The sequence below is a fragment of the Thermobia domestica genome, chromosome 15, assembly GCF_964235325.1.
Source record: "Thermobia domestica chromosome 15, izTheDome1.hap1.1, whole genome shotgun sequence".
NCBI classification, from domain to species: Eukaryota; Metazoa; Arthropoda; class Insecta; order Zygentoma; family Lepismatidae; genus Thermobia; species Thermobia domestica.
Window position 1 is genome coordinate 161675952 of NC_137468.1, and position 72089 is coordinate 161748040.

The window sequence follows — 72089 nt, forward strand, 5'->3', positions numbered from 1 at the left end:
TCACATTTCGTTTTGTAAGCTCCATAATACTTTTAAAAACTTAATAAAGCTATATGTACATGTACAGGGTGTTCCAAAACGTATGCGACAAACTTCGGGAGGTTATTCCGGACACAATACATAATTTTGAAACAAACATTTGTAAATAGAAAAGATATGACTTCGACAGTAATTTAGGAAGCCGCACTCTCTACATTGAGTAGTTTTAAAATTATATTCCCTTGAAATTCAATTTCCTACGCATTCGGTATCTTGCAGCTCCGAAACTAGTTGCACTAATGTTCAAAAAGTCTTTCTTTCGTGTCCGGAATAATCTTCCGAAAATTGTCGCATAGGTCTTGTAACACGTATTATTACAAATTATAACTTCCTAAGAACAAATCACTTAGAAAGGAGACAATTCTAACAAACCGCAAAATATGCTATTCTACTACAATAATAAAAACACCTGAATTAGTACGTGAACAATGAAATAAACACATACACGGGAACACACACACACAATATATATATACTCTTGAAATTCATATACAGGAAACTTTCATTAAGCAATACAATATTAATACATTTCAAGTGTTCCTATCTTTCTCCACATTTCGTTTCATAAATCTACAGTATATTTACATGTACAGGGTGTTACAATCAGTGGCGGCTTTAGCGGGTAGGCCGGGTAGGCACGGACCCACCCAAAAATTTTGAAAAATATATAAACGCAAGAAGTTACAATAAAGAGTTTAATATATTTTCCATTATTTATATTAATGGTAGATAATTATTTAACAAATAGTATCAACCACTACTGCAAAAGTAATTTCCTACTGTCATTAATCAATCAAATGTGTACAGACGTGTTCAAATTATTAGACTCACGCCCGTAAAATGCAAAGCTGATGTTGCAGCCCTAATTTAGGAGTTCTAAAACATGTGAGTTAAGGGTTAAACCACCAATAGAGGATCCTTCATTTGTTTACTGTACAGTTGAAGTGATGATATCACCGTTGAACAGCAGATGACATTAGTGGAGGAGAAAGTTCTGAAAGTGGTGTTTCAGTTGTATACAGCGCAGAGACCTGCACGAACCGATTTTTTCGGCCCGGGCCCGATAAATTTTAAAAGTTTTATTTTTGTAACATTTTTCACGGGCACACTTCTTCAGCGTTTGCCTTTATTCTAATTATTGTTTAACGAAAGTCAATAACTATTAAAGAAATGCAATAATCGGCCCCAGCCCGGCCCGGCCCAAAGAAATAACAGAGTCCGAGCCCGGCCCGTGCAGGTCTCTAATACAGCGATTGTGGTTTCTATCAACAAGTTACAGTCTGAAGTGTTGTGGTTGCAGTCGTAAGCAGTCACAACATTCAAAGCGTTCAACAGTTCGAATGGGCCAGTTTAAAGTGATCGTGACGTGTTTTGTGTATTAAAATTTCAGTCTGTGAAGTCCTGTAATCGCTGCATAATGTGAAAACCAGAGATCTTTCTCCACGTAAAGTGGAAATTATCAAAACGCTTCTGGCGGAAGGAAGATATACACAACGACAAATTGCTAGTAGAGTTGGTGTAGGGCAAAAATCTTTGAGTAGAATCTCTGTTGCAATGAGCAAAAAGCAAATGTATAAGCAAAAATCTTTCTTATTTTGGCCTTGCTTCTGCGCTCATGTAGATACATCCCTACTTTCTTCCTTGGCTTCATGCTGGGGACTTCAGTAAACTCTTGAAATGCACATGTCAAAAAATATTACACCTGTCACACAATACACACAATAATGCTGCTTTTCCTTGAAAGCAGACGTCGCATGCGGATCTTCCCTCGCGAACTACTTTATTGTATCCCTCCGAATTCTACTGTGGGTGGGGCTTAGGCCCTGTCGAACTTTAAGCACAAGATGTCTCTACAGTGCAGAGAAACTTTACGCTGTTATAAGGGTTTCGTTTTCCACGTACAGTATCGATATATCAAAACTGACTTTACAAGTTATAGTGCGAGTGTCAAGTGCAAAGATCAATGCACAATTCCTTCAAAACGGATTTTTATTAGCATGTGGGGTTCTGGAGATAATTGCATGTGAAAATGACGTTTATTCCCCATTTTTATACCAAATTTACTCATTAAGGATGAAATTTTTTAAATTTTTGTTCCGAAGGATTTGTGCCGACATGTTTTGTGAAGAATATAAAAAAGACTCCATAGTTCTATCTTTAGTCGTAACTGAGAAAAATGTTCAAAACGGAAGGTCTGTTCTGCGCGTTTTTGTGGAGGTATGAAGTCCTCTTAAACCGTGTTGATAGACCAGTGATAACAGTAGAAGCCGCAGCAAATGCAGTTGTAATAATTGAATATACTGTAACAGGAATAAACACATTGATGAACCCTATAGAAGCTGATAGTAGAATTGATAACGTAATAAGAGTAGTATAAACACATTTTATTCTATTAAACTTCCTTTTGTTTTTCATTAATAACTTCTCAAGATTTAATATAGTATCTTCAATTAACGCAATTAAATTCTCACGTGGTATATTATCTGGAATATTCATTTATTAAATAAGTTTTTATGATATTGTCATAAAACACTTACAAACTAAACAGATCTAATAAACATATAATTGATTTATATCTTCTCAATTATTTTTTTTCTTTCTGTACATCGTATTCTAAATTCTTCTTACCAATCAAAACAACATAACAAATCGTTTTATCTGGTACATCGCTTTCAAAATTAACAGTCAGTTTCAAATTAGTTCTATCACTTACAGTTACTGATTTATGTTTGTTTGTATTAATTACAAACATCGGTCTATATTTTAAAAACTCTTTAGGATAGTAGTACATCTCAGTGTTTCCAATTGTAGCTCTCTTATATATCGTATACATTTCGTAAGCTTTCAAATACTTATGTTTCGCAAAATCTAAGTTTAAAGATTCTAATGGAAAAGATTCATTTCTAGAATTACGAAAATGTATATTCTGAACTTTACAATGATCAAAATAACTTGAATCTCTTTCTTGATTATCTTTCCTATCAGTTTGAAAAAGGCAATCACAAAATTAGACATATCAAATTCACTTGAGTTAAATTGTGTGGTTAAATCAAACTCTAAATATGTACCACTAACTGATATCTGTAAACATTAATATGTGTTGAAGGAAATAGGAGTTGAGTTGAGTTGATTTTAGTTTAGCGTTCCGTTCAGCAGCAAGGCTATATGAGACGTGGACCTACTGATTAACGTGGAATCCGAACCACATGAGCTCCCGCCGGGATTCGAACCCGGGTCTCCCACGCCAAAGACGCGTACGCTAACCGCTTAGCCACAAGGGAGCTCAAGGAAATAGGAATCTTACTTTCTTTTAACATATTAGATTTTAGCAAGGTAGCATAGTTTGGTTCATAATTAACAACAGGCATTCTTAACTCCATATTTGTAATCTTAACTTTACCTGGATGTGGTTGATCATTCTCATATGTTCCATCTTCCTTTTTTGTTTTCCAAATAGCAAATGCATTATCATCAGAACCACTTCTTTTAAATATATATTTTAATCCACCTTTCCACATAATATCAGAACAAAAGCCTGGTAAAAGTCTTAATAGAAATACTATTTCTTCATCTGTTTTTCGCCATGTAATTCCTTCCCATCCACATTCATCATAATGATTTGCTTCTGGTTTTGAAATCGCGCATGTGTTTATAGCTGTCGAAGTTAAACCGGGATAATCTATTATATCCAATATTTGTCCATGTTTACTAACTTGTATTTGAGAAAACAAATGTGGGAAGAAGTTATTAATAAGTCTAATATTTTGACCAGTAGTATATTCACCATTAGCATCTCTACCTCTAATTTCAAAATTTAAATAAATATCAGCATAATAAGAATGAACAAACCCATCTCCAACATCTATATCAAACTCAATAGATCTATTTGGTTTATTTAAATTTTCGATTGTTTTTTGATTAGGTTTAAAGGATTGTAATTCATATGACTCTATCTTATCCATTTATTATAAAGAAAACATATTTGTAATCGTTTATGAATTAAACTCATAAAACAACTTAAATATAACTTCTCCAAATATCCTTATTCCTATTCACTTGAATAATGATTTTTAGAAAACTATACCCATCTGTAAACATTTTTAATACTATAATGCATAAATGCCCACAGATTACCTCGTTAAAATGTTGTATACGGCTGCTATTGTACTCTATACTATGACCAAGATATTTTACGAGTGTTTTTGGCGGATTACCTCCAAATGAATCAAACACATACTTTCTATTTCCTTCTTTCCAATAACAAATCCAATGCGTTCCTATATTATTAGACGTATCAAAATTAACAATACCACACTCATTCTTCCTTCGTTGTTTAGGCAATTCATCACTCATAAATACACCTCTAAAGTTTCTTATCTTAATTTTTTTAACAAGTTGTATTAGGTCTAAATTACTTAAAGGGTTAATTTCTTTTTTTCTTTACTGTTTTGGATTTTACGTTTTTTGAAAGCTTACCACCTTGTTTTTCTTCCATTGCCAAGTTATGTCTCTTTTGTTTTTCTAATTCCTCCTTATGCTTTTTTACATCATCTACAGTCTTAGCAATAGCAGCAGCACCTCGAGCAACAGAACCTAGAGCACCTATTATAGCTAAAATTGTTGGAAGAGTAAATATAAAACCTCCATAATGAATATTGTCTTTACTCTTCACTTCTTTAATTATTTTCTTAAGTTGCGGTATAGAAAGAGATAACTGCATATCTCTACCTTCTTTAATCTTCTTAGCTTTATCATTTAACTGTTGCTTGGATAAAATGTGATCAATATTTAATTGTTTAAGTTCCTCATTAGGAATCGTAAATGTAAAACCTTTTAACTGCATATTTATTATATAATTAAAAACTTTTTATGGAAAATTTCCATAAAAAGCACATATGAACCTAAATCTAAAAAAATACTTATAAACCTAAATCTAAAAAATACTTATAAACCTAAATCAAACCTTACTTTTGTTTTCATACCTAATGCAGTTCCTAAAGCTGGTAACCGTTCTGTTATTACATTAGCATCTTTAGCAAAAACTCTTTCCCAAGCTTTATTTTCTAATTCTTTATCAGCAACATGTCTAGAAGCTGTATCTTTATTATCCCTATAGTAAATATCATGTTCTTTACAAGCTTCGTCTAATAAATTTATACCTTTATCACCTCTTTCTAATCTTTCTTGTAACTTAGTAAAAGGTCCACAAAATTCATAGCTTGGAATATGTAATTCTGGTATTCCCTTTATGTTTAAAATCCCATTCATTAATTTTTTTCCATACTTCTCATTATTCCAAAATTTTGGTGGCAACGTATTCAATATCCTTATCAAATAACCTATACCTTTTGGATCATTAGGAATAAATTGTGAGAGTTTAGAATTAATCATATCCATTATACCTACTTTCTCATTATAAAAGTTATCATTTCCAGATTTTTCCTTTCCATCAATAACTATTAATCGATCAATTAACTTTCTCACATCATCCACCCATATGTATTGTTTTGGTAATTCATTATAGATCTTTATTCCCTCTCCAGATTTTGGTGTTTTCTTTTTTGTTGGTGTTGGAGCTAAAGTTGGTTTTATATATGTATCCCAAATAGGTTTGATAATTTCTTTATATGTTTCGCTTCTACTAGATCTTTGTTTTCTTGTATTTTGATCATTGTTGTGAAATGCTACATTAGAATCAACAACTATTTGTGTATATTTTTCTAGATCATCATTATACTTTTTGGATTATGTTTTGTTAGTAATTCCCATAAACCTTCTGTTCCTGTGTAATGTCGATTATTAATAACTAAATCATCACCATGAATTTTAACTTCTGCATCTCCTATCATATGTATGATTTTCCCATCATCATCATATGGGTGTATTCCAAAACTTTTATCATCTCTAGTTGCATAATATTTCGAGACAATCCTACCAAACTGAGTAGTTGTTAAAGGCTCTATTCCTTCTACTTTATCTTTAATTTGTTTTTTCATGTGTTTTATTTCTTCTGTTATAGACGTATCACTTTCATTTATAGGACTGTCATACAAAGGTGGTGTTTCTAATAAGCTTGAATCTACTCTCGCACTTTTATGTACAACTGGAACTAACTCTTGTATTAGATGTTTATTTTCTTCTGCTACTTTTGATATATCTTGCCCTAAATCTTTAATTGCATCAATAATAGGCTGATCTTGTTTAAATTTCTCATACTTACTTCGATTACTCCTTTTGATTTCCTTAAATCTTTTAACAAGTTCTTCTTCTAACTTTATATATTTCTTAGCTTCAGCAACATTTAACTGACTCATTTATTATATAAAGAAAAAAAATAAAAACATAACAAAACATAATAAAACAAAAACATAATACAACACAAAGTAACATACACGTTCACCTATGTTCATTCTACGTTTATGTACGTTCAATCATGTTCAGGTATGTTTGTTTACGTTTGTTTACGTTTAAGGTTGACTTCATCTAGGTTCGTTTTTAATTCACTATACATTTAAAAAGTCTCTAATTTTATTTCTGTATTTACCATTATTCGTTTTTCTAGTTATATCTATTGTTAAGAAACCATACACTTCACTCCAACACTTGTTACATAATAATTGTAATTTTTCAAACGACATATCAGATCCAACAAATTCATCATATATATGTTTTAAATTTACATTGTCCTGTCTAAAGATACAAAGAAAGTTTAAGTTATCTCTAATTAATTGTTTTGGCACTTTAGAATAGGTTTGTCCAAGATAGAAACAGTTTAAACCCTTATGACGACCTCGAGTAAAATATTCTCCTACATGGTTTTGTTCTTCTAAAATGAAATCATCAAATACTACCACAGAATCGTTCTCACATTGATCTAATGGAATTATATCCTCACTATTTCCTTCTACTATTGCTATTGTATCTGTAATATTAGATTCTATATCTCGAAAAAGTTGTATTAGTTGTTGGTATTTAGGTTGATTAAGACTTTTAGAATAGATATACACATTTGCATATTTTAACCATTCAGGTGCTAACAAGAAATTATCGATCATTAGTGTTGTTTTACCACAACCACTAGGTCCTACAATTAAACATCTTATATCATCAGGTAACAACTTCCCATTCTTCTTCTTTTTTTATAATTTGATCTGGTAACCTTACTTGAATATCCCAATTATCCATTTTAATTATTTATTATATAATAAATGAAAGTATTTAATTTAAATGGTTATTCGTCTGTATTAAACTTATCTTTGCATTACCCATTTGATAACGATTTAGAAGTAGCTCTTGCAGGATTTTATACAACATACTTAACTCCAAACATTACAGAAAAAAATAATAAATTAACGTTTTGTAACTTTCCTGGCTATTCTAATCTTGCAAAACAACTTATAGTTCAACCTGGTCAATATAATTTAAAAGAGTTAGAAGAATATATTAAATCAAATCTTCCATACTCCACCGATGTTTTAAAAGATATTAAATTTACTGAGGATAGAAAGAAAAACATAGTTAAAATATTTAGCAGATTGTGTGATATAACCTTAGATAGCATTAACACTGTATTAGGTTTTAGTAAGAAAAACTTTATCAGAAGCATAGAACATGTAGGAGATAAGGTGCCAAGGTTTCATCCGTTTGATACTATAAATATTCATTGTGATTTAGCAGAAGGTATGATTTTAAAACATAATGATACAACACACAACGAAACAGATTTAATAGCAACATTTAGAACAAATGCAGAGTTTAGAGAACCAATCATATATGAACCTAGACAAAAGATATTTTTTCCAATACATCACAACAAATTTAATAATATAAAAGTTTCAATTCGAGATGAGAATGGTGATTTGATTGATTTTGGTGGAGCTCGTATAACTGTTTTACTTGCTGTTAAATAGATATAAATTATATATATAATAAATATGGATATCTTTGGTAATGTTAAAAGTAGAATAACTGATAAATTAAATAACGTTGTTAATGTAAGTCAGCTTAGATCATTAGAAGCCAATATTAATAGTCAATTAGAGAACGATAGAAAACGATTTGAAGATGTGTTAGAAACGTTAGAAGACACATACATCAAGAAAGAAAATTTTCAAAAGATTAGGATGGATACTACTAAATTGATTATGCAGAAAGAAACTATTCACCTATTATGTCGATTGAGAGCTAAAAACGTTAAGGATCCTATCTTTAGAATGTTTAATCTTTCTAATGGTTATAAATTTCTTTATAATGGTAAAATAATGCATATGAATTTAAGTTTGGATAAATACTTTCTAGACATATATTTAGGTGATACTTTGATTGAAAATTTACCTTTTAACTTTAATAAGAACGATATAATTACGATTAAACCAAATAAAAATTCTACTATGGAGGAGGGACAATTATTGTTTGTTGTAATGTATATAGAAAGAGAGCTTTCATAAAAATATTTGCTATATAATAAATATGGATATTTTTGGTAATGTTAAAATTATAGTATTAGGTAGTGATAAATTTTAATTATTTTCTTGATTTTTTATACAATAGATAATGATAATGTATTGTGTTAAATGTAAGAAATCAACAGATACAAAGAAAGATACCATTAGGATAGAACAAACAAAAAATGGAAGATATATTAAGAAAGGTATTTGTTCTGTATGTGGTGTTACTAAGTCTCAATTCATTAAAAGGCCCGATTGACTAGAAGAAGGTAAAGGTATTAGAGAAGACATTATAGAAGAAATTCATAAACCAGCAAGGAAAAACTATCCTAGACTAAGTGTTGTGATTAAAGGTATTGATGATCTTTGGGAAGCTGATCTTGTAGAAATGGATAGTGGAGTACTTAAAGGTATTTCCAAAATCAATAAAAAGTGTATAAGTATCTACTAACAATAATAGACGTGTCCTCGAAATATGCATTTGCTGTTCCTGTTAAAGATAAGAGTGGGAAGAATGTTACAGAAGCATTTGAATCAGTGTTAAAAGTAAGAAAACCCAACAATTTAGAAACAGATCAAGGGAAAGAGTTTTACAATAAAGAATTTGAAGATTTGATGAGAAAAAACAATATTAATCATTACTCAACATATAGTGGTAAAAAGCTTCTGTTGTTGAAAGATTTAACAAAACACTTAAACAAAATATATGGAAGAAATTTACTGTTCAAGGTAATTATAAGTGGTTAAAATATTGCAAGGTTAGGTTGATGAATATAATAACAAAGTACATAGAACAATTGGTATGAAACCTGTAGAAGTGAATAAGAAAAATGAGCATGTGATATTGAAAAAAGTGTATAAGAAAGAATATAAGTCTGTTAAGTTAAAGTATAAGATTGGTGATTATGTTCGTATAAGTAAAATTAAAGGTTTGTTTGAGAAAGGTTATACACCAAATTGGTCAGCAGAAGTGTTTGTTATTAATGAGGTTATACCATCTAATCCACCAACATATAAAATTAAAGATTTAAACAATGAAGAAGTTAGAGGAAGATTTTATGAACCAGAATTATTAAAGACTAAATATAAGGATGAGTATTTGATAGAAAAAATATTGAGAAAGAAAGGTAATAAAGTGTTTGTTAAATGGTTAGGGTTTGATGATTCACATAATAGTTGGATAGATAAGAGTAATGTAATATTATAAATAAAATATAATATGGTTTAAAAATTCACATAATAATTAAATAATATAATATTATAAATGTTATACTTTATGGTTTAATAATTCACATAATAATTAAATAATATAATATTATAAATGTTATATTTTATGGTATAATAATTCACATAATAATTAAATAATATAATATTAAATATTATAAATAATATATTTTATGGTTAGGGTTTAATAATTCACATAATAGTTTGATAGATAAGGAAAATGTTGTAGTGTAAATTTAATGTGTTTAACTTTTATGAATATTTTCATAAAAGGTAATAAAGTGTTTGTTAAATGGTTAGGGTTAAATGGTTCACATAATAGTTAAATAAAAGTAATATAATATTATAAATTTTATATTTTATGGCTATTCCATAAAAGATAATTAGGATAAAAAGGTGAGTGATGAATATGAATGTAATAGTGATGATTATGATGATGAATAAGATTATGAAAATGATTTAGTTTTTATCATATTAATAGTGACTTTGATGGGGTGATCCCATAAAAGTCGTATACTAAGACAACACACTAATATATGTAGACAATGACAGGGGTGTACAAATATTAGCAGTTGTCTTAGGAAAATGAGTATGCTAATGTTGGTATATATAACATGAAAAAATATTATGAAAATGATCTAAAAAGTTTGGTGAAGATAAAAAAACGATACAGTATTTTTCTATATAAATAGGATGAGTATATATAATGTTAATTTTACTGGTGAGGAGATGAGGGAGATGTCGATTACAAAACTGAAACTAATGTGTAAAGTCAAAAAAATCCGTGACTATATTTCTTTAAATAAGAGTGAATTAATCAAAAAATCGAACAATATCAAAATGAACCAGATGAATTGAAAGTTATATACACAATGAAAGTTGATGAACTAAAAAACCATTGTAAAAGGAAGAGGATAAAAGGTTATTCCAGATCAAGAAGGGCTGAACTTATTGATCTTATTAAACAACATGAAGATGAACAAAACATATCACAATTTAGAAACATATTTCCATTTAAACAAGATGTTTTTGAAGAATCGAAACCACAACGAATACCAATTAAAGTAGAAACAAAGGAAACAGCAATACAGAAACGATTACAAACTATCACAATTGAAAACATAGGAGGATATAAAGATCCGGTGAAGTTTTTAAATATAAGTGGGAAAGTTATTATTAACAAAATCAAGGAAGAATTAAAGCACCACCCACTTAAAGTCAACCTTGTATTCATTTGTGATTATATTAAAGATAAAGAAGTACAAGAACGCAATTTTAAAACTATGAATGAAAGAATATTACAATCAAGTGACCTAGATGAATATATAACCCATGCTAAACAAAAACTATGTAGAGAGATGGAGGAATTTCAAGGTAGAGGCTCAGGATGGTCATTACATCAAATTAAATATTTAGAAATCAGACTAAATAAATATGTACCATTGAGAGCTTCATCCTATATTGACCTTCCTAAACCAATTAAAGATAAGAAAGCAATAGTTAATGTTCAAAATAAAGATAATAAATGTTTCTTGTATTCTATTGCAAGTTATTTAAAACCTATAGACCGCCAATCACATCCTCAACGACCTTCACATTATACAGAAATTGTGGATGAATTACAAAAGAAATATTGTAATAGTATTGAATTTCCCGTTCAGTTAAAAGATATAGTAAAGTTTGAAAAGAGAAGTAACATATCCATTAACGTGTATAGCTATGATGATGAATATAATATATACCCACTTTAAATCACAAAAGATAAGCAGGACAAACACGTCAATTTATTACATGTGAAAGATGAAAATAACGATCATTTTTGCTGGATAAAGGATCTATCGAGATTAATAAGAAGTCAAGTAACAAAGCATAAGGAGAAATTGTACTTCTGTGATAGGTGTTTAACAAGACATTTTAGAAATGAGATACAATTACAAGAACATGAGCTATATTGTAAGGAGCATGAATCTGTTAGAATAGAACTTCCAAAACCATATGACAATCAAATACAGTTCCAAAATTATAATAGATCATTGAGAGTACCATTTGCGATATATGCCGATTTTGAATGTTTGTTATGTAAAATGGAAGTAGAGCATAATTGTTCTAAAACTGTGAAGTATCAAAAGCATTTACCAATGAGTTTCTGTTATTATATTAAATATTCAAATGGTGTGTATAAAAGTCCTGTTAGTTATATTGGTTTAGATGCTGCAAAGGTGTTTGTGGAGAAGTTAAAACAAGAAGCAATAGAAATAAAGAAAATATATAACAAAAAGTTGAAATGGATAACCTAACTAATGATGAGAAAGAGAGATATAATAATTCCAATAGTTGTCATATATGTGAGAGAAACTTGAATGATTTACCACCAGCAGTTGAAAAACAAATAAATATGTTAAATAAGAAAATACAATTCGCTAAAGATAATGATAGCATGATTGAAAAGTTAGAAGAATGGAAACATGAATTAAGAAAACGTTTGAAGGAGATAAATATAAATAAAGCAAAAGTAAGAGATCATGATCATTTAACTGGAAAGTTTAGAGGTGCAGCTCATAGTTATTGTAACTTAAGCTATCGAAATCCTAATTTTATTCCAGTATTTATTCACAACTTAAGTGATTATGATACTCACCTGTTTGTTAAAGAACTTGCTTATGATAAGAATAAAATAAAACTTATTGCAAATAATGAGGAAAAATATATAACATACTCAAAATATGTAAAGGTTGATAAAAAGAGTAGGATCCATTTACGATTTCTAGATTCATTTAGGTTTATGTCAAGGAGTTTAGCAGAACTAGCAAATAACCTTACAAAAGAACAATATAGAGAAACGTCAAAGTACATCCTTAATGATTTGTTAGATTTAGTAATTAAAAAAGGTGTGTACCCATATGATTATATTGACTCAATTGAAAGATTAGAAGAAACAAAACTACCTTCAAAAGAAATGTTCTTTAATAAACTTACTAAAACCCACATCAGTGATGAAGATTATGAGCATGCGGAAAATGTTTGGAAGTCATTCAATATTAAAAATTTAGGAGAATATACAAAACTTTATAACAAGACAGATGTATTAATATTAGCTGATGTATTTGAAAGTTTTAGAGATGTGTGTTTAAAAGCATATGGTTTAGATCCTGCTTGGTATTTCACTGCTCCTGGTTTATCGTGGGATTCAATGTTAAAGATGACTAAGATCAAACTAGAAATGTTAACTATGACAAAATATTAATGATAGAAAAAGGTATAAGAGGTGGAATTTCACAATGTAGTAAGAGATATGTAAAAGCAAATAATAAGTATATGAAAAATTATAACAAAGACGAACCTTCAAAGCATTTAGCTTATCTAGATGCAAATAATTTATATGGATGGGCTATGAGTCAGTACATGCCCTACAAAGACTTTAAATGGGTTCAACCTTACATAAACATAATGAATATTCCAGATGATTCAGAAACTGGCTACATATTAGAAGTTGATTTAGAATATCCGAAATACTTACATGATAAACATTCAGATCTACCATTAGCTCCAGAAAATATGTGTCCACCAGGATCGAAACATTCAAAATTATTAACAACGCTTTACAATGAAGAAAGATACGTTATTCACTATAGAAACTTAAAACTATATATGTCACTTGGGATGATATTAAAGAAAATTCACAGAGTATTGGAGTTCAAACAATCAAACTGGTTAAAGGAATATATTGATCTAAATACAATTTTGAGAACAAGAGCTAAGAATGATTTCGAGAAAGATTTTTACAAGTTAATGAACAATAGCGTATTTGGCAAAACAATGGAAAATATTAGAAAGGGACCATCTATTACCTTAGAATGTGATCCAATGAGGGTGGAAAAGTTAATAGCGAAACCGAACTTTGATTACAGAACAATATTTACTGAAGATTTGTGTGCGATACATATGAAAAAAGAAAAATTGACCTTCAACAAACCTATATATGTTGGTATGAGTGTGCTAGATTTGTCAAAACTATTAATGTATGACTTCCATTACAACATTATGAAACCTAAATGTGATATTGATATAGGCTTATGTTATATGGATACTGATAGTTTTATATATGAAATTGATACAGATGACTTCTACAAAGACTTAAAGGAAATGGTTGATCTATTTGATACAAGTGAATATGGAAAGGATAATCAATATGGAATACCACTAGTAAACAAAAAAGTAGTAGGAAAGATGAAGGATGAAAACAATGGTAAAATAATGACAGAGTTTATTAGGTTAAGATCAAAGATGTATGCCTTTAGAGTTGAAGATAAAGAGAAGAAAAAAGCAAAAGGAATAACGAAATGTGTAGTAGCAAAAGAGTTACAATTTAATGATTATAAGCGAACCCTATTCAATGATACGAAAACATACAAAAATATAAATCTAATTCGAAGTTGTAAGCATGATGTGTATACCATAGTTGTAAATAAGCTAGCATTAGATTCAAGTGATGACAAAAGATATATACTAGAGGGTGGTGTAAGTATATTAGCTTGGGGGCATTATAAGATATAGTTAAAATGTATTTATGTGTAGTTTAGTTTTAGGTCATATTTAATTAACTTTTATGTGTGGTGTAGTTGATAGGTGTTAATGAGTAATTATGTATAGTTTAGTTTTAAGTAAAATTTAATTAACTTTTTTGTGTGGTGTAGTTGATAGGTGTTAGTGAGTAATTATGTGTAGTTTAGTTTTAAGTAAAATTTAATTAACTTTTTTGTGTGGTGTAGTTGATAGGTGTTAGTGAGTAATTATGTGTAGTTTAGTTTTAGGTAAAATTTATATTTTTAAGTCATGAAAGTTGGTTTTGTAATTTTATCCTTAGACATAAGCAACCAGTAATACATGAAAATAATTGTTTTGTAGTCTAGTATTTATATCCTGTTTACATTTCCTTAATACATTCTTAAATAGTGAAAATGTTTGATTTTTTATAATTTTATCCTTAGACATAGACAACCAGTAACGCGTTAGAAAAAATTATAAGAAAATAGAAACCATTTACCGTTTGAATTTTTAAAATCGATGAATATTTGGTGGTTATAACAAAATCAAAGATTCGGGAATTTTTTACGGGTTTATTTTTGAATTTTCGGGAAAATGTTATTCTTTAAAAAAGTCTTAGAATTGTGTATTGATTATGCCAGTATTTTTTATTTTTCAAAACTGACATAAATTAGCAGAGTTATTAAAATTCAAAATCGTATCCTTAAAGGTAGACAACCAGTTATGCACCAGAAGAATCACATCTTTAGTTCTATTATGAGGTCCGTTTGTATTTTCAAAATATATCTATAAATAAGGATAATATTAAGCATTTTCCATTTTGCCCCTGAATTTTCAAAGGTTTTGCAATCCCGCAATACTTGTTCCTGAAATTATGCAACCCGCAATGCACATAAGGGCTATTCAAAAATGCAATCAGAATGTTAAAATATTCAATAGGAACCAAGATATTGATAATCTTATTACTACTATATTTTGAATTTGCCGGCTAGATGATACAAAGAAAGAAAAGTATCCTTGCTAGATTAGCGCATGCATGTGGCACGTTTTGGAACTAAATACTGACTCTGTCGACAAGCATGCTAACGGCGAAGATGCATTCGCTTGAAAACTGATCGTTACGAGAGGAAAGTTGAGCGAAGAATGCTGCGCTCGAGCTATGCTTAGCTGTTAAATCCAATGTTAAGTATATGGGAGGCGAAGAATACAACGCCGTTACTTCGCTGTTAGTCATTCTCTCTCTGTTTCTATTGCACAAACCCCTCTGTCGTTCAAAGCTGATAAGTTGTGTTGGGTTGTATAAATAGAGGCGGCAAAATTCTAAATTCGTTATTTTTTATCCGATTTTGATAATTCAAACGACATTTAAAAGAGTATGTATCAGAGTTTAAAATGCAATTGTTCATTCTTGTTAAATGTTGTTAGATTTAGTGAATTTTTGTTTTTGTAATTAGATTTAGTGATTTTTTATTTTTGTAACTAGATATGGTGATTTTTTGGAACCAGATTTAGTGACATTTTGTAACCAGATTTAGTGATTTGTTGTTTTTGTAACTAGATTTAGTGATTTTTTGTAACTAGATTTGGTGATTTTTTGTAACTAGATTTAGTGATTTTTTGAACCAGATTTAGTGACTTTTTGTAACCAGATTTAGAGATTTTTATTTTTGTAACTAGATTTAGTGACTTTTTATAACCAGATTTAATGATTTTTTATAACCTGATTTAGTGATTTTTGAAGTCAAAACCGGTTATAACCAGATTTAGTGATTTTTTATAACTAGATTTAGTGATTTTTTGTTTTTGTAACCAAATTTAGGGATTTTTGAAGTCAAAACCGGTTATAACCAGATTTAGTGATTTTTGTAACAAGATTTAGTGATTTTTTTATAACTAGATTTAGTGATTTTTGAACCAGATTTAGTGATTTGTGAACCAGATTTAGTGACTTTTGAAGTCAAAACCGGTTATAACCTGATTTAATGATTTTTGAAGTCAAAACCGGTTATCACCAGATTTAGTGATTTTTTGTAACTAGATTTAGTGATAGAATGTGATAGAAGTTACTAAGAGTGAGATAAAAGTTATTTGATATGTGATAGAAGTTATTTGGGAGAGAGGAAGTGCGCTAGAAATTATTAGGGGGTAGATTAGAATTATTAGAATTGGTTAAAAGTTATTGGGGGGTGTTAGAAGTTATTGGGGATGATGAGGTGGCGCAGAATCCCCATCCCACCCCTACTCAGACAATATCAAAACCAGAGCAATTGTGTTGTTATTCCAGACATACTTAAACTTTTGTCTAGATCTTCAGACTGTACCATATCATAAGGGCCAGCCAATATGCAAGATGGTGAAACAGTGTGCCAAATGTCTAAGCATTTATTCGTTTGTCCGAACAGGAGAAAGAGAACATCATTGTACAGATTAGTTTTGTAATGTGTGTCGTAAACACGTTATGTCTACCCACCAATGCTACATGTTGCCTGATACGACTCAATTAAAGCCTGGAGTTCCATCAGTGTTACATGCCAAGAAGGCTATGATTGTCTTCTATGATATCGAAGCCACACAGGATACTTTCTTCGATGAAGACACGTTCATTCATAAACCCAATTTACTGGTGGCCCAACAAGTATGTTACAACTGTGTTCAAGATGAAGATATACATCATCCGTGTGAAGTTTGTGGACAGCGGGAACATATTTTTCAAGATGATCCGAACAATGCCTTTCTTGCGTATTTACATCAACCACGACCCAACATCAAACTTATTGTATCTTTGGCACATAACTCTAGGGGGTATGATGGTCATTTTATTCTTAAATCCTTAGTGGAAGAACATGAATTGAAACCTACTTCGATCTTGAATGGAGCAAAAATTTTAAGCATGAAAGTGAATCACTTATCGTTTTTTGACTCCTTAAATTTCATGCCAATGGCTTTAAGTAAATTATCCAAGGCATTTCATTTACCAGCGACCAAAGGATATTTTCTACACTTTTTAAATACTGCTGCAAATCAACCATATGTGGGAAAATTACCGGACATACATTAGTATGGTGCAGATGAAATGAAAGTGGATGAACGAGAGAAATTTATGACATGGTACAACGAACACCAGAACGACACGTTTATTTTTCAATAAGAATTGGTGAAATATTGTGTTCAGGACGTCAACATACTTCGAATGGCTTGTATATCTTTCATGACCACTTTTAAACAAGAAGCTCACGTTAATCTTTTCCTGGAGGCTATCACTTTGGCGAGTGCTTGTAATTTAGTATTTCGTCGAAATTTCTTAACACCCAATACCATTAGCATTCTTCCTGCACGAGGATACCGTCACAGAAATAATCAGTCACGGATTGCTTTGCAGTGGCTTGTCTACATGGAAGAAAAAGATGGACATCCAATTCTACATGCAGCAAGAGGAAAAGAAGTTTTTGTTGCTGATTTTCATCTGGACGGCTACTACAAACATCCCGACACTGAAGAGGAACACGTGTATGAATTTCAAGGTTGTAGGTTCCATGCCTGCCCTCTCTGTGACCCTACAGGCCGTGATCAGCCCATTTATGAGAACTCCGAGGAAACTATGAACTATCGCTACGAGAGAACACAGCGTAAAATGAAATTATTGCGATCCATGGAATATAAAGTACATGAAATGTGGGAATGTGAATTTCGTCAAGTGTTAAAATCCAATTCAGCATTGGCTTCTTCTTTAAGCACACATCTTTATACTAATAAGGCGCCGTTATATCCAAGAGATAGTTTGTATGGTGGCCGTGTTAATGCCATTAAACTGTAACACGTCGCAAATGAAAACGAATTCAATTTTTGGATATTGTTTCCTTGTCTAGATATGTCAATAAATGTGGACGGTATCCAATAGGGAACCCACGAATATATCTACAGGGAGATCCAGAAATGCCCGCCATTCAAGATGTCAACGATTTAGTCAAGTTAAAGATTTTGCCTAGCAGAAATGTCTTTCATCCAGTAGTGCCATTTCGCTCAAATAAGAAGTTGTTGTTTCCACTTTGTGCTTCTTGTGCCACAGCATTAAATCAAGATTCTCAATGTGCACATTCCGACAGTAAACGAAGTCTAACAGGAACGTGGGTGTCCTATGAAATTCAAAAAGCCATTGAACTTGGGTATCAAGTAATTTAAATTTACGAAATTTGGGATTACGACATCACCGTATATGATCCTGAAACCAAGACTGGCGGATTATTCAGCGAATACATCAACACTTTTTTGAAATCCAAGCTGGAAGCTTCTGGATGGCCGGCCAATTGCGTCACCGAAGAAGAAAAGCAACAGTACATTCAAATGGTACAACAACGTGAAGGCATAACTTTAGATGCAGCAAATATAATGACAATTTCAGCGTTTGAATGTACTTGCGAAACTCTGAATGCCTTCTGAGGACGACTCGCTATGAGAGACAATTTCAGCCAAACGACCATCATTAATGACCCCAAAGAACTGTATGAGAAATTAACTGCTCCAGATATACAAGTCAACCAAATTTTACCTTTTAATGATTCGTTGTTATACCTTTATTGGCAGTACGAAGATGATGTTCCAGTACAAAATCACAATGCTAATGTTGTCCTTGGAGCATTTATGACGTGTCAAACTTGTCTGGAACTCTACAAATATTTACAACTGCTGCAAGAAAGAGTACTATATTTCGATACAGATTCCGTGATATTCACACAACGACCATTAGAGCCCACAATAGAACCAGAAGTTTTTCTTGGTTCAATGTCAAATGAACTGGAATCAATTGGACCAAAAGCATACATTAAAAAATTCGTGTCTGGTGGCCCAAAACAATACGCTTTAGAAATCTACGACCCCGACACGAAATCAATCAGTTACGTACGCAAAATTCGTGGATTCACACTCAATGATACAGCAACCCAAAAGTTAAATTTCAATAGTTTGGAACAAATGATCGTCAATCAATCCAGTGAGAAAATCTCCATTAGCACGCCACACAAAATTTACAGAACCCAGGATCATCATCTTGGCACGAAACCTGAGGAAAAGAAGTACAATTTCAACTATTAAAACGCCGATTAATACCAGATACATACGAAACATTGCCCTATGGGTATAAAAAATCCAAAACAGAATAACAGCCATATTTTCCCTAATCCCACAAACATCACCTCCCAAAGATAGGCAAAAAGTCAACCTTAACACGAGCCATGCTTCAACGATGCACGAGTTCCTTCTGATGCTACAGCGGAGACAAACTCAGGTGCATAAGATGACATCATCTTGCAGAAACCAGTGGAGAAAAAAGGAATTCAGGTACGTCACATTTGCTTTTCTTTTTCTCACCCCACTCTCTCTTGATCAGTTAGTTTGTTCTTGTTAGACGTTAATAATCTCTTTTTCTTCTTTTACAGGAAACAAATAAATATTACCACGTATATTCATATGTTTTATTTTCTCTTTACAGAATTTGTACCCGTCACAGACACATCTTTCTTTGTAGAAAAATGAATGCACACAAACATGGAGTAAAAGACATTCTGTATTTTATTTCACCTGATAAAAATAAATGTACAGAAACAAAAAAAAGTAATTCTGTATTTTATTTCACATCCTAAAATCAAATTCTTTTTCTGTACTGTGATTTCTATTTGTTTCTCTGAATCAGTTTACCGGTAAATAAAATTTCTTAAAATATGTTGCGAAAAACTAATTTTTCGTTACTAAATTTTTGTTCACATCCTAAATCAAATTCTTTTCCTGCCGCAATTTCAATTTCTTTTTCTGAATCTGTTTACCGGTAAATAAATCAATGTTTTGCGAAAAAAATCAAAGATAAATTTTTGTTTCAGAACGTTTTGTTTTTTTGGTGTACGAAACAAAATTGTTTTCAAAAAAAATTTTTGTGTAGAAAAAATTGTTTCAGAAATTTTTTGTGTACGAAACAAAATTGTTTTCAGAAAAATTTTTGTGTACAAAAGAAAATTGTTTCAGAAAAAAAAATTGTGTTCAAAACAAAATTGTTTTCAGAAAAAAATTTTGTCTACAAAACAAAATTCTGTTTCAGAAATTTCTTTGTGTACGAAACAAAAATCAGTTTTCGTCAAGAAACCGCTCCGACTAAATGAATCAATTCATTCTGATAGTGTTGGCAACACTGAAAAATCGCGCGACCATTGTTACCGATTCATTGTTGTTACATCGAACAAAACTAGTCTCGAACAAACAATCCTAAAAGTCTGATTCATCTCTAAATACAGCCAACTAAACAATAAGGTTATGTTTACACTTTTTAATGCCAACGTTTAGCACTGAGTCACAAAGGTTTCCTTCAAGGTCAAAGTCGCACACGAAGTAAAAAAGATGACAACACAGACCTTCTATCTTTCTATATGAAACATAAACCTAGTGTAAAAACTGCTCGCACCGAAATATGTAATGTAACATAACCTGTTCATGTTCTTTTCATACGTGAAATTGCTCGCACCGAAGGTGGCATGGTGGCTCAGCGCTTATTTCTGATGTGTGAGGTCTCTGCTTCAATCCGCAAGCAAGTAAGTTTATGATGTGTTCTCATTTCATCATTTCTCATCATCATCCTTTCGATTAGCTTCGAGGGGACATTAAAATTTCCTAACACTAGCACCAAGAATCAAACTCGGGACCATTACATTGCCTATAACATAGTAATCAAGAAATTAAAATTTCTCAATGAGGCACAGTCGCTTAGCGCTTGTCTCTAATGTGTGAGGTCCCTGCTTAAATCCTCAGTCAAGTAAGTTCATGTTTTCCCCCTGTTTCGTCCTATCATTTCTCATCATCATTTCCCTTAGTCTCAAGGGGGCGTTAAACTTAAAATTTCCTGAAACTAGCACCAAGGATCGAACTCGAACGACTGCAATGTCTATAACATAATAATCAACATGTGTAAGGTATCCATGTTCATCCCTGAGGTGGAACGAAATGGATCACGAAGTACATATCAAATTTAAGGAAATAATCTTAAGTACACCTCCAAATAATCATATAACGTAATAAAGCTCCAAAATCAATCATTGATAATCATCAAAGGAAACGGACTATACATACAACCTATAAGGTAAGAAATAAAGATAACGATCTCCAAAATTTTATACCCATAAAAGAGAATAAATCGACCCCTTCGGTAGGTCTACCCCATAAAGGTGAAGAATATTAACACAAAAAGGCATGGCCTAACATCACGTGACCCCATGAAGTGATCCTAAAGGCAATACTAAGGTGGGCGCAGGGGCGTATCAAAGGGGATAAAAATAAGGTAGGCTATATATATATATATATATATATATATATATATATATATATATATATATATATATATATATATATATATATATATACCCTATAAGGTAAGAAAGGAAATAACATTCATCAAATTTATACCCATAAAAGGGAACAAAATAAATCCCTTCAGTGGGATTACCTCATACAGGCGGAGCGTAAAACTATGTAAACTAGAGGGGCCGGGGGCGCAAAATTTCGGCGGGCGTCACGCTCCAAGGGGCGCAAAAGTTAAAATCAGGTAACAAAATAAGCTATACATACACCTGTACTCCATCATAAGGTAACAATCCCCAAATATTATGCCATAAAATGAAACAAAATAAACCATAGGTGCAACTACCCCATAAAGGCGGACGGGGTGTGGCCTAGGGCGCCAAAGTTGAAATTAGATACCACAAGGTAAACTATACATACACCTGTATTCCATCAAAAGGTAACAATCTCCAAAATTTTATGCCGTAAAAGGAAACATATCAACCCCCTCGGTAAAACTACCCCATGAAGGCATGGCCTAATACCACGTAACCCAAAAAGGCGTAGCCTAACATCACGTGACCCTATGACGTCATACCACCCAACACCAAAATTGGCGCCGGGCGCCCGGGGCGCAAAATTATGGCGGTGGCGGCGGGCGCCATGCTCCAGGGGCGGGAATATTTAGATCAAGTCAGGCGCTTACTACTACTGAAATAAACAAGTGTTGTTCTCTGTATTAATATGATCACCTTTTGTTTCAAAACCAAAGGTCTATTCACACACAAAGCAGACACGGTTAGACAATATATTCACTCTGGTATCAAAATCTACTTTCCTTTGACATTTTACTATTAGAAAAAGCTCTTAAATTTGTCAAATTTACATACTATACATAGCAGAAATTCTATACTAACCAGTCACTGCCTTGTCTTGTTTTATTAGTATAAATTGAAGACCTTGGGGCAAAAACCCGTTAAATCCAAAAGTGAAAGTGTAAAGAAGATAGCTTCGCAAGGGTTTCTTTTCATCCGATTTTCTTCAAACTTGGCACATATATACTAGACCGAAAATAAATCAACACGTATTTTTTTTGTTTCTTTCGGAAAATATGTTAAAGAGGGCAAATTCCCCATTTTCAAAAAAGGGTCCGATTGATTAAAAAGCTACTTTAAAAAAACGAAACTCTGCCTATGCAAAGATGACTTAAAAGTAGGAAATACGGGTTTTGTCGTATTCGCCAGAATAGGGTTGCAGGGGCAATGCCCCCTTCGAAATGACAAAGAACCCCGAACAATCCCTATGGAAATTGGATGTCGAAGGAATTGCTTGAGACCGTGATACGGTGCAGAGTGTTCCTGAAAAAGACTGCTCAATGGGCACAGCCACGAATGACTGACCGTTTGTCCACTACAGGAGCACTTTTTTTTTTTTTTTGTGGAAAACAGCAAAAGATAACGACATTCTGGATTTCGGTAAAAATGTCTGAAACCGTATTATGATACTGAGAAAAAGTCTTAATGCGAATAACCACCAATCACTGATCGTTTGGCCACTAGGAGGCCACTTTTTTGAAAGCAGCCGAAGATAGTGATATTCTGGATTTCGATGAAAATGATTGAAACTGTGATACGATATATTTGTTGTGAATCTGAGAAAAAGCCTTAATAGGCACAACCACTAATCACTGACCGTTTGGCCACTACAGGGTCATTTTTTTGAAAACAGCAGAAGGTAACGTTATCCTGATTTCGGTGGAATTGCTTGAATCCGTGGATATGTTGTAGTCATTGAAATCCTGAAAAAAATCTCTACGGGCGCAGCCACAATTCACTAACCGTTTGGTTACTACAGGGCCACCGTTTCTTCTAAAATAAAAAAAGAACAGAAGGTAACGGTATTAAGGATTTCGGTGGAATTGCTTAAAACCGTGATATTGCGATCCTGAGAAAAAGTTTCAAGATACACAACCACCCAATACTGACTGTTTGGCCACTATAGAGACACTTTTTATAAACGAGCAGGAGCTAAAGGCATTCTCTATTTCTGTGTAATTGCTTGAAACCGTGATATGCTGTAGATATTGTGATCCTGAGAAAAAGTCTCAATGGACGCAACTATCAACCAGTTACCATTTGGCAACTACGGGGCCGCATTTTTTAAAACAGCAGAAGTAAGGATACTCTGGAATTTTGGTAGAATTGTATGAAAGCTCGAAAAGTTGTATCTCACAACCCGGAAAAGGAATGGAGAGAGTAGAGGCCAATATCATTTAAATATAGACAACATTCAGATGTTCATCTTGCGGGATAAAGGAAAATCCTGGGAAGCTCTAGACAATTTTTTCTTAGGATCATGACATCTAGAACATATCACAGTTTCCTTCATTTACACCGAAATAAAAAAAATATCGTTACACCCGGCTATTTTAAAAAATCTGGACCTGTAGTGGCCAACCGGCCAAAATTCGGTGGTTGTGTCCGTAAGACTTTTTCTCATGATGAGATCTTCAACATACCTTAGTTTTACTCAATCTTACCGAAATCCAGAACATAGTTATACTCGACCGTTTTCAAGAAAGTAGCCCTGTAGTGACCAAATGATTAGTGATTTTTGGTTGTGTCCATTGAGACATTTTTTTTCAGGGTGACAATATCTACAACATATCATGGTTTCTGTCATTTTGACCGAAATCCAGAATATCACTATCTTCGGCTCGGCTGCTTTCAGAAAAGTGGCCTCGTAGTGGCCAAACGGTCAGTGATTAATGGTTGTGCCCATTAAGAACTTCTCTCAGATTCACAACAAATATATCACAGTTTCAATCATTTTCATCGATATCTAGAATATCACTATCTTCGGCTACTTTTAAAAAAGTGACCTCCTAGTGACTAAACGATCAGTGAGTGGTGGTTATTCTCATTAAGACTTTTTCTCAGAATCACAATATCTACAACATATTACGGTTTCAGTCATTTTTACCGAAATCCAGAATGTCGTTTTTGGCTGTTTTCAAAAAAGTGGCCCTGTAGTGGCCAAATGGTCAGTGATTTGTGTTTGCGCCCATGGATACTTTTTCTTAGGAATACCATATCTACAACGTATCACGGTTTCGAGCAATTCAATCGACATCCAATTTCCGTAATGATGGTGCCGTTTCCTTTGTCATTTCGAAGGGAGCATTTCTGGCGAAAACGACAAAACCCGTATTTCCTACTTTGAAGTCATCTTTGCATAGGCAGAGTTTCGTTTCTTTAAAGTAGCCTTAATCAATCGGACCCTTTTTTGAAAAGGCGCCCTTTGCCCCTTCACATATTTTTCGAAAGAAACAAGAAACAAGATTTATTTTCGGTCTGGTATATATGTGCCAAGTTTGAAGCAAAAAAGCGAGCTAGTAATGAAAATCAGTTTTGGCGTAGGTTCAAACCCGACTCAGGAAAGTTTATTTTTCAATTTTCATAACACTTTTTTCATTAAAAAGCGTGCAGTTTTACTAGACGGATCAATAGTATAAGTAGTAGTAGTAGGAACGGGTTAGAAGCCCCGCAGGGGTTGGTTAAGTTCTGTTCTCGACATCAAATTGGCAAATTACAGACTTGTCCAATTTTTTCTGTACATTTCACATAACGAACTTAAAACAGGATAGCGCGAGAAAACAAGTACAGGGTAGCGCGCGAATACTGAAACGTTTGGGATCGGCAAGAATGCCTCCGAGAGGCCTGTTGTGTCTGTCTTTGCTTTAATTTTGCACACCACCTCTATTCTGCTTTTGCCAGTGGTACAATTTCCCGATTTTTCATTAAAGATTCTTTAAAATGTTTAGGAATATCAAATGAACAAAAGTGAAGTGTAATCACTTGCAACAAGTAAAGAAGCTTTAAACGAATATATCAATTTATTTCAAGGTCAGAAACTACACAAAATTTATGCCAAGTGTATAAAAGAACCGATAATAAGTTACAGCAACTGGGTACCAAAGAAAATATTAAACCAAATAAGTCACTTGAACAAAACGGTAATCTCCAAATTGCTAACTAGGTATTTTAATACGCAAACTTGTTAAGAAATTGGTAACTTAACTATGGGTGGGGAGTAATTTTTAAATTATGTAGTTCCTCGTTATGAAGTTTCTGCCATTCCCCATTCTCGTTCCTGTTTGGTCCGAATATTTGTCTCAGGATCTTGTTCTCAAATAGTTTCAGTCAGGGGTAAAAGTGGATTTGAAAAGGTAGAGGGACGTATGACATCACGCCGTACCTCGAGTTCCACCTCACTTTTAACCCTGCTTTCAGTCTACGTTCTTCCTTCAGAGTAAGCGACCATGTTTTACCATCACAACTATACAGAACAAGAGGCATGATTATTGTTTTATATATTTCAAGCCTCAATTTCCTCGACAGAATTCGCGACGACTAAGATTTTGAACTTTTTAGTAACACGAATTCCCTGCTTTTAGTCGACATTTAATTGCTTCGTGAATATGGTTTTGGTCTGTTAACACTGATCCTAGATATTTGAAACCATCCATTTTGTCGAAAGTATTATTTGATATCTTAATACACCCATCATAATTTGCAGTATTAAGATCCCGACGAACTTCCATTTATTTAGTTTTCTCTGCATTTACTTCTAAACCCATGTCCCTGCAAACGTTTAATAAAACCTCTGCATTTCGTTCTATTGTTCTATCATCCTCTATTAAATTTACATCATCAGCATATGCCATGACCTGGTGAATACCATTCAACTCTAGGCCCTGGTTGCTGTCTTTGATTTTCCTTATAGCGTATTCCAGGACAAAGTTGAATAATAATCGCCATAACGCATCTCCTTGTTTAAGGCCTTTGTACCTAGGTAGAAGTGAAAGTTCCTGGACAAGAATTTTCCTACCCGGACTTTACTTTGGGATTCATTTAAACGTATCTAAATTAATCTATCTAGTTTTTTCGGTATTCCAAATTCTTCAAGAATGTTGTACATTTTTCTCTCCTAACCGAGTCTTTCTAAAATAAATAAGTAGTTGATGTATCGGGCTATTATATTTCCATTTCTTTTCGAGTATTTGTCGAATGGTAAATATTTCGTCGATTGGTTGGTATATAGTAGATCGATTTCGTCCAAATCCCCGTTGATAATCTCCAATAAGTTCATCTGCGTATGGAGTCAATTTAGCTAATAGAATGTTTCAGAGGATTTTATAGGATGTCGACAGAAGAGAAATTCCTCGATAATTATTACAACAGTTTTGTCACCTTTCTTGTGAATTGGAACTATGATTAGCCCTTTAGCGCGCAGCTTTGCATATATGCAAAATTTACTTAGAAATTGCATTGCACAATGTAGTTTCTAGTTCGGACATAGAAAAGCAGCTTTGCGTATCAGCTAAGATGCCCTTTCACTAATGAAGTTCTGAATTTCCCGCTAGATGTCATAGTAAGCCAGCGTTGGTCTCTTTGTATTACTTGCTGCACGCGGAGTTGTTATCTTGTCATCTTTGAGCTTTCTATGTTTGTTTAGGTGGACACATTTTGAACTGTTGATTTTTTCTGTGTTAAACAGAAGTGTAATGAGTGCAAAAGTACAAGTACGCTGACGCTTTATTGGTTCTATCTGGTTTTGCCTAGACTCTATATGCAAACACCATAAAATATCCCATAGATCCCATATTATTCGCATTAATGTTTTTTTTTAAATCACGTGTTTCCTATACCAAAACCACTCCAAATAAAAAAATCAATCTGATCGGAAAAATGGTGTGTTAAAGGGTTAAGATTCTTTCCATCCTTGTGGCAATTCCTCCTTGTTCCAGATAAGGGGAACCAGTTTGTGTAACTTGCTCCACAATTTTCCTGTCCAGTTAAAATTAACTCAGCCGGAATTTCGTCTACATCTAGAAATTTGAGTTTTTTTAAAAATAATTTCTTTATAGTGATTTTTACTTCTATTCGGTTAGATACTGGAATATACGGTTCTGGTGTGTGCATTTCCCTTTCTCCACGAACATTAGTTTTTGGCTGCGTGTTAAGCAAATTGTCAAAGAAATCTTTCCATCTATTTAAAATGCTATCTGTATCAATGAGAACATTCAGTCGGCTTTCTTTAATATATAAGCGCGAGGTTGATAGCGTTTCTTAAATTCGTTGATACCCTTCCACTATTTATGAAACATTTGTTTATAATATCGTCAGGTTATTATTGAAATATTTATTTACGAAATATGAACAAAATCGCTAACATCATTTTTGAGAAGATAGTCCGGAAAACTCAACTCAAGAAAACATTATCCCTTCTGGATTTTTCCTAGAGAAACGACTTATGACATATATATTATAGGGTTGTTAGTGGAACTTTAATTTATGAAATATGAATGAAATCGTTGGAGCCGTTTTTGAGAAAATAGCAAATTTTAATATTCACACTACCCTTGTTACTTCGAGTGATGAAAGGAGAGAAGAAAGTTTGGTGATAGTGAAAGACACGAATTCGAGATCTTAACGGGTTTACACGTTTCTTGGCCCATAGAGACCGAAAAAGTGATTCGACATCTGTCAGTCTGTTCGTCAGTTCGTAATGTACACTCATGTCCAAAATAATTGTCAGGTATCTATAACTGTCTTCTTGTAAGGATATAATTTGATAATTATTTTGCAGGGTACTTTTAATACTCATACTGTGTGTATAATTGGGTAATGTATATTTGTGGTAAATTTCGTAGGAAATGAATTATAAATACGAAAATTAGAATGAGTAAAACAAAAAGTTGCTAAATGGAAGAAGAAAGTTTTGTTTTCATTTTATTGTTTTTATTTACTGCTCTTTTGACATGAAATTTGCCACATACATGTCTTTGCCGATTATACACATACTAACATTATAAGAAACGTCGGGCGAATTCGTTATCAAATTATATTCCTACAGCAACGTATTTATAGACATGCGACAATAATTTTGGACATGAGTGTACATACTATAATTTTGTTCCATCTATAGTCAAAATACTTGATTCCTTTGTTTGTACATTCATCTAGAAGCCATAACATTCAGCATATCGAGACTAAATTTTAAATTTAAGGTTTTCATGTGTTTCTGCAAAGTAACTGTTGAATTTTCTTCCTACTCGTAAAAATAAGGAAAGCTCAAGTAAGGATAAAAAGTAAAAAAAAAAAAGCTATTTTCTCAAAAACAGGTATAATGATTTTGCTTATATTTCATAAATCAATCCCCCCGCAAAAAAATCATAAGTAATTTCTCTGGGAATTTATTATTGAGGGTAAGTTTTCTTTATGACGATTTCCTCATAGACGACTGAGGCAATTTTGTTCATATTTTATAAATAAATAATTAATACCTGACAATGTCAAACTCATTTGTGCTGAAAAATCTACGAGGGGTAGTTTATTCTTAGGAGTGAGTTTCTTGGACGAAGTTCTCCATAACGAGTCATGCCATTTTGTTCATATTTCATTTAAAAAAAAATATTTCATTAATAACTATAATATTGTATAAATTTCCTTATGACAAAATCACAAAGGATGGTTTACTCTTGAGGATGGCTTTTTTTTTTTTTTTTTTTTTGCAGGATGCTTTCTCACTAACAAGATGGGCGATTTTGACCAAATTTTATATAAAAAAATATTTCATTAAAAATCTTATCATGCTGTATAAATCACTTTCATGAGAATATCGATAAGGCGTAGTTTATTCCTGGGGTGAGTTTTTGTTCTTTTTTGATGATTTTGTAAAATATTTATTTTTTATTATTTTAAAAATTATTGTTGTTATTTTTACTTCATTATTTTGTTGTTATTTAAAAAAACAATATTTCATTAACAACCCTAACACATGGCATAAATTATTTTAAAGAAAAATCCACAAGGAATAGTTCTAAGGATGATCACGAGTCGAGACACACTTTGTAAAATCCGAGACGAGTCAAGACGAATATCAGTTTCGTTTCGAATTTTCAAGTCGAGGCACGAATCTAAATGAAACTGCTCCTAAAATGTCGAATCGTCTCGAATGTCTCGTAAATATTTGCATAATTTAAAAAATTATTTCAAAGAAATTAATGACTCAGAAACAGCTATCTGCCTTGAAACCAATACCAGCATTTACTACTTTGAAATGGTATAGAATGCGTAAACTTAATACTTAACGTTTCGACAACAAGCTTTTTCATTTCATTTCTGTTAATTAAAACTAATGATTGTGTGTCGTGATAGTTGACAGTATTTCAGATATAATAACAATACTTAAGTATCTATCTACGAGTAGATATCTAGTTTGTATAAAACTATTGCGATTATGTGAACTTTATAAATTCTCTTGAGGTGAACAACTGACAATCAATAGTAATTTAACATATTTGTAGATATTGTCTTTTCGTTCCCATGAAGGCAACATGCATACATAATAACTTCTGGACTATTCACTACCCCAACTAATATGTTGTAGAGCATTTCTATTTCAAGTGTAACCCCTGCTGGTGCTGCTGTCGATGTATGTTTTCCCGTACCTCCCCCGAAAGAGAAGGGACAAGTTGCTTTGGCCGAGATTCTTCAATAGTTGATGTGAACAGGGTTGCCACATTGATGGGCTTCGTTGTGCACTGTCTTGTTAGCAATTCTAAGTAGCCTTCGATCTTCACTCGCCAAGACCAAACGACTGAATGACAAATTGGCAACACAGCCGAAGACATTCAATTCTTTCTCCAAAGCAAAAGGAAGGTTTCCTCCATAAGAGGACGGCGAGGTGGAGCCGAAGTATGTTTCGCATATATTCCGAAGGCACACTTGGAAAAGAAAGACTAGCATATAATGATTTATGGAAAAAGTATAATGTAATAATTGTTGTATATCAATATTATAATATAGATATAAGAATATTTTACTAGTGTATTACAATAAATGAACCGCTTTTATGCCAAGTGGCCTAACTAAAAGAAAAATGGACTAATGTTTACATTCACTTCTAGAGATACCTTTGTAAAATGATTTGTATAAACAGTAAATTACAAAATTATAAACTACAAGGTTTTGGTTGCCAACATAACAAAAATGTAGATTGTTCATGAGATATTGAACTTTAACTTTCACTCCTGAAAACTTTCAGTTTTAGAGTTAGGCCATGTGGCATGGTGGTAGACTTTGATGAGCTTAGTAATCATGTGTAATATTATGGTGTGCAAGTCTTTGATTCCTGAGTTATTATCTGTCAAAGTTAGGTTTGGACTTCACAAAAGGATATTATTTAACGTATACTGTTGACGTAAATAATCTGATTTTGATCAAAATTTGTTTCTCGTTAGATCTTGACGTACTTAGTAGGCATGTGAAATATTATAGTATAATGGGCGTTTGGTTCCCGAATTATTCATCATTAAATTTGAGTTTAAACTTCGCGAAATCAAGAAATTTCACCAACGCGTTCGATTAAACTCAGCCAACTTTGACGAAAATGGATCTCATGCTGAATACGTATGTAAAATACAGGGTGAGATTGAAAAGTACCGGAACTTTTCCGCCGCGCGGCTCCCTGGCGTTCGAAAAATGTGAGGTGTGGGGGAAAATGTGCGCGGGACCTTCCTCTTTCAAGCGACTTGGCCCAGTGCGCTGCGAGCAGCGGTTGAGAAAGCATCGCTGTCCGCGCGAACGTCGTTTTGGTCGTCGGTCACGTTTTTTGAGCGCCGAAAATGGAGTCAAAGATTGACCAACGCTACGCCATCAAGTTCACCGAGGGGTCGTACCAGGGGGTGCTCTTAACCTATGTCCCGAACCTCTACTTTCACGCTCTCTTCACAGTGACGTCACCAGCGAGGAACTTAGAGCTTGTCGTCTGTTTGGCGCGCGAAGATTTGCTAGTAAGACCACAAACAATTCTTTATTTATTTTAGGTTTTTGCTATGTTGAATTGTGTTGCTTTCTTTTCTAGTGGTGTACGTGGAAGTAGTAGTGGCCCCGTTATGGCGAACTGAGTCAGCAAAAATTTTCTCGATTCTGATTGGCTGAGAGAGGTCACGTGACGTTAGGCCCCGCCCACGCGGGAAATTCAAATTTTCAGGTCACGTGGTATGACGTCATGAGTCACCCTGCGGGGAAATCCCTCATTCTCTTTTATGACTAGGATTTTTGAAAATTGTTCCCTTTTACGGGTAAGATGAGTGCTTTGATACCTCATTCTGATTGGTTGACAGCTGTCACATGATCTTAGACCCAGGGATATTTGAAAATTCGTTCCCTTTTACGGGTAAGATGAATCCTTTGGTACCACGATGCTGATTGGCTGATAGAGGTCACATGATCTTAAGCCCTGTGACTTTTGAAATTCGTTCCCTTTTTACGAGTAAGATGAGTGCTTTGATACCTGATTCTGATTGGTTGACAGAAGTCACGTGATCTTAGACCCATGGATATTTGAAATTCGTTCCCTTTTATGGGTAACATGAATGCTTTGGTACCACGAAGCTGATTGGTTGACAGAGGTCACGTGATCTTAGGCTCTGGATTTTTAAAAAAAATTCGTTCCCTTTTACGGGTAAGATGAGTGCTCTGATACCTGATTCTGATTGGTTGACAGATGTTACGTGATTTTAGACCCTGGGATATTTGAAATTCGTTCCCTTTTATGGATAACATAAATGCTTTGGTACCTTGATTCTGATTGGATGATAGAGATCACGTGATTTTAGGTCCTAGGATTTTTGAAATTAGGGTGTCCTTTCTGATGTATACTTTGGTATCTCGATTCTGATTGGTTGATAGAGGTCACATGATTTTAGACCCGCCACACAGTGAACAGGTTACATGGGAAAACCCCTTACTTATTTGTTTTATTTTATGTGTAAGATGCGTGTTTTGGTACCTCAATTTTGATTGGTGGATAGAAGTCACATGATCTTAACCCCCACAGCCCATGAGTGAAATATAGAGCGATATTTTGGTGATCACCCTAGACATGGTTTTTAGAATTTAGTTCCCTTTTTATGGTTATGCGTAAAGTTCCCATGAAGGGTTCAACCTCCTCCTTAAATAACCCTTTTTTGGTATCATGATATTGTACTGAAGTTTACATTAAATATTATCGTTCTCTTTGGCAGATAAGATGATTACCAGCTTTCTTACCTTGATGGAGATCCTGTCCTTGAATTAGTAGCCTATGTCTCTGGAAGTAACAATGGTGAAAGAGGGGTGTCGCTTGTAGATTTCTTATAACACATTGTTGTGAGTTTAAGCGATTTATTGCTCAGTAAGCGCTTCATTAATGGAAACAGTGTTGCCAGATTTTTTTTTACCTAAACTGTTCCGATTCTTTTCGAAACGGTTCCGCAGAGTACAAGAAATTTTAAACTAAAATTTTTTCGAACTAAAAAAATTTCAAAACTAAAAATTTTCGAACCAAAAAAAAAGTTTGTTACTAAAAATTTTGAAACAAAAAAGTTTCAAACAAAAAATTTTCGAACAAAAAATTTCGAAACAAAAATTACAAATAAATTTCAAACTAAAAAAATTAAACAAAAATTTTTCGAACCAAAAAAATTTAAACAAAAAAAATTCGAACCAATTTTTAAAAACAAGTTTCGAACTAAAGATGTAAACCACATTTGAAAGTTTTCAAATCAATTTTTCGAACTAAATTAAAAATCAAATTTTGGACACTAAAAATTAATTAATTTTCGAACAAAATCGTGTAAACCAAATCTTGAATATATTTTTCACCTTAAATTTTCAAGATTACCATGATTTGAAAACAAGTGTTCAGGGTTTCAAGAAATAATAAAACATATTTTTTTTCAACTTGTTGTATTTTAACGAAAGGTATGTGCTCTTCCTATACATGTTTATTAACATAATAAATACAGGATCGAGTTAATGAATATGTTGGACGCGTCATCATCTTCGAATGTTGCAGACGTATCCTGTAAAGAAAAAGAAGAAACGACGGATTACTTTAAGAATTTCTTTTTCTGAAACAATAAAAATGAGTCAATATTGATAAGAGAGAAATAAAACTTACTCGTAAATGATGGATCTGTTTAGGTTCATCTTCCTCCTCGGGTACAGGATCACTGCATTTTTTTCACAGATGGTGGTGTTGGTGGTTTACGAACTCTTCTGGGTACTGCATTTTTCTAGGTGTTGCTGCTTTATGGTCAAGGTTCCCCCTTCGGTACGGGATGACTACATTTCTTCCACTGATGGTGTTGGTGGTTTATGAACTCTTGTGGGTACTTCATTTTCTTCTTGGTGTTGCTGCTTTGTGGTTAAGGAAGGGAAAGAAGAAAAGGAAAAGGAAAAAAGAAATGGCGGCCTTATTGGGTATTTACAGTTTTTTCTTTTTCATCTTCTTTTTCCAGTTCCATCTTTTGTTTTTTAACATACCCGTACGGAACCGTATCGTAGGAATTGAGTTCTTTAAATCGACGTTTTGTGTATCGGATACTGTACATTTTTTCTTCCTTTCGTGTGACGATGGTATGGTCTTTAGTCCTGCATATCTTATGGGGGATAGTGATGGTGACTTGTCCACGGCATTGATTTGTAATCATTTCTTTTAGCGTATTGAAATTTAATTGTTGTCCTGCATTGTAGTTTAATGTAAATCCTCTAATTTTACATATGTAGCTGGTGACGTTGGTATCCGGATTGTATATTTCTAGGCTGTAATTTTTTGGTCCTCCACTGACAAATGTCTTGATGTATGCTCGTGGTCCGTAAGACTCCATCTCATCCGATAAGCATCCCAAGTACGTAGAAGGTTCAATGGTTGGCTCCCCGGGCTTTTCTGTAAATATCACAGAATCCGTGTCGAAATATAAAACACGTTCCTGCAACATTTCCAGGTACTTGTACAGTTCCAGACGTGCCTGACATGTTGTAAATGCACCTAACACGACATTGGTGTTTCGGTTTTGAACAGGCACATGTTCATTGTACTCCCAGAACGCATACAACATCGTATCATTGATGGGTACAATTTGATGGAGTTTAATGTCGGGGGAAGTGAGTTTTTCATAAAATTCTTCCGGCCGATCAATAATTGTGGTCTGGCTAAAGTTTGTACGCTGGCAAAGCTTTCCCCATAATGAGTTCCCACAAAGCTTAGATAAACTTCTTCGTGCAGGATTATTTTCAATTTTGGACGGATCCAATGCAATACCTTCACGCTCCAGGACGGTTTGTATGAATTTTGATTTGTCTTCTTCGGTCACACAGGAACTAGGCCAGCCAGACGCTTCCATTTTTGATTTTAAAAATGTATTGATATATTCCGTGAACAAGCCACCTGTTTTCGTGATGGGATCATATTGTTCAATGTCATAATCCCAAATTTCAAAAATTTCCACTGGTTGATATCCTAATTCTACTGCTTTCTGTATTTCATATGATACCCATGTTCCAGTGAGGCACCGCTCCTGGTCGTTGTGTGTACACGTTGCTGTAGGGTCTGGGTTCATTTCTTCGGCACACGCAGCACACAGTGGAAAGAGTAGTTTCTTGTTACATCGGTAAGGCAGGAGACCATGATAAAGATGGCGACTTGGTAATATCGACATTTTGATTAGACCATTGACTTTATTTATTGGTGGTATATTTTCATCACCCTGTAGATAAATTCGTGGATGGCCTACAGGGTATTTAGCACACTTATTTATGTAAGGATAAAGCGAGACAATATCGTAATATTTTATTACTTCTCCTGCTTTTTCATCGACTTGGTGGTACAATTTCACGCAATTGGTCCTTCCTCCAAAAAAACTATCTCTTGGATTTAATGGTCTGCGGTTCATGTACGGGTGATTCTTCAGATACGTTGCCATTGCAGGATTTTGTTTTAAGAACTGATTAAATTCACACTCCCACATTTCATGTACAATGTACCCCAATTCACGCAGTCTTGCATTTTTTCTTTGCGTTCGTTCATAACGGAATTCCATGGTGTCTTCTGGATTGCTGTAGATGGGCTGATTACGGCCTGTAGTAAAACATACTTTACACCCGTGATAAAAGCAGCCGGCATGCTCGTAGACGTGCTCCTCTAACGTCTCAGGATCTTGGTAGTAGCCATCAACATGGAATCCCGCAATAAACACTTCTTTTTGTCGGGCCGCATGTAAGATTTGTTTTTCTTCGGTTTTTTCAATGTAGGCCAGCCATTGCATTGCAGCGATCGATTGGGTACTTCTTCATCGATAGCCATGTGCCGGTAGAATTCCAATGGTATTGGGTTTAAGGAAATTCCGGCGGAATACTAGATTGGAAGCACTTGCAATCGTGATCGTCTCCAAGAAGGGATTCACTTTGGTTTCTGTTTCAAATGACGTCATAAACGAAACGCATGCTTGTCGCAGTACATTGACATCTTGAATACAATACTTGAGAATTTCTTTCTGGAAATCAAACGTGTCATTACGATGATCGTTGTACCACTGCATGAACTTGTTCCTGTCTTCGACGGCCATTTCATCTGCACCATAATACTTTGTTTCTGGAAGTGGTCCAATATACGATTGATTCTCCTTGGTGTTGAAGAAATGCGGGAAGTAGCCTTTGGTTGCGGGTAAATTGAACGCTTTTGACAATTTACTTAATGCCATAGGTAGGAAGTTCAACGAGTCAATGAACGTCAGATTATTCAACGTTAAACTCAGTATCTTGGTCCCATTTAATATGACGTCAGGTCTCCATTGGCATTGTTCTACCATGGTCTTTAGGATAAAATGCCCATCGTATCCCTTAGCGTTGTGCGCGACACAGAAAATCCTATTTATATTGGGACGACGTTCCCGCAAGTACTGGAGAAAATTATAAACTGGATCCTCTCCTTGGAAAATATGTTGGCGCTGACCACACGTACTGCAAGACTGCTGGATATTATCGTTTTCAACACATGCATAACATACTTGTTCTGCAACCAATAAATTTGGAATGTGTACATACGTATTATCGCCAATATTCGTGTCCTGCATAGATTCTATATCATAGAAAATCAACAAGGCTTTCTTTGCGTGCATGAGTGAAGGAACACCAGGTTTCAAACATTGTCGATCAGGAAGCATAAAACATTGATGTGATCCTGGAACAATCTTCTTACAAACATTGCAAAAAATCTCATTGCAATCATGAAGTCGTTGTCCTGTATGCACAAAAGAATATACTCTGTAACATCTAGTACATTGCTTCACCATTTTGCATATAGGTTCCCCTTGATGATATACAATATTACGATGATTATTAAAACATTCTTCGCCGTAAAATTGCCGATTGCAGTCGTTGCAAAATATCGGCGTTTGATTCTTGTCGCATAGAGGTCTCTGTAAACATTTGGAGCACGTTACAGGACAATTTTTTACATGTCTGTTACGATGATCATACTTTTTATGGCACGCTTCACAGTAGAACTTGGTTGCAAAACAAGCAGTTAAAGATTGGATGATGTCAAAATGGCCAGCCAAACAAATCAAATTTATGGGAGTGCGATTTTCATCGTTGGGCCCCTCGTACATGATGTCATGACCTGAAAAACTGGTATACACAGTAATTTTATATTCTTTGAGGTATGCCTGGAATTGTCGAATTTCATTTACACTGGCACCATGATCCAAATTGACTCCTGCATTTGAACATAACGCATCGACTTCATCGTCCACAATACATTTCGATTGATCTTTATACTGCTTATGTCGTTTCACATCTACATTCTTGTATTTTTTCAGGCCAATAGCAATAACAAGGGCGTACGCCAGGCACCTTGAGTCTTGATTTTTTACACGTACAATCCCACGCTTGCTACGTAACAATTCTTCATTTTGAAGTATTCCTTGTGCTAAACGATCTCCATATCCGTATCCTCTTGGAATATCCACACGATGAAAATGAACGGTAAATGGCTCGTGCAGGAGAAATGCATTGTTACTTTGTAACACTCTTTCGAATGAGGCCCACATCGTTTCCAGTGTCAAGTTTCGTGCTTGGCGAAAACTCACCCAAAATGGTTTATTCGTGTTGCGTGGTGATATTACCGATAAACCAACCATCGCCTCATCGTCGACATTGGATAACAAATGGTCTAGCATTGCTTGGAAACTGTTATGTACATACTGTATGATATCGGTTCCTACGGGCGGTGCGTTGAATTGAACTTCGAGCATTCTGCCTTCAATGTTAAATCGTCTATAATGACGAGTGATTTCATTGCGCACAGTAAAACCCAATTCGGCCATGTTAATAAAAGGAGAAAACAAACAAACAGGTACGGTAAAACAAATATGTAATGGGAAAAAAGGAATTGAGCAGCGTGAATTTACTACAAAAGAAAAGAAGAAAGAAAAAATCTTAATCACCTGATAAACAGGAAATCATAACATTCATGATAAATTCTTAACTAAGCAATTCATGTAAAGGTCCTGAGTTTGATTCCTGGCGGTGACGTTCAGAATCTCATTATGAAAGCATAGGTACTAGAAATCAAAGTTTTTTTAAAAAATAATTATGTTACTGAAATGAGTGTTTTATTGCTGTCAAACTCGAGAGCATTACATCAGCATGTAACTGACCTACCATTCTATAGTGATAAAAAGAATGCATGAATGAATGTTTCATCAGTACTGAGATGTTAGAAAGTACGCGTAAGCATTTTTTTCCCCACTCACAACGACCTTTAAATGATGCGTTTGCAAGTTGAAGAGATTCATCAAACATTAACGATACCCATGCGTAATTGTCGAAACAAAATCTGTATAGCGTATTTTTTTTATTATTATTGTGACTAAGCGGTTAGCGTACATGGTTCGGACGTGGAAGGTCCTGGTTCAAGCCTCGGTGGGGTTGCTTTCCACGTCGGGGCATATCAAGCCTTTTCTGTAATTTAATATTCTCACACGTTATCATACATTCTTTTCAAAACCAAGCTAAATGGTTGACGTACACACCTCATAATACATAAACGTACATAAATCGTCTATAATGTCGAGTGATTTCATTACGAACAGTAAAACCCGATTCGGCCATGATTAAAAAATGAAAACAACAAACAGGTACGGTAAAACAAATATGTAATGGGAAAAAAGGAATTGAGCAGTGTGAATTTGAGTTGATTTTTTGATTTTTTAGTTTAGCGTCCCTTTCAGCAGCGAGGCTATATGAGACGTGGACCTACTGATTAACGTGGAATCCGAACCACATGAGCTCCCCGCCGGGAATCGAACCCTGGTCTCCCACGCCAAAGGTACGTATGCTAACCGCTTAGTCCGGGAAATCATAACATTCATGATAAATTCTTAACTAAACAATTCATGTAAAGGTCCTGAGTTTGATTCCTGGCGGTGACGTTCAGAATCTCATTATGAAAGCACATGTACTAGAAATCAAAGTTTTTAAAAAATAATTATGTTACTGAAATGTGTGTTTTATTGCTGTCAAACTCGAGACCATTACATCAGCATGTAACTGACCTACCATTCTATAGTGATAAAAAGAATGCATGAAATGAATGAATGTTTCAACAGTACTGAGATGTTAGAAAGTACGCGTAAGCATTTTTTCTACTCACAACGACCTTTAAATGATGCGTTTGCAAGTTGAAGAGATTCACCAACCATTAACGTTACACATACGTAATTGTCAAAACAAAATCTGTATAGCGTATTTTTTTTATTATTATTGTGACTAAGCGGTTAGCGTACATGCTTCTAACGTGGAAGTCCCTGGTTCAATCCTCGGTGGGGTTTGCTTTCACACATCGGATCGCTGTCAACCTTTTTTTTTGAAATTTAATATTCTCATGCGTTATCATACATTCTTTTCAAAACTAAGCTAAATGGTTGACGTACACACCTCTGGTCTTGGTTCAATCTCGGGTGATTGCTCGAATATCACGTTAAGCTGAAGGGGACGCTAAAATAAAATAATGGTTTCAAAGGGTATCGAACCATATTATTCTCAGGCATAGTTTCTGAAATTTTGTAATGTATTCTTTTCAAAACTAAGCGCACACATCTTTGGCCATGGCTCAATTCCCGACGGGAGTTCACATTCAACATTAAGCTGAAGGGACGCTAAACCATATCATTTCTCGTGCTTACTTCTAATGTGTGGGGGTTCCTGATTCGTACTCCCATTTTCCCATTCCACTAATTTCTTCATAGTCTAAATATTTCGTACTAAAAGTAAAACAGTGTATTCGTGATCCGCCCACAAATATAAAATAAAAATGATTTTCGAATCTTGTGTGAAAAATAAAATCTCACTGAACTTACCTCAAATCCAATGAACACAAAGTCGGTGCAGTAAAGCTTCTTAAATGAAGACACTTTTAAAAAACAAACCTTCTCACTCGATAGTTGAGAGCGGTGTAGGATTTGAAAAATGAAATTTAGATTTTTATTTAGGTCGCTGCGAAAACGATGTCACCGTCAGCCAATCAGAAACGAGGAAATTTATAAAATGACATCACAACGAACCAATCAAAACGCTCGCTGCTTTTGTCATGAATCACGAACCAAAACGATGTGTAACAATCGATCGTGACGTCATTCACGTTTCTCAATAGTATCGCAATTCCGATGCCAATTCCCTTCTGCCAGGATCATGTCACTACTTGTCGTAACTGTGACGACATTTCATTTTCCTCATATTCCATACGAGAATGTCAATGTTTGCTTTTTTCATGAATCATGCTGACACGTTCGTAGTAAAACAAAAAGTAATGCGATCCGCTGACGTTTGCATTTTTCAATCATATGTGCTTCTATGTCGTCACACAAAGAAGTCTATCAGCATTTTATTTTAATCCACGAACGGAAGCGTTACACTGTCAGATTTATTTTCTTAAAGTATAAGTGTATCCTTTTCGAGGACCATGGTTCGAAACCCACCAAGCATGATTAAATCCGAATTCATTCATAGCTAAGCGGTTAGGATACACATCTTTGGTTTGAAAGACCTGAGTTCGATTCCTGGAGAAACATTTCTTAGGATTTTTCTAAACTTGGTTTAAATTTCTAGTTCGAAAATTTTAAAAGTTTAGTTCGATAAAAAGTTTGATTTGAGAAGCGTTACACTGTCAGATTTATTTTCTTAAAGTATATGTGTATCCTTTTCAAGGACCATGGTTCGAAACCCACCAAGATCGATTAAAACCGAATTCATTTAAGCGGTTAGCATACACATCTATTGGTTTGAAAGACCTGAGTTCGATTCCTGAAAAAACATTTCTTAGGATTTTTTCTTAAACTTGGTTTAAATTTCTAGTTCGAAAATTTTAAAAGTTTAGTTCGATAAAAAGTTTGATTTGAAAATTTTTAGATGTGATTTACATCTTTAGTTCGAAACTTTTGTTTTTAAAAATGTTTTAGTTCGACAAAATTTTGTTTCAATTTTTTTAGTTCGAAATTTTTTTTGGGTTCGAAAATTTTTTGTTTGAAACTTTTTTTTTTGTTTCAAAATTTTTAGTTCGAAAATTTTTTGTTTGAAAATTTTTGTTTAAAATTTTTTAGTTTTGAAATTTTTTAGTTCGAAAAAATTTTTAGTTTAAAATTTCTTGCACTCTGCGGAACCGTTTCGAAAAGAATCGGAGCAGTTTAGGTAAAAAAAAATCTGGCAACGCTGTTTCCATTAATGAAGCGCTTACTGAGCAATAAATCGCTTAAACTCACAACAATGTGTTATAAGAAATCTACAAGCGACACCCCTCTTTCACCATTGTTACTTCCAGAGACATAGGCTACTAATTCAAGGACAGGATCTCCATCAAGGTAAGAAAGCTGGTAATCATCTTATCTGTCAAAGAGAACGATAATATTTAATGTAAACTTCAGTACAATATCATGATACTAAAAAAGGGTTATTTAAGGAGGAGGTTGAACCCTCCACGGGAACTTTAAGGTACCAAAAAGGATAACCATTAAAAAAAATCCCGGTCGAGGGTGGTCACTGTCATATCACGTAATCTAAAAAATTCTAGCATTGGGGTGAGGGAAAGATTATGTGACTTCTATTCTCCAATCAAAATTGAGGTACCAAAACATTCATCTTATCCATAAAATGAAACAAATGAGTGAGGGGTTTTCCCATGTAATCTATTCACCGTGTGATGGGTCTAAAATCATGTGACTTCTATCTTCCAATCAGTATCGTAATACCAAACCCAGAGCCTAAGATCACGATCAACCTCTATCAACCAATCAGCATCGTGGTACCAAAGCATTTATGTTATCCATAAAAGGGAACGAATTTCAAATATCCCAGGGTCTAAAATCACGTAACATCTGTCAACCAGTCAGAATCAGGTATCAGAGCACTCATCTTACCCGTAAAAGGGAACGAATTTTTTTTTAAAATCCAGAGCCTAAGATCACGTGACCTCTGTCAACCAATCAGCTTCGTGGTACCAAAGCATTCATGTTACCCATAAAAGGGAACGAATTTCAAATATCCATGGGTCTAAGATCACGTGACTTCTGTCAACCAATCAGAATCAGGTATCAAAGCACTCATCTTACTCGTAAAAAGGGAACGAATTTCAAAAGTCACAGGGCTTAAGATCAGGTGACCTCTATCAGCCAATCAGCATCGTGGTACCAAAGGATTCATCTTACCCGTAAAAGGGAACGAATTTTCAAATATCCCTGGGTCTAAGATCATGTGACAGCTGTCAACCAATCAGAATGAGGTATCAAAGCACTCATCTTACCCGTAAAAGGGAACAATTTTCAAAAATCCTAGTCATAAAATACAATGAGGGATTTCCCCGCAGGGTGACTCATGACGTCATACCACGTGACCTGAAAATTTGAATTTCCCGCGTGGGCGGGGCCTAACGTCACGTGTCCTCTCTCAGCCAATCAGAATCGAGAAAATTTTTGCTGACTCAGTTCGCCATAACGGGGCCACTACTACTACTGTGGACGAATATTATTTAATAGAGGGAAGGTCTATATCTCGGAAGATTTCTTTACGTGGGCTTGGCTGTACAGACATGCAATATTGCAAGATAGTGTGAACTTGAGTATGTGTGTACATATGTATTTTTACGTGTATTTGTCTTTCATCTCCAAGTGTTCCACATTATAGAATTAGGGATGTACTGATATATCGGTATCGGTAATATCAGCCAGTTGTGGGAGTATCGGTATCGGCATTGGCAAATAAACACCGATATTTACCGATACATTTTTCAAACTATTTTCAGTTTGTTTAATTTTAACAGTGACACTTATATTTCATCGGTTTCTTTTAGAGTTAAAAGTTGTTCTAAATTATTATCAATTGTACAATCAATCGATTTCTTTATGCATTACGACTTTGATTTGCACTATTCTTACTTAACTGATAGTTTTAGTCCCTCCGTGCCAAAATAGTGAAGAAAAGACAAAGGTCCTGATTCAGGATCATAGGCACCCGAAGAAAATTTTCTAGGGGGAGCCGATTTCCCGATTTTAAATTAAAGTAAGTGTATTTTCCTTATTCATTTTCATAAATTTCTATGTATGCATGAAGTTCATTATTTAAAATTATTTTTCGATATTTTTTCTGCTTATTGGTCCTCTAGATGTTTATTTGAGTTTGAAATCAGAGTAAAACTCCGGGATGTCTCGTCTCGTCTGCAATTCGAGACGAGAAGAATCTTTTAAATTCGTTTAAATTTAAAAATATGGGAGTTCTCGTCTCGTTTTCGAGGCAAGATGAGAAACTTCATGAGTCTCATTGGCAACACGAGCTCACCCAAGTATTAAACCTTAAACACTGAATTAGTGTTGCATGGTTCATCGTTAAAAAAAAACAACCTATAAATTGATAAAGTGATTGTAAGAACACAATGAAGAGCATTCAAAGATACACAAGTCATTACACAATATACTCCAATAATAAATATGGTTTAACTGTTGTTATATCTCATCCTTCATGGATCTCTCGTGACTTTAGGAAGTCAGGACAAATTTTGTACACAAATTTGCACAAGAGGCTAGAAAAACTTCGAGGCGAGACGAAAAGAGCTTTTTTCGAAAATAGATTCTACAAGACGAGAAAACCTAATTTCTCGTCTGGTCTCGATTCGCAACACTAGTATAGCATACAAATATTTAGATATAGATCAAATATATTTTTCCGGACTGTGTACTATTAATATCACTAATTAAAGTGCAATCATAGCGTCAACAATCGTTACATTAAATATAATCTGTGATGGATAGTCGACATGACGTTTAATACGGATGGGTTCCGTTTTAATAATCATGTGGAGAAGATATGAATTGGCAGTTTTAAACTTTAAGCCTCAGTGCCGTATATTGAACAAAATAAATTGCTAGGCATCAAAAGGCTTCCGCAACTGAATGCATCGACGTTCTATTATTAATATTATTAATATTCTTCTTCTTCTTCTTCTTCTTCTTATTATTATTATTATTATTACCCATGGTTTTAAGTATTTATTGAGATATTCCTATCAGTAATCACAAAGTAATCTATTTAGGCCGGGTGTGGAACTCACCTTATCATTGTTTCCGCAATTACTTTAACTCCATGGCCCGGAAATTTCAGAGATTGCCCTGGTAAAACACATATTTATCTGCAACTTTGCTTAAATACGTTCACAGTAACATTTCAGTTATAAATACATTTAAAATGTAATTATAATTCAACAATTATTTATCTCATCAAAAAATAAATAAATGATCAGGCAACACAGGTACATCGTTAATTTTCCATAATATAAATTGCGTTAAGAAGATGTTATATTTATTGCTGGCTTATTATTTATTTATTTATTTATTTAATTGTAGTTTGTGTGTAGGAGAATGTTGTGACAGCGAAAATGTTATGCATAAAGAAAGAAAAAATACATCCTGGCTGCTTCCTACACTTCTATACCTACTTGCTGCTCCTCGCTGGTGACGTCACGCAAAACGAGGAGCGAAGTGTCTGTACTTATAGCCCAACCTTTCCTTCTAGTAACCTTGGGTCGTACTCGTAGCACCATGTTTCATCACCACTGATCACACTGTCTAATAACTCTTCGTCGGCTTCCACACAATCCAGCACTTCACGACTCATTTTTACTCGCAGTTCATTTTGCTCCTCGGTCAACACCTTGAGGACCAGTTTGGCGCACACCTTCCGCATGTTCAATTCTTCAGTCACAATGTTTTGCACGGTCCAGGTTCAGGTATTCGCGAACTCGGTCGACATTTTCATCGGTTTTCGACGTCGACGGCCTCCCAGACCGTGGTTCGTCATCGGCGTCCTCCCGGCCTTTCCTGAAGGCCTTGTGCCACTCAAAGATCCGAGTACGGGACATCACATCTTCCCCAAAGGCTTCCTTGAGCAGGTCCTTGGTCTCGGTGAACGTCTTTTTAGTTTGACACAAAACTTGATGGCGTGGCGTTGGTCAATCTTTGACTCCATTTTCGGCGCTCAAAAAATGTGACCGACGACCAAAACGACGTTCGTGCTGACAGCGATGCTTTCTCAACCGCTGCTCGCAGCGCACTGGACCAAGTTCCGCTTGAAAGAGGGAGGTCCCGCGCACATTTTCCCCCACCCCTCACATTTTTCGAACGCCAGGGAGCCGCGCGGCGGGAAAAGTTCCGGTACTTTTCAATCACACCATGTATTACGATATTGAGGCCTTTGGGCTCCGGAGTAATTGGCCCATGAAGATTAGTTTTGACTAAAATGCGATTGATGTAACTCATTTAATCTTCGCCAAACTTGGTATGATTGGTAGACTGTCACGAGCTTAGTATGCATGCAATCTTAGTGTGAAATATTATGACGTGAGTCCTTTGGTACTCTGAGGGAAGAACATAGACTGAAAGTATTTGAGAACAAGATCCTGAGACGAATATTCGGACCCAAGAGGAACGAGAATGGGGAATGGCGGAAACTTCATAACGAGGAACTACATAATTTATATGGTTTACCCAACATTGTGAGGGTCGTCAAGTCTAGGAGGCTTAGATGGGCGGGTCATGTAGCTAGAATGGAAGAAAGTAGAGACGCTTTCAAAGTTGACTGGAAGACCAATCGGAAAACGACCATTAGGAAGACCTAGGCGCAGATGGGAGGACAATATTAAGATGGATCACGCAGAGATTGGAATACAGAGTAGAAACTGGATGCAGTTAGCTAAGGATAGAAGTCAGTGGAGAGCTTTTGTGAACGCGGCATTGAACCTCCGGGTTCCATAGGCCATAGAGTTAGTTAGTTAGTCCTTTGGTTTCTAAGCTACTGGCATTCAAAATTAAGTCCAGTTTTAGTGAAATAAACAAATTTCATTAACACACGAAAGATAGAATTCATCCAATGATAGCTTAGTATTCATATGAGATGTTATGGTGTGATTTAATTTCCGAATTATTGACCATCAAATTTGGAGTTTTGACTTTAGTTTGAAATTAGGAAATATCATTAAAACGCAAAATAACAATCCGATCTTGACTTAATTCAACATACTTGTAGACCTAGAACCATTTAATTCGCAGCTAAATCTTTGTTGTTGATAGTCATTCAATGAATCAATTAGGATTCATAACGTACGTAATGTGCAGAGATGATTAAAATGATGAGAAAGCATATTATACTGAAGCATATTATACTTCAATATCCTTGTGAAGATGGTCCACTCGAATGCATCTCCAAGTGGAAAATAATAGAATTTCACAGTAATGAAAATTTCCAATGTTGATTAGTCTTCGTTGCATTGTATAATTTTCCTAATTAATAATGAATTTTTCTCGCTTTTGTTAAACGTAATTGTTGGGAGAATTATTCGATTTTTGTTTTTGAGAGGAATATTCGTTTTTCTTTTACCGGAAAGGTTTGTTTTTTGAAAACTTTATCGCTTTCTGTTCTTCCAATAATTTCTTTATTTTTTTATTTTTTAATCTATCTATCTATCTATCTATCTATCTATCTATCTATCTATCTATCTATCTATCTATCTATCTATCTATCTATCTATCTATCTATCTATCTATCTATCTATCAATATATATATATATATCGTTTCCGAAAATATTTTTTGACTTTAGGATTTGTTTTTCCTTCTTTTAGTACTTCCTTCTGTTAGAGACCTTAAAAATCATTTCTTTTTTAGTTTATGATTCTCATTTCAGAAAAGAAACGTAGTCTAGAAAAATAACTGCCAAGGTTAGGACTTTTAGAAACAATTTTCATAGGGAAAAAAAGAATGGAAAAGGTGCTAAAATAATACAAAAAAAGGGAAAAAGAAATATATTTCCCTCAAGTATTTTTCCAATTGACCTTTCATATAATTAGAATCAAATCTAATTACATATACTGTATAAACTGTGTAAATCTCTTTCTAATATTGAATAGAATACATTCCTTTCCACAATCACAGGGACCAGTGTAGCAAATTTCATATACACACACGGAGCACTCTCTAAATGTTTCAAATTCGAAAACATTCAGATTCTTTTGAAGAGTTAACTTCAAGCATTCTCTGAACAAAGCAAGTACATAGTCCACCTCCCTTTTCTAAGCGTTGTTGTTCCAAGGTTTTAATGGAAGCATATGTAACCATATATTCAATAGTTCTGTCTACAAATCATGAACTTTCTCTGGATGAGAATTGCATCCTGCATCGTTTGGATGATTTCTTTTACAAATTATGGAAATTGCATCTGCATCGTTTGGGTCCAGAGACAGCACAATCTTCTTGATCTTGTTAAAAATTTTCACGCAACATATAGCACACCCCAGTGGCTTATTTAGGGGGGCTCCCGGGCTTAACCCCCCCTGAAATCTTACTATAGTAAAGTATATGAAATATCTTGCAGAATTTTCACATTTTCAGGCAAAGACCCCCCGAAAGTTAGCAAAGCCCCCCAAAACAAAATCTTAAATACGCCACTGGCACACCCAATTCACGATGACTGGGAAACTATAAATAAAAAATAGAAAAAAAGTACTAATAAAATAAGAGAAAATGGAATTAGGGCCAGATTACAGGAATTAAAAAAAAAGGGGGGGGGATAAAAGGCGTTGGAAAATTATTTCTATTCCTAACTGGAATCAACATCTTTGATGTGTTTCTTTTTTCTTTTTTCGGAGAGCTCGTTTTTGCTTTCAATCCTGATCCTAGTTATTGCATAAGGTAAAAGTTGCAATAGTTAATAGGAGCATATAGTAAGAAGAAATGATACCTTTTCAAATTGCATTTTCTTTTACCTTTCCGTCATTTGACTGTTATTTAGGTTAAAAAATATCTTTGCTTAATTGATGGCCACCATCAGATTAAAATAATAATATTTAACTCTTAAACTATTAATTACCTGCTTTACAACAAAAAATAAAAAATAAACGAGAAAGGTTGTGTTACATATTACAAAATGACAATATGAGTTTTGAAGATACCAGTAATTAACACCTATTGACCCAATAAGTGATTTTCTTACGAATACTTAGGTAAACATTCACCGGTATTTTGCAACAATTCTTCCTAATCTGTTATCTCAAAAATATGATAATAGTCATAACAATCCCGGCATTCAGTGACAGAAACAGAAACAAACTAAAACTATTGTATTTTTAAACATAAAGGGAGAAATAAGATTGACATGAGTGCCAGTTACTGGTTATCTAGTTATTAACAGGAAGCTCATATATATATATATATATATATATATATATATATATATATATATATATATATATAGGGGTTGGACAAAAAATCTAAAACATTTGCAAAAGTTTGAAAATCATACCTAGTATGGTGTGGGGCCTCCTTTTGCGTTCAAAACAGTTTGGATCCGACGTGGAATGGACGTATACAGCTCCTGAAATGTGGTGTGTGGAATTTTGTAGCATTGGTCCTCCAAAACATGCTCCAGTTCCTTAAAGGATGCTGGAGAAGGGCAATGAGACCGAACACGCCTTTCTAACTCAGACTACAATCGCTGAATGATGTTCAGATCTGGTGATTGTGGGACGCAGGGGAGGTGTGATAACTCCTGGCCATGATCCTCAAACCATGATTTCACCGTTCTTGCAGCGTGACAGGGTGCCAAATCATCTTGGTAGATGCCATCATATTTGGACTATGGTTAGAACCTGGTAACCCAAAATGACCTCATACGCCTTAGCATTCATAATTCCAGGCAGGGCTATGATGGGACCTGTAGAAAACCACGATATCACTGCCCATACTGTAACAGAACCACCCCCATGCTTTACAGTTGGGAGCAGACAGCCTGTATCATAGGCCTGGGACTGTTCTCCATACGTAAACACGACCGGTTGTTGGAATTAAGGTGAAGGTCGATTCATCGGACCACATTACGTGTTTCCACTGCTCATGAGTCCACGCCTTGTGGTCCTTGCACCACTGAATACGCCTCTTCGCATTTACTGCTGTGACCAGGGGTTTGGCGATAGCGGCCCTGCCATGAATTTTCATTTTATGAAGTTCCCGTCGCACTGTTTTCGATGAAACCGGGTTCTGTAGCCGGGATTGAATTCAAGCGCAATTTTCATTGCAGTGGTCTTCTTTTTAGCTGCTACAATCCGTTTTAATGCCCTCCGGTCCCTATCTGACAGGATTGTCTTTCGACCACTGTTGTGCTTTGCAGACGTCGTTTGCCCATGAGTTGTGTATACCCTCTTGACATTGGACACAGTGCCTTTCGATACTCCCACAATGTTCGCCACTGTTGCCACTGAAGCTCCAACCAGACTGGCACCAATTATCATGCCTCTTTGAGGTCTGTCAGGTCGCCCATTTTACCGCACCACTTTCACACCACGACACTTACAGGTGAACTGATTACTGCTGACGGAAGAGGAAGGTCCACATGACACATTGAAAACAGAAAACGATCGTCAACCGCAACACGTGTTGTACAGTGAAGGGCCAAACTTACGTGTCCTGTATGAAGTGTTTTTCGATTTTTTTGTCTACCCACTGTATATATATATATATCGCTTTATACTTTACACTTTAGCACTTTATACAGAGCTACCGTGAATCTCGAAACCGCAAAGTGGTTTCATCGTCAGCCTAACATGTTAATTGGACCGTAATAAATAAGTGTGCTACCATTTTACAGCAATTTCAGTTGATGTGAGTTTATTCTGATGCACTTAACATTTACAAGAACAGTTTATCTTAAGTATGATTATTACGTAATATTAAAAAAAAAACCAGATGATCCTTACTATTCGTCAAATTCTTGCTTCCTTTGGAATAATTTAACGCTATTGACAAATGTGTGCAGTGGAGGATGGATATAAGCGTAAAGGAGCTAACAACTGGTACGAGCATTCGATCCTACCAAATCTTGGAATCTTATTACGGACAAAAGAAGTGGAAAGTGTGTATTACAAACTCGTCACTAAGATCCCTCGTTAATTTCTCTTAGTTTCTGTAACTAACTCAGTATCAGAAACAATTTATCTGCTTTCAAAAATAGGTAATTCAATATTAACAAAATACTATTGAACGGTTTATTTATTTTAAAGACGTTTTATGGGTACAATGTTACCTGTACCAAGTGCATCTAAAACTGCCAGTTCGTTAAATATATCCCTTCATTTAAAACAACTATGTTCAAGAAACATGTCGTGCCAACACTATGAGCTTCACAATGTAAGATTGAGTATCGACACAATTTTCAGGTGTGATGAAATTTCTCTTATAAAAACTTCAATATATTGCACGAAACATGCATATAATTTTAACTGAAACTTAAATAAAATGAAAAATTATTTTAAGAAATATTGACTTCCTTTACATTCTGTAGTTGACCATCTACTTTAGGTAACTTTGAAGCTTTAAATTTCCAGACTTGTGGCAGCTTACAACTCTGAAAAAATTTCAACTTCCTATTTAAAATTTCTATTTTGCTTAATTGGTAATAATTAAATATTTCACGGCGTTTGTACCCATGAACTAGAATTACCTTGCATATAAAATTTTCAACCAGGTGGAGTAATTCGAAGAAAAAAGATGAAAAATCGTATATAAAATCTTTAATTTTTATTCCAAATAATGATAATTAAATCAATATATAATTTTGAACATTTGTAATGAAATACATTTGTCCATATACTTCGTTGTGGAATCCTTAACAATGTCTTCGCCCTGGATGATATACGCTGGTGACTTGTCTTTCCTGCAATTTAATCGAGTCCCGCAGCCAAGCTATGTCTACTTTTACAGATTGAGAATTCATTCGATAACTGCTAAAATAAAAATAAACATTATATAAAATTAATCCTATACGATATGCTTTATTATTAAATAAAAGCATTATTAAAACTATTTATTAAAAAATAGAGTGAATAGGATTATGTTCCGTATTGAAAACTCACGAAGTGCTAAAAGGAACTGAATTGAAGAAATTGAAAAGGAATCCTTAATTTTTGCTGTGACCAACTCTTCATTTAAACCCTAAGATTAGAATTGTTGCTCAGATAGCAATTACTGCCAAACAATCTGATTCTAATAAGGAATTTCAATTTTACTATTATTAGTTTTAAAGGTAACCTACAAAGTTACGTCGCTTTTTTACCCACCACCTTCGAATAGTGATATGTCACCTAAGACGTGCCTGGAAGATCAAAAATAGTCTCCATCAACATCGATACCTTCTGGAAGGCTACGGATTCCATTGCAGTAGAACTTGGTGGGCCGTGAAGTGAAAAAAGGTATCAAGGGCATTTTGAACCTCAACTACTATCCATTTCATAAAGATAGGCCCCTGACTTCGCGGTGCTGCCCTGACGTTCACTCAAGACTTATATTGCACTGTCATACCTCGTTAGAATTGTTGGAATGTTCTCTTTTCAATACTTAAGACACAAAAATTATCTTTGTACTGTGTAATAAGAGAAAAATAGAAGTTAATGAAAAAGTTCGTATTTTATAGTACTTTTATGGTAAATCAATGTTTATAGGACTATATCTCGAAAACGAGAGCACTTAAAATAATTTCCTGTGTACGATATATAGATGCATTCATTAACTGTAAGTTGTGAAAATTTCATTACTCAACACGCAGTAATTTTCTTGTTATTCAGTAAAAAGTGAGACATCATTATCTCTGAATTGCTGCGGTGTATTATCAATCTGAAAAAAACTTTTAGAAAGATCTTAAAGTACCTTTTTCAACCAAACTGTTTCGATTTGTTTTAAAAGATAAACAATAACAAATATGACATTATTATTTTCTCTGCTCTGCGCCTTTCGCTATCGCAGATTATTCGGAGTACCACGTTGCCACACTTTCCTGGCGCGTATACACTCTCAGCCCGACGGGTATTTAAACTTGTCACTCACACTGTCCAGCAGTTTGCAGAGGCATTTTTAAAATTTCATATCTCCAAAGATTTTAAACTAATGTCTGATAAATTAACAGGGTATACAGTAAGCATACCTATTGTTTAAAATTAGAGGAACGAACTGAAGCACGTTTGTTTAGATTTGCATGTGATGGTTCTCGAAAATTTGTTGCTTTTTGTCAGTTTTTTCACTTACTGCACGCAGTACAAAATATATTTGCACCGAAACAAATACACTCACTAAGTTTATGATGTGATATTATCTTAGTTGATATGTAATATTGAGTTTACACTTCACAGAAAATCTGTTTTCAGATCTAGGAGTCCCAGTTCTCTTTAATGTTGTACATTTCGAAGCACTTCTCCACACAAAGTTCAACTTCATATATCAGACAATAAACATTAATATTTTATTAAAAACTTTGCATTTTGCATTTCCGTTGTCCTACTCTATTAGGATTTGCGGATATTAGGGGAACTTTGTATGGGCAATGGCCCCTTGTTACCAGTCTTCCATGGGTGGAGACTGGGATAGTCCCTGTAGTTCAGTGCCTGCTGAGTGCAGCAGTTTTTCTGCTACGTTCACATAAAAAGTTCGAAGTGCAATTTGTTTTCCTTCTTCCTGTACAGTATGTGAGCACTGGCAATGATAAGTCAAACAGCAGAAAAAACATCATCTTCCACCATTTAATAGACATACTAATAGCTCTTACGTAGTTGATTTGTAAAAAATCACGTAAAGCTGGCTAAAAAGCACATGTGAATAATCAATGTAAAAGGTTTCTTCTTTTCAATTGAAGTAACACGCTTTTACTTAGACAACAAAGAGTTTTGTTTCAGTAATTTTTCTTTTTGTCAATCTGCTGTTTTGCGTATTTATTCATTTCTTTCTCTACTATTCCCAGCGAGAGCTCATGTGGTTTGGATTCCACGTTAATCAGTAGGTCCATGTCTCATATTGCCTCTGCTGAACGGGACGTTAAACTCAAAACCAACTCAACTTTTTTATTATAAAACTTTATCGGTAAAAATAGCTGAAACACTTTATATGGGGAATACTCTGTAGATAGACTAGCATTTTGATTAATTCCCGGGACACCATTAAACAGGGTTTTTGCATTTACTTGAGTTTTGACGCTCCAAACTACATCAGAATCTGTCTTCAAATAGGAACGACGCGATTCTTTTTCTTCTGTCAGGGCGCAACCTCAGGTTCACTTGAAACAGAGTTACTATCTTGTTCATTCCCGGATATGTCGCCACTGAGCGCACAATAATCAATGTTATTACTATCTAACTCATAACCATCTGTGTCGGAGTCATTCATCAGTTCTGCAATTTCGTTATTGCTCAAAATTTTGCCTCTTCCTTCTGTAATGCCGCCGCTCGTAGAAGGAATATTCATAGTTTTTTTTTTTCAATAAAAAGCACAAGAAATACGTAGGAAAAATATAAATGCACGTTCGCCAGTCTCACTCCAATGAGCATATATGATCTGAGTAAGTTTTTGACGCCTACGAACTGAAGGAAAGTGTTGAAAACGTAATCAATGCGACGTGATTAGACGCAAAAACATTCCTCGTCACCTACATATTGCATAGTTTTCTTTCGTTGAAATAAAACAAAGGACCCATGTTTCTCTATTACATTCAGCAGGGGAATTGATCACAGAACAACTTGGGTGAATATGTGATTGCCAAGGCTACAATTTCTTTTTTTCCCTTTAACATGTTCGTAAACTGGTAAGTGTGTATACTGATAGATCTTGAGGTAGAAATGGAGCCATGGTTAATAAGTGTCCAGGAAGTTAGCAGGAGATGTGATGAGTCAACAAGTGACGAAAGTGAATGAGATAAGTAGATTAAGAGATGAGTTTTTGGATGTGTTACTTCAACGTTTTATTTCGATTACATTGAGATACATACATGCATGGTTATTATTATTAAGATGTTGTGAAAGGTTATGAGATCTTAAATACTTTTTCCTATTACATTCTTATCAAGTACGCTTCGCGCTCCAAGTTTTCTGAACGCGACAACACAGCACAACACCGTTGCCACACTTCCAGTTACTGTATGCTGTTTCTTCATATAAGCGCGGGGAATTTAAAGGCTGGGCTGCAACATGGCTCTCCGCTAAACGCATAGAATATGTTCGAATAAACATTTTTATTTTTAAAAAATAATTACTTTACCAACTAAACCCTTTTTCGTTAAAAATTTCAAATATTCGGAATACTAGAGTTCCAAATTTTCGAACTGTGTTTTGTACGTTTCTCTACCTACCACGGTAAGGGAGATCATAGCCTCATACATTTATTTTAATTACACAAAAAGTATCAAGTGATGAAAATTGAACTTTTCACTACTTATAGTTAATGAATGCAACTATATATCGTACACAGGAAATTATTTTAAGTGCTCTCGTTTTCAAGATATAGTCCTATAAACATTGATTTACCAAAAAGAGTACTATAAAATACGCACTTTTTCATTAACTTCTATTTTTTTCTTATTACACAGTACAAAGAAAATTTTTGTGTCTTAAGTATTGAAAAGACAACATTCCAACAATTCTAACGAGGTACAACAATGCAATATAAGTCTAGAGTGAACGTCAGAGCAGCACCGCGAAGTCAGGGGTCTATCTTTATGAAATGGATAGTAGGGATTTGAACTGAAGTCCTCTAAGGTGATTGTCCAAGGAATGGAACAGATGATAAAGGAACGGTGCAATGTCGGGGGAGTATGGTAGATGCAATAGTGTTTCCCATTCAAGGCATAGAATGGTGTCCCGGGTCATCCTAGCCACGTGGGACTTAGCGTTGTCCTGTAACAGGAGGACTCCTTTGCGATTCAGAAGTGCTGGCTCCAGAGTTTTGAGTTTGTCTTGAACAGGGCTCAACTGCTGACAGTACACAGTTGCATTGATGCTCTGATCAGCTGGTAACAGTTCCCGATGCACGATACCGCGAACAGTCCAACAAACACACAGGAGGACATTCTTTTGATGCAGTGCTGGTTTCGGCTGTTTTCGAACCTGTCCATGGGATGCTAACCAATGATGATGGCGCCGTGGAGCTTCGTACAGAACCCACTTTTGATTACATGTCAAGACCCTGTCCAAAATTGCCGCTTCCTCAGACGAGACAGTAAAGAAATACATGTCTGCTCGCGTTGCCTTCTGGTCCGGAGTCAAATCATGTGGGACCCATCGACCCAACTTGTAGTGCTTTACAAGTTGATGGAGGTGTAGCCGACCCAGTTCCTCACCTGTCTGGCCACTGTTCGCCTCAATTGTTGCCTGAAGATCTTAATTTTAAACATGTGTTGGTCTTCCGGCACGTGGTACGTCTTTGGCTGTTTCTTCATCATCCTTAAACTTGTCAAACCACACTGCACTGTCCGCGTGGCCACGACACCCTCGCCAAAGGCCTGGCATATCTTCCGCCCTGCTGCAGTGGCGTTTGACCCCAGTTTAAACTCGTACAGTATAAACCCCTTATGACGCTCTGTGAAAGTCCCATGTTCACTTTGTTCTTACGCAAATTCACGGTGTAACTGAACTGCCACAACCAGGTAGTATGTTGTATATACCTACACCAACAACTTACCTTCACCTTATACCCATTCGCACTCTACTCGCGGTGTGAGGGCCAATGGAACACAGACCTCCACAAAAAGCGACAGAACGTTCTTGGTTATCTTTATATTAGCCATAATTCTACTGGTTCAAATTTCATGGTAAATATTATCAGACCTTAAATAATAATTATTCCTTGAACTTAGAACAAAGAAGATAGGGAATTCTCAATGTAAAATATGGTCTGTATTTTTTAATTAGAAACGACAATTGGAAAATGCTAATGAAAAACCCAATTGAGAAATAGAAATATAAAACAAACTCACTTTGTATCCTTAATAAAAACAAATAAAACTTCTTTAAGCTTATTTAGGAATAAAAAAAATGCACACTTTCATACCAAATATCCTTCAATAAAAACTTAGAGAATCGTACGATGAAATAGGTGTCCTCAATCAGCATTCAAAAATACTCTTAAGAAACTTAGTTTTTCCGATAATGAGATTGCGTCTACTTTGTAATACAAATTACGATTTTTGTAATACCTTTGACAAAGTTGTACCCGATTTTTTATTTTTCACAGTTCGTCTAATGCTCACTTCTGTTTGAATAACACTTATAACTGTGTGTTTTATATCACGCTTGACGTGAGGGTCAGAAATAGAAGGAAAAATTAAGTCAGTGATTCTATGCATTAATTTTGTTCAATATCACCCTCACAGATATATTTAAAAAATGTTTAAAAAGCTCTCAACGAAACCTGGAACAAGGTATTTCATATACACTCGTTGTTGAAATAGGGGTGAAAGACGCAGCACTAAATAAGCAAACGTGGACGTGGAAAAAATGGAGATGAGCGAACAAATCTGGTCTCCACAACGTAGATAAAAACTCTCTCCTAAAACTTCTCCTAACTGACTTTGATCAAAAGTCGAAATCTGGATAGGTTTCTTTCTTATATTCGCAATATTCTTACGATATGAGTCCAAAATCTTTTTTCCCTTCTACTTTTACTGGATCAAAAGACCCAATATATATTTTTCAATCAAAAATGTTCTTGTACGCCTTCGTATCTGGAGAACTACATATAGTGTAGCCAAACCCAAACTATCACTTAACTGAGTATGATGTGCTTATGCCGTAGAAAATACGAAAACTCAATTTAGGGGCTGTTCAAAAATCTTGTGGCCCCTGATCTAAAAACTAATTATTAGCCAAGATCGCAATGTTTCGATCCTTTTTTTTTTCTTTTGGTTTTCCTAAAAGTTTTGTTTCTTTCTTTTGTTCTTTTTCTATTTTTCTTTCATCTTTTTTTTGCGTGGGTGCTAAGCACTCCTGCAGAAATTCTGTGATTGCTCGAGCACTGGAGCATCCCGGAGTCGTCACCCTTGTAAGGGACAAGAGACTACCCTTAACCACACCTTCCTCCTGTTTGTAATTTAACCGTAAGCTTACGATAGCGAAATAGTTTATGCCAAAACAGCATATGAACTAACTCTGTAGCTGAAGAAACATGGAGGTTAACCTTATAGAAACAAAAGACGGTCACTAGATCCTATGATGTGGAAAATCAATTCAGAAATTGTACATTCTACTACCGAAGGTCTTGTTTCACTATTTTTTTTTTTTTTTAACTTTCAGATCTTCCCAGAAGTCTCGTACCCAAATATCCATTTGGTGATGAAGGACGAAAAAACACGTTTTTGGTGACTGGAAACTGTAGTACATGATTATATTTTTGTATATGTGTTTCAGTATTTTAAATCACACCTTTAAGTTATATTTGTATGTTTCAGCATGTCAGATAATCTTTAATTGTATTTGGTGTTAAGTTCAAGTGTTGATCAAATTTGTGTACTTTTGAAACAATGTTTGATAATAATAATAATAATAATAATAATAATAATAATAATAATAATAATAATAATAATAATAATAATAATAATAATAATAATAATAATAATAATAATGCAATATTAAATCTTCCGCCAGATGTCTTTTCACGGTTCAAGAACTTCAATATATATCTGCTAAATAGCCGAAGTATACCCTAAAAGAACAGCACGAAGGAATAAGCCTATTAGCAAATTTAGAGCCCATCTAGTGCAATTTTGTTTCAGTAAAAACTTCATCAATCTGAAAGACAGACCCAGGACCACTAAGCAGTAATTAGAACTTATTTTTTGTAACTATCAAAAAGCAAGCATATATTTTTATTCAGTATATTTTTTATTCTTTTATTCACTTTAAGTACTTTCACTTTAGAAAATGGCCAACTAGATTTAGAAATGAAATAAGGCTAGTGCCAAATATTCTTTTTTCTTATATTTACATTTATAATTACAAGATTGCGTTGCGACGCGATGAATTTTCTTTTCTGCAAAAGAATTAATGTTCTCACTACAGTCCACAAACTGCATTACTTTCCGTGCCCTGTACTCTCAATGTGTTGCATTCCGTCCCCTAGTAGAGCCTTTACCCCCAAGACTGAAGCCCCTACTCAGCTGTTTAGTTAGCCTAGACAGAAGTTCTTTGTTTCTAACAATCTCCTTTGAATTTCTTGCGCAATTCATAGTATGTCTTCTTTAAACTTGAAAATGAGAAGTTTTATGTATTATCCTTGTCATATATATGTATTATTATCTAAAGAAATGGCAAATTACTTACAATAATGTAGGAAAAGTAGAACTTACTTTTAATGATAAGTTGTTAAGGTTATTCAGTACCTTCTTCATTTTTAGTATTTCCCAGCTCATTAATTTATGCCTTTTTCTTTTCTCTCTGAAAATGGCATGCATTTTAATGATAAAATAATATTAACTTTTCTGTATGCGTTCCAATCACTTTTTGTTGTCATCCTCGGTATGTGTCCGTTAAGAAGTTTTTATGTTGATTCGTGGACTCACATTACAGATATCATTCCTATTCGTAGAAGAAACATATTTATAATTCGTTGACACCAAACACCATCTTGAACTAAGTCTAAAAAATACGACTTGGAAAATTGATTCACTAAAATGCGATGCCATATGTGGCCTCCTCTTGCTTCTTTGGTTACAAAGTTCGGAGATGAAGGACCAACTTATTTCAAAACTATGCCTAAGTAAACTAAAGGCTTATCACTGCTTGAATTATCTGAAAAACCGAATAATAGAAATTATTCCTTGTTGTTAACTTTTCAACTTCAGGCAGTTATAAACGTAATTTTAAAGGTAAGCATATTTTTGCGCCGCCTTGTACAATACAACAAAATAAACAATTATCAAAGATAAAAATTACAATAGAGGTCATGAAAATACTAGAATAATAAATCGCAAATATAAAATAAACAACAAGAAGAACAATACCTAAATTAATTTTAAGGTGGCAACAAAACAGGTAAAACCTAAAGTGAAAAGCTTCAGAAAAGTTAACTACGTATTTGAATCACATGAACAAAAGCAGAAATCCAGTCGCTAAGAACAATCTTATTTTCCAAAATTCAATGAATGTTAATAGACTGTCTTAAACATTCTCTGAAAACTGGGTATTCTGGACATCTACAAAAATGTAAAATGGAGATATAAGTTGTGTAAATCTGAGAACTATATTATCCTCGTGTGAGGAAGATGACTATGGCCACTACTCCGGATCCTCACATGTTAAGGGAAAATTTAGAAGAGAAACATGATATAATATCTTGAGAAAGTGCATTGAAATTGGTGGCGAACAAGTGAAATATGCTTTATATTAAGGTTGTTTGTCTGTGGTTCCAAAATTTAGAGCTATATGTAATATATCCAAGTTAATTAAATGTTAGTAAAGTAACTATTTGTTGGTCCCCATGATGAAGCCTTTTCTTTAAGAAGGAAAGATTGTCGCCACAAATTGAACCTGTCATTTTACAGTGTGCTTCGACACAATTCCGTGAGTAACTGGCTCGTAAGACAATATATTTTTTGCCCTGCTTTATCGCGATGAATCCGTTTCTTTTGTTTTCTTCATTTATAAAATTATTTTTCCTCTTATTTTTATCCTTCGTGAACAAGTCTCTAGGCATGGGCCGAAAGCTAAGAAGTACAAGAGAGTCTTCAAGAATTCACATTTTCACAATTGCGTGTAAATACAACGATTGTTAAATTTTTCTGAGCATGTTACTACATTGTTTGAAGTGTGCAAAAATAATTACAAGTACATGGAAAAATACAGCTTCTTCTTCAAGAAAGTGGAATACTTCTCCCATCTTCTTACGTATTTGTTCAAGACGTTACACTGAAAATTTTTGGAAGTGAGGATTGGCATTTCCTTTTAAAACAATCCTCTATAGAAGAAAAGATATGTTTCCACTTTACCAACACAGTTGAAGACATTGAAAAAGATCTTAATGTGTATCGAAAACACACGGAGTGTTTGCTCCTTGGATACAAGATAAGGTATTTTTACTTAAGTTATTCAATATGTATCCTATACCTTCAGTTAGCAAATATTATAATAATGGTGTTGATATATGTCTTGTAAACACTTTTACGGACAACTAATACTTTATATTGAAGCTGATAAATTTTAAACATGTAAAAAGATGCTGCTTCATCTATTTATCTATTTTAATTTTATTCAATATATGCAATTTACACAAATCTAATTCTAACAAAAAGAGAATTGCAAATTCTTTACCTATTTCCTTCGAAGCTTTTGTATTACTTTAATCATAGACTCTTACAAGCTTTTTTAATATTTTAGCTTCCTTCTACTGTTATAAAATGCTCCAGCTCTGTAAACTATATACATTGCATTAATTGCTTGTTACATTATCACAAGTAGAGTAAATGTGTTAAAACTGCTGAGAAATTTGCACCTAGAAATCAACCTGTATTAGTTTCCTCTTGTAGTATATGAATATTGCTAGGAGGTCTCCCACAACAAAGATAAATGAGTTAGTTGTTTAATTACTCGATTACTGAGAATCAGATCAGCTTTAGCTGCAATTATAGGAGCTATTTCGTTTTAAAACGGATATAGTTTTGTAGGTGAACAGAAAAACGCGAAACATTGTTTTAAGTAGATATTCAGCAATAAGTGATAACCATAATCCGTGAATTATACTATTGGGCAATTGAGTTTATCTCATTTTTCTGTTGGGGGCGCGGTGGCTCAGTGGTAGAGTGTTCACCTCCGGTGCTTGGGGTCCCTGGTTCGATCCCAGCTCGCGCCGTGCGGACTTTGTGGTGGACAAACTCCGTGCTCGTGGGTTTTCTCGGGGTTCTCCCGTTTCCTCCCACTTTCTTCATTCCACCATTTCACTCATTTCTCATAATCACCGTCTCCTTTAACCTAACCGACATAGCCGTGGGACGTAAAACTTAAAGATTTCATTTCATTTTTTTCATTTTTCTGTTCACCGTAGGGAACAAAACGTTCAACAGGAATCTTAAGGGATCAGGAATAAACTATAAGGAGCGAATATAAATATGTGATTTGTAGAAATAACAGAAGACAGTAATTACAGTAGAAGAAGGAAAAGTAGTAACGCCAATTCATATATGAGGCAGGATCCTTACTGCATGGATTTTGTTCAAACTGTACGTTGAAGAAGCCATACTAGAAATCAAGAACGTCTAAAGCCTAGAAATAATTATTCATGAAGAGAATTGCGGAATACGCTTAAATTTGCGGATAATATCATTCTGTTGGCAAACAAAATAAATGGGTTGATTTGGAGTTTAGCGTCTCGTTCAGTATCAAGGCTATATGAGGCGTGAACCTACACCTTAGCGACAGTTAGAAGCTTTAAGAGGAATGCACACATACGAAGAACCACGACCCTTGGGGTCCGGGTTCGATTTTCGATAAGAAGGCATTGAATATTTTAAGACATTAAGTTAATTCGTTTTTTTTCTGTCGTGAAACGAAAATCAATGCCAAGTGCTATATACGTGAAATTCTTTTTTTTTTTTCATGTAAGGATTAATTCAACTTTAAATCGTGAAGTACCATCTGCAAAAGTGACTCTGAATACTAATTAACACATAACCTACAGGCGTTTCGTGGGAATAAGACCGAGAGGCTAAATCGCTTATGCTCTTCGCACGAAATTCGGGGCTGAGAGGCGGGGGTGGTCCAATGCTATGAGAAGCTTCCTAGAGCTTCGAACGATAAATATCATATGCTATACTACAGGGGGCCTAACGTCAATCAATATATAAGTATACTCTTCGACAGAGGGCTAAGTGGATCCAAAATAGCTATCCAATACAAGACGAGAAGACGAAGGAAGACCAATCAATTGGGAAGCATCGATCACTGAATATCAAAGAGTTGGGGTGGGGATCCACCCAATGCTATGAGCTTCTTTCCGTCCTTTTTAACTTTGCAAGAGGGGGCCTTGGGGGGTTGGGGAGAGTCAAATAACTAACCAATACACAACGAGAAGAAAATGAAGAGGAAAAGGCATGTTTCATCTTGATTCTACAGTCGGTAGGCGTCCAAGAGTATGAACATACGTATAACAGCTTAGCAACAACGCCCACGCCACGTTCCCGTGGGAAAAAAATCGAATTCTAGGAAAACAAGATAATTTTTTGCTGACTCAGCCGTCTATCCAGCCTGTATTCTACTGCCCACCCCACCAGAAATGTTGAATAAATCCCAAAATATGGTAGCACTAACGTTAGTGCTTAGTGCTTCTAAGTGCACTAACGATTGCCGTTAACTCTATGTTCCTATCTCTATTTGTATAGAATTTGATATTACTGAAGTTGCCCACCTCACCGAAAATCTAGAATAAATTCCAAAATATGGTAGCACTAACGTTAGTGCTTAGTGCATTTAAGTGCACTAACGATGCACTAACGATTGCCGTTAACTCTATCTTTCTACCTCTATTGTATAGAATTTGATATTTCTGAAGTTGGCCCCCCACCAAAAATCTTTTATAAATCCCAAAATATGGTAGCACTAACGTCAGTGCTTAGTGCGTTTAAGTGCACTAACGATGCACTAACGATTGCCGTTAACTCTATGTTTCTACCTCTATTTGTATAGAATTTGATATTTCTGAAGTTGGCCCCCCACCGATAATCTTGAATAAATTCCAAAATATGGTAGCACTAACGGTTGTGCTTAGTGTGTTTAAGTGCACTAACGATGCACTAACGATTGCCGTTAACTCTATGTTTCTACCTCTATTTGTATAGAATTTGATATTTCTGAAGTTGGCCCCCACCGATAATCTTGAATAAATCCCAAAATATGGTAGCACTAACGGTTGTGCTTAGTGTGTTTAAGTGCACTAACGATGCACTAACGATGTGCAATGTTTGGTGTAATTTGGGAGAGGTGGTGGGGGGCAACTTCAGGCAAGTATTAAATATTAAATGATTATCTTAGAATAACTATCATTTTACTAGGGATAGTCAGGAAATAAGTTTTCCTATTCATTTTCATTGAAGGCGATTTCATCTTCTTAAAGTTAACATATAATAGGTACAACTTTTCACTACCCATGATATAATCTTTCTCCCTTTTTTAACAAGTGGTGAAGGGGTAGTGATTTGAGGGAATAACTTCTGCAGGAAGCGTGCCCATAGATATTTGTGGGTTGTAATCCTAGACAGAAACGTAGGTGCGGTATGAATGGGTACATGAAGAATGTCATGTCCAGAAATCCGCAGACGATTCGTGCACGTTTAAGGCCTTCAAACCTTGTGAATGTAGATGACAAAACGGTAATTCACACAGTTGACAGGTGGATGTGAAAGTGTAATTAACAAAGATCAATACAGGTATGAGTATCTGCAATCAGTTATAATTTTCTTCAATTCCAAAAAGTTTCGAAGCTGCACCCAATCATAAGCAACAAGGATGGCCATCTCTTATAGAATTCGCTGTAATCAAGCGAAAACGATCTAGCATATTTGCATCAGGTGTCATTCTCCTTTATGATAATGCCAGGAGACTGAAAAGTGAAAATTACGCTCCTTCACCGTATAAAGTTTCTTGATTGACAATATCCGACTAAAACAAGATTGAACATATAACCGAAGAGACTAATCTTTAGCTTGTCAAAAGATCAATCGTGAATTTAGTGTTTTCAATGTTCTGATTAGGAATTTATTTATTCCAGGATACCTTATAATAAAAAGAGAATTTGAGTTTAATGTGAAGTGCATCTATGCTTGAAAGATATTGGTTCGAAAGTTTCCTCAACATTTATTAATTGTAATTATGGGGTACATATTATATAAATATCATCAGACCTACCTTAGAACCGTGATAAATATATTACTAATTGTACATAGCACTTACTTTTTTCCAATAGAATATTTAAATATAGGTTTAATTTGTTAAGTAAAAAACAATTGCTTCACAAGCTGTAACGGAGAATTTCTAATAAAAACTCACAGTGTTTCAAATCAGGAAAATGATTTCACAAGAATTAAGTCATTGGATATTCAAGTATGTTACAAGGGACAACCACTTTTTTCATCAGTCTGAAAGAAGGACATTTAGGACATATAATAAGCAAAGGCGATTTTGTGCCACTGTACAAATGGTATGAGCTGCAAGTGATACACGCTCCATAATTACTTTTTTTTGGTTAAAGAAAACTGTGTTTTCATATTTATTTTAATGACAACAACGTCAATAATAACTAATTAAATATCAAGTTATATAAGCGGATGTTGTAGTGACGAAGATCAGAGAACTGATAGAAATATTGAATGAATAATAAGATATTTGTCGCAGTACAAAGGTAGGTCAACTAATCTTATCTTACAAGATTATAGTATGAAATGTAATCATTTCTGCTCAGTATGCTTTAGAAGATACACTCATTTATCTCATGAATCAAAGAATCATGTAAGAATGTAAGATATTATCCTAAATTAATGTATTTGTTAGGAACTTTTGGTACATTATTTCAAGATCTTGCCTCTTGAGCGTTAACAACTTAAGATTACAAACATTAATAAATATATTAAATATTGGAAGGATTTAATATCTATTTAAAGAAAAAACTTTTCTGTTATTTCAATATATAATATGAATCACAGGATTTTAAAATTTTTTAAGCTAAATATCTCATCTGCAGTACCAAGACTGAAACGAGATATAGACTTCAAGTTTTTCATGGGATCTGAACATGTACAACCATCCCGAATCGAAGCTGGTCTTTCGAAAAGTGTCGAAAAAGCTAACTATTTGCTAAGTAAAACGCTAAGTAAATTTTACTGGATCTATTGCAAGCCTATTAGTGTAGGGAGAAAGCGTTATTCCAGCATTCTTAAGTAGTACCTCAGAAGTTAGCCACCTCGACTGTTACATCATTATATTCAAATGCAGATCTCAATAGAATTCCTTTTCTTCAAAAAGACAAAAGGTTCAGAACATTTATAGTAAATTCGAAACAGTGAGATGTATCATGAAATACAGTCTGTCCTGAGAGAAGCTGGAATAAATTGGAACTCTGCTTTGAAAATTATAAAAATGAAATGAAATGAAATCTTTAAGTTTTACATCCCACGGTTATGCCGGCTAGGCTAAAGGAGGCAGTGATGATGAGAAATGAATGAAATGGTGGAATGAAAAAAGTGGGAGAAAATGGGAGAACCCCGAGAAGACCCACGCACATAGTGTTTGTCCACCAAAAAGCTCATTTAACGCGAGCTGGAATCCAACCAAGGACCTCTTACACCAGAGGTGAACGCTCTACCACTGAGCCACTGTGGTCCCATTTTGGAAAGTATAGCAAATTCATATCTACCTATAAAATAACACAAATGATTTGAATAAGACAAATTCTTGTGCGTATACTTTTTTAAAAAAGAAAAAAATATTATAATAACTAAACGTTTCAGGAGATACTTACAAACATAAAATTATTTCCTACAATGCAGTATTCCACTTACATAATCAGTGACTCGGAAGATTACGGATAATAGTTTTTTTTTTCTTTTCTTATGCAAATATTACGCTTAAATTAGCTAGAATGAAACCTACCAAATTTCAAAGCTAAGAGAAACTAAATTTTCAAACACAAATTAAAATTACTCGTAATTTGGTATAATTTGATGTTACAGGCAATAAACATCAATTTGATGTTTATATATATATATATATATATATATATATATATATATATATATATTAGGGTGGTCCTTAATTACATGGCGAATTTTGTTTTCGAATTTCTTTGCTCCCAACCCCTAAATTGGTTCCATGTCGGACACAATTTATCCATGAAAAAAATGGGCTCAATCGAAGAATATTTAACCGACCCCCAAGCGACCTAAAGTTTGAATGCATATCCAATATGTTAATATATAGGAAAAGTCTGGAATAAACCCTTCTTACTTTAAAGCGGCTGAAGGGAAAGGGACCAAATCTTGGATACAAGGATTGGAAGTAATCCACATCTGACCTTGAGAAATAGCATGATGGCGGCCATTTTGAAGTCTGCAATTTTGTATTCGAACCCAAAATTTTAAATGGAAATGATGTTTTGTGACATCGTTTTTGGGTAACTTTCATTATAAAAACATATCTTCCTATATTTTCAACTTATCTCTGGCCATTTAAATCTTTTTAGCTTTGAAATAATAGTTTTTTATCTTTCAATATTGTTTTTTTTCTTTATAGGTTACTGAAATATTAATAAACTATTACATACATGTAACAAGGAAATAAATAATTATATGTGTTGTTATATAATTACATCCCGTCGAAATACACACCAGCCTATATTGAAATTATTTATATGAAATGAAATTACATAAATAATATAATGAATGTTTAAAATGATAATAAAATAAAGCTGAAGGTTGTGGATAACTAGCCAAATTCTACTGCATCATTAAGCCAATTTTTGTAGTATCTGGATACTTTTTTATGTGTTCACTGGCTATCTGCTTTATGTATTGTTTCTCTTTTTCGTCCTTTGTTAAAATGTTCCCGCATTCTTGTATCTGTTTCACACCTCTCTCTGCAACATCATTCACCACCACAATGTTTTTCAATATAGTCAAACCACGTTGAAAGTTCACATCTTCTTTCCAAGTAGATGGCCATGTGCATTTCTTTCTTTACTTTATGGTTTAATTCAAATAAGGGAAACTATTCAATAATCTTATAAATCTGCAGCTCGTACAGAGATATAAACTCACAGAATATTAAGTTTTATTACTTCGGAGCTTTTATTTTCCATAGTTGATAATTATTACATGTTCAGAGATAAGTGGAAAATAAAGGCAGACGTCTGTTTGTCGTCAAAAGCTACCTCAAAATTATATATCATACGAGGTCATTTCTATTTAAAATTTTGTGCCCGAATCCAAGGTGGTGGACGTAAAGACATGCCTCATCTCGGTCACTACTCAGTATCAGGTATGGATCTACTTCTACAACCTCTATCCAAGGTATGATTCCTTTCCCTCAGCCATTTTTAAGTTACAAGAGTTTATTACAAACTTTTGCCATATACTATACATTGTAAATGCATTCAAATGTTTAGGTCGCTTGGGGGTCGGTTAAATATTCTTCGATTGAGCCCATTTTTTTCACAGATTAATTTGGTCTGACATGGAACCAATTTAGGGGTTGGTAGCAAAGAAATTCGGAAATCGAAAATTAAGGACCACCCTAATATATATATATATATATATATATATATATATATATATATATATATATATATAAAGAAAAGAAAAAAATAATAGAATTAAAAATTACATAGTTTCTTAGAGAAAATAAGATTCAATCGGTTAGAATTTAATTTTACGGGCAATAAAGACAGCTTTGCAGAAAGATAACTAATTATTTAATAATAGATATAATAAAAGATAATACACTCTACCACGGATAAAATGTTCAAAAATATTTATAATAAGTTACATTATTAGTTTGACATGATCTACTGTTGATGAATATAGATACTTAGCATAACAAGAAAATTTTACATTTAGAACAAGGAATACAAGTTATCAATATTAGCAATACAAACAATAACATGACATAATACAAATAACATTAACATTAATAAATTCACCAAAATATTGAAAACATTTGTAAACTGATTCACGAGAATCTGATGATATTTTAACATAACATAGAGCAGAGGAAGTATCATTACTATGGGTTTCAATTTTTACTTTATTTTTATTTATTTATTTATTTATTTATTTATTTATTCAACTTCCCTCTTCAAGACTGTGGACGTGCAGCTTAGTATGGAATTCAAACCATATACACGACTTTTCGTACTCGAAATTGGGTCTTATGCATAATGTAGTAAAACAAATTATTTACTGATATGTAACCCGAATGACTTTTACTGTATCCATTGCAAGTATATAAGAGTTGGAAAAGAACTTGCTATAGTATTGTTAAATAATATCTTGGAAGGTAACCAGCAAAAGCAGTTAAACATAATTACATAAAAATGCAGGTTTGAATAGTATTCTTTACGAGACGATATATATATTTCTTCAGAAAGATGTATACATACGTATATCGCAATATTTGAAACAAATTCGGAACATTTGATGATTTCATTAAATAAGGACTGTTGTGAGAGAAGCTATGACAATGGGAACCCTGTTTTTTGGAAAATGTAGTAAACTAATATTTGATAATGAAATGATATTGACATAACATTAATAAGATAAAGTTTGCAATTTTTACCTGTTTTTTCGTTTATTACGATAACTAAATGTTTCAGAGGATACTTACCAAAATAAGTAAACTACAAATAATCGTACAAGGTTATTCTTTGTTTTGCTTTTCTGCCCAAGATAGACATTTAATTGCTACTTAAACTGTATTTACTACGTTCTAATTGTGCCCAATGTATCGATTTAGAGCGTTGTGCATAACTTAGGGACCAAAAGCCTGCACAACATAGGGGGCGCGGTGGCTCAGTGGTAGAGCGTTCATCTCCGGTGCTTGGGGTCCCTGGTTTGCTCCCAGCTCGCGCCGTGTGGACGTTGTGGTGGACAAACACCGTGCTCGTGGGTTTTCTCGGGGTTCTCCCGTTTATTACCACTTTCTTCATTCCACAATTTTCATCCATTTCTCGTAATCACCGTCTCCTTAGCCTGACCGGCATAACCGTGGAACGTAAAACTCAAAGTTAATTTCATTTCATTTCCTGCACAACATAACATTTCACACGCTTGTATAAAAGGTCATAATTTTTCACGGTGCCAAGTGTGACCCCTACTGGATGGGTTTGGAGTGCGAATTTTTGATTTCGAAAATATGACTTCTCATAACTCAAGAACCAAAGCCCGCATAATTTAATATTTCATACACTTATATAACAAGTCAAGGTTTATTATTATGCCCAGATTGATCCTGATTGAATGTGTTTGGTATATAACTTTGTTTCCAATAAATACCACTCAAAATTTGACTGACAGTAACTCGGGAACCGAAAACCTGCATAACATAATGTTTCATACACTTATATAGCAGGTCAAAAATTTGTAGAGCAAGATACACAAACTCATTCTCCTTATCTGGAGCAAGGAGGAATTTTCACAAGAGTAGAAAGAATCAATCATTGTTCCAATTCAAGAAAAGCGACAAAACTGATTGTAATAATTATTGAGGCATCTCTCTCTTCCGTTGATATCCTATAAAATTCTCTCAAACATTCTATTAGCAAGATTGACCCCATACGCAGATAAAATTATTGGAGATTATCAGTGCGGATTTAGGCGAAATTGATCAACTATCGATCAGATATTTACCATTCGACAAATTCGAAAAGGAATGGGAATACAATACCCCGGAACATCAATTATTTATTTGTTTTAGAAAGGCTTACCACTCGGTTAGGAGGGAAACATTGTACAGTCAGCAACAATTTTTTTTCGTTTGATGAATTTCGTAAATAACTTCAGAATGGTAGAACAATTTGAGTAGTTTTCAGTAAATAAAAAGTGTAATTTTCTCTACGTTCCAGACATATCACCGTTGTACTATCGTTCCCAAAATAAATTTTACCAAACGGAAACAACTTTGATTGCTGACTGTACGTAATTTACAGAGTTTTGAGTACCGAAGAAGCCAGTTAGATTAATTAAGATGTATTTAAATTAATCCCAAAGTAAAGTACGAGTACGAAAACTCCTGTCCACGAGCTTTCACGTCTAGGATGTCCTGAAACAAGGAGATGCGTTGTCGTCATTATTATTGAACTTGGTTCTGGAGTACGCTATAAGAAAAATCAAAGACAGCAACCAGGGCCTAGAGCTGACATGTATTAACAATAGAAAGAAATGCAGAGGTCTTATTAAACATTTGCAGGATTTAGAAGTAAATACAGAGAAAACAAGTTTGCCGGTATCGTAATACTGCAAATTATGAATGCGTCAAAATACCAAATAGTACCTTCGACAATGTAGATACTTTCAAATATCTAGGATGTATATTAGCAGACCAAGGCTATATCCACGAAGAAGAAATTAAATGTCGACTGAAAGCAGGGAATTCATGTCATTATTCAGTTCAAGATCTTTTATCGTTGGAAATTCTAACTAGAAATGTGAAACTTAAAATATATAAAACGATAATCACGCCTGCTGTTCTTTATGGTTGCGAAACATGGTCGCTTACTCTAAGGGAAGAACGCAGACCGAAAGTATTTGAGAATAAAATCCTGAGACGAATATTCGGACCCAAAAGGAACGGGAACGGGAATGGGGAATGATGGAAACTTCATAATGAGGAACTACATAGTTTATACCATTTACCAAACATTATTAGGGTCATCAAGTCTAGGAGGCTCAGGTGGGCATGTGATGTAGCTAGAATGGAGGAAAGTAGGAATGCTTTCAAAGTTTTAACTTGAAATCCAATCGGAAAACGACCATTAGGAAGACCTAGACACAGATGAGAGGACAATATTAAGATGGATCTCCCAGAAACAGAAATACGAAGTAGAAACTGTATCCAGCTGGCTAAGGACAGTAGTCATTGGAGATTTTTTGTGCACGTGGCACTGAACCTTTGGGTTTCATTGGCCATGGAGTTAGTTAATTAGTTAATATAACAGATCAAGTTCTATCACCATGCCAAGTTTGTGCCAGTTCGAACGATTTATGTATATAACTCTTTGTTTCCAAAAATATGACTCAAAATTTATCCGCTCATATCTCAAAAACTGAAAGCCTGTAAAACACGATATTTTATACACATTTATTGCAGGTCAAGATCTACCACGTACCGCCACACTAAAGTTTGGTCCCGGTCGGATAAATTCAATTGAACTCACACGATATATATATATATATATATATATATATATATATATATATATATATATATATACTGACCATGGTATTTCAGGGCAAAATCACATTCAAATGAAAATGAAGTGAAATCTGTCAGTTTAACGTCCCACGACTATACCCATTATTCTAAGGGAGATGGGAAATATCAAAATTAAGGACGATAAAATTAGTCCTCACAAACACGCAATCTCTTCACACACTCTGACTCAGAAGATGATTAAGGATGACATCTTTTTACTTACTGAAATATCTCGTTGAAAGTAACTGGAATGATACCTACTAGAGCAAAGTAAATCTCAAACACAAATAAAAATTAGATAGAAGTTGATCGACTTCAGTATTACAGGCAATAAATAGCTTTACCCAAAGTACTAGTTGTTAAACACTTTACCAATTTAAATGCAAATGATCAAAAATTATTATGATATGACTTTAAAAATAATTTACTGTCAATAAAAATAGAAACTTTCAAAAGATTCGAGCACTGAATATTATATTCAAAACACTTACCAGTTCCAACAAAAATAACATAATATTAATAAATACATTGAGATATTGGAAAATATGTAAATCCATTCAAGAAGTTCTTGTGTTATTTTAACATAGAATACAGAAGTAGGAAAAAGAAAAAGGAAAAGTAAAACATACGAGTTTTACTCTTTTAAAACTTATTTTTTTTTAATGTACGGTACCAAGACTGTGACAAGACATCAACTTCTATTTTAAATGACATTTTTGGAGTTGGTCACGAGAAGTGATACATAAATACAGGGTGTTTCAAAGCAACACCGACAACGTTTGAGAGGTGATTTTTGACACCAAAATAAGACAAAAATTATAGACCAACCTGGGTACACAAATGCTTCCTTTCGGAGTTATAGGCTCCCGAAAACGTGAAGAAATGAACTTTAAAGATCCAAAGTCCAAAACTATAAGACCTACCGTAGTCGGATCAAGATTTTACTTAGGAACTAATATGTGCCCTACTCAAAAATTCGTGTTTCAGAATCCTAAGATACTCACGCAACAATTTTTACAGAGGGAGTTTGGCCACAGCCATATAATTTGAAGTACTTACCAACTACCTCTATAAAAATTGTTTCGTGATTCTAAAACATGGATATTTGGATAGGGCACATACTAGTTCCTAAGCGAAGTCTTGTCCCTGACTACGGTGGGTTCCATAGTTTTAGAGCTATGGACCTTTAAACTTCATATTTTCATGTTCTCGGCAGCCTGTAACTCTGAAAGGAATCATTTGTGCACCCAGGTTGGTCTATACTTTTTGTCTTATCTTGGTGTCAGGAATCACCTCCCAAACGTTGTCGGTGTTGTTTTAAAACACCCTGTATATGCAAATCTAC

At 34.4% G+C, this 72089-nt stretch overlaps 1 pseudogene; it reads left to right on the forward strand.

Annotated features, from left to right (window-relative positions):
* The first annotated feature begins 11068 nt into the window (after positions 1-11068).
* On the forward strand, positions 11069-44360 carry LOC145671691 (uncharacterized; annotated as a pseudogene).
* Positions 44361-72089: the final 27729 nt, after the last annotated feature.